The 72,089-nt window shown below is 42.0% G+C and overlaps 1 protein-coding gene across 1 annotated transcript; it reads right to left on the reverse strand.

The window, feature by feature from the left end:
• Positions 1 to 1,009: 1,009 nt before the first annotated feature.
• Positions 1,010 to 60,603, reverse strand: CD164L2 (CD164 molecule like 2). The gene is made up of 6 exons (XM_056557398.1): positions 60,499 to 60,603; positions 39,568 to 39,660; positions 16,642 to 16,767; positions 12,633 to 12,683; positions 8,171 to 8,315; positions 1,010 to 4,548 (listed from the first exon to the last, which is right to left on the reverse strand). The coding sequence occupies exons 1-6, from the start codon at positions 60,557 to 60,559 to the stop codon at positions 4,530 to 4,532; spliced, it is 495 nt and encodes a 164-aa protein (XP_056413373.1). The 5' UTR covers positions 60,560 to 60,603; the 3' UTR covers positions 1,010 to 4,529.
• Between the last annotated feature and the right edge of the window lie 11,486 nt (positions 60,604 to 72,089).

Here is a 72,089-nt window from a genome sequence, read left to right on the forward strand (position 1 = left end):
TTCATCAGCTATTCAGCCACGGGTATTGATCACTTTTGAAGAAATGAAAAAGGTATTTGGGTTGAGTGAAGGTATGAAGTTTTGTTTTTTCAAGTGAAAGAAACAGGTTAAAAAAAATAATCTTATTGTGAAATCACACACACTATTCACAAAATTAAGTAAGGATGTAGAGGGCACTAAAGTGGTGACATTTTTATATAAGAATTTAATAGGGGAGACTCAAAGAAATTTTCTAAATAAAATTCGTATTAAGTGGAAACAAGAGATAGGGGAAGTGGATGAAGTAGCATGGAATATAATATGAAAACATGTTAACAATTGTTCAAGTAACAAGAGATTGCAATTCCAGCAGTTCAGAGTGGTGTATCAACTGTATTATTCTCCATTATTCCTATGGATGGCAACATTTAGGGAGGACTCCACATGTCCTCAATGTAGTGAGTGTGATGCAAAATGCTCCCATCTGATATGGAAATGTAGTAAGATTGAGAAATTTTGGTGCAAGATAGGGAATTATCTGAATAACAAATTGGAAATATCAATGCGAATGGCAATATTGGAGGAATTTATTGAGCAAAGTCCATTGAATGGTTTGTTTTTAAGAATTTTTATGTTAGCAAAACATTTGATTTTAAAGTCATGGTTTGCACCAAATCCCCGTGATTTACAGCACTGGTTAAATCAAATAGAAAGAGTGAAGCAATATGAAAAGTGTTTGGCAATAAAATCAAAAAAGAAAATGAAGCAATTTAATGGGAGTTGGGCACTGTGGTGTAACTTTATGGTTTTTTTTTTTATATTATATATATGGAATATATTTATGTTGTTTTGTACTTGAAAAAAAAAAAGGTTGTAAAAAAAAAGAAAAAAAGAACAGGCACCAGGATAAAACATATTTGCATCCTCTTTTGCTAAGCAGTATTTTGACACAGATATTAATAAAAACCCCAGAAATATAAAAAAAAAACAATACAATACAAAATTAAAGAAAATAGATTCAAACCTTTTATTTATAGAAGTTGAAACACATAAGACATTATGTTTATGGAATGTTTGGGGATAGGAGATGAAACAAACATTAAATAGAAAAGCAAACATACAAGTAGATAGCCAGCTTGTTATGTCATATATCCTAAACTGACTTCTGCTAAGGTAAGGAAATTCATGAGCCATCCTTTCTCAATAACTAATGCCTTGTCATTTAAAATATAATACAACTAAAATGTATCTGTCATGATGTCACACATCAGGAGATCACAAGGTCTTTATGCTCCAAATTGTCTTTTCCATTTTTCATCACATTGTCACACAGCACTCTAGGCAAAGCAGCACTGATATCAACCCCCCCCCCCCCCCAAAAAAAAAAAAAACACACAATACAACATAACTGTATAAGGATTGTCAGCGCTTCCCATACCTCAACATACAGTTACATCATAACATTAAAATGTTACCATATCAAATGAAACAGTGACAGCACTGGGATCACAAAGAGCACTGTCAGAAGCTGGAGTGTGGGAATGGTAGTAAAGATTTGCTCCTATATCACCCACTGTCCCTTCATTGATTACTGGATCCCTACAGTAAACCAGAGATCAACTGTTGGCTGTCCTCTCCTACGCTAGTCCCACTGGCCCCTACAGTAATGCAACAATAAAAAAATTTCAGTCCACTTCTATACTTTTTCTGTTGCACCCAACAGTGACCAAAGTGTCAAAGAAACCTAAAGTATACATGGATGTTAGATGCTCTTTGCTTTTTCCTATGTCTAGGTTCACATCTGCATCAAGGGTTTTGTTCAGGTCCTCTATTGCAGATTCAGTTCAACAGCTGTCCGGTCGCCAACAGGGACGGGGGACCAAGCAGGAACAGCCTGGAATTATGCGTGAGAATGGGGCCACAGGGAAGCCTCACTGTAAATGTAAGTCACCGATCATAATCACTGTAGTGCTGTATTAATAAACATGTATAAGGTAGCCATCCCTTTAAAGCAAATCTGTCAGCTCTAGTTGCTACTAAGAGCTGCAGACACCAGTGGATTGCTGTTAGGGTATAAAAGCAAACTATATCTATTCTGGAGCTGATAGTGGTTGCCAAACGTATTAAATTGCCTTTTTATTTTTCAGCCGACTATCAAGGAGGTGGGGCTAAGTTGCTCAAGAGTCTGGCACAACTTCTCGCTTGCCCTCATTTCCAAGCCCCTTCTTGACTGACATATAGGGCTCTTTACATCAATCAAAGAGGTGCTGGGAAGTAAGAGCAAGCAAGGAGGCATGGCAGGCTCTGGCACCTCAGCAGCTTGGCCCCACCTCCTTGACACTTGGCTGAGAATAAAAAAAGTTGTTTTTTTTCCGTTTGGTAACCATCATCAGCTCCAGGAAAGGTGCAGTTTACTCATACACCATTTAAAGGAAATGTGTTATTAGAAAATGACGTTTTTATGTTACGCTTATTTTCTAAGAATTCTCGGTGATGCATTTTCTAATTTTCCATTTTAGTATTTTTATTTGGGCCAGAAAGCCTCAAAATAAGCTGCCACTTCTTGTTATGAAAATCTAACTTTTTAGCAGTCTCCTCTATATCATCACTGGCAGAGTTACCGTGACACCAGTATATGGATAAGTCTGGATCTGACCATTCACAATAGTCGATGAAAACACTGATGTCTGCACAGGTCACAGAACATGCCTAGAAAACTCTCACAATAAGAGTTAATAGGATCCCATACAGTCTCTTTTCCCTATATACATGGGCTTTGCTAAAAAGGAAATGCTGTAAAAGCAGCTCAGGCAAAACTGCTGCCCCTATAGTGGTTTACTAAAATGAAATAATATTTAAAATCAGAAAATAGAAACAGGATCTAAACTGTAAAAAGAAGTCTAGGTGATTTAAGATACTGAATGTGGGACAAAAAAGGAGAAAATCAAAAATGGTCAATAATGAAAAAAACTAAACAACAGCCTAAATTTACTCATACATGTGTGTAATGTTGTACTGCAACTCTATGGAGCCTCTTTATGCTGCCCCATAATTTTTTTCTTTGTAGTCCTGCTAATGATGTATACTCACAATAGTCCTGGATATTCCCCAACAACTACTCCCTTCCCACCATCCACTGACTGACAGCTTCCTATCTATACTATATATTCAGAGAAAAATATCATCAACCAGTGCCAGTGGAAGGTTTGTGGGGTAAGCAAAGATTTTAGGACACCAGCTGCATGAAACCATATAAGTAATAAACTCTATAGTAAGCTGTTCTCAGACAGGACTGTATTTACAGCTTGTGCTGCCCAGGGCACACAAACTGAATGCACCCTATTGGCTGCTGTCACACAAGGTAGTTTTTTTTTAAACTGCCACCATAGTTTTGGAACCAAAACTAAGAGTGAATCAAAAAGGAATGAGAAATATAAGCGATGGACTTATACTTCATATTCCAGTTGGATCCACTTCTGGCTTTGGCTCCAAAACTGTTGTGTAAGACAGTAGCCTTAGGCTGCCATAAAAACTGCAGTGCAACTACATAAAAAGTCAGCTTGCCATCACTGTGAAGGGTTACTATAACAAAACCATAAAGTTTTTTTTCAGATTCCTTAGAAAGTACCAGAAGGCTTTAGTATGTTAATCCCACATAAAGGGACACATGTCCGATTTGAAAATAAGGCAATGCCAATTTAGGCCAAAACTGTCTGTGACAGCAAGAGATCAATGTTTAGGTTTTGTCTGAGAAGTCGTAAAATGGTTTGGGAGCTTTATAATTTTAGATATTGATAAAGGTCCAGAATGGTGTTTTACTTATCATGCATTACTGGTATATCCAACCCAAATTATTAACTTGTATCCACAGGATAGGGAAAATCAAGCTGATTGACGTGGGCTGACCGCTGGGTCCCCTGTGGATCCCCAGAATGGGGACAAAATTCTCATTGGAATAAATGGTGGCTTTAAGCGCTCCATTTAATGCTGGCCACTCACACATGGTGTGCACCATACTTTCAAGGGACAATTTTGTCCCCATTCTCGGGATCGATGGGGTCCAGCATTCTGTGCCTCACAAATCAGTTTGATCCTATGGATAGGACATACCAACTTGAAATGGGAATAGCCCTATAACACTTACCATACAGCAAATTCTACTGAACATTGTAAAAATGTTCTTGCAAAGCCTGCAGAGCTACAAAAAAAATAATAATCTAATCGATATATGGATCCTTGAGAGAGAAAACCTGTTTACTCTAATTAATTGTTATATACCAAGGATCCATATATTGATAACCGATGACTAGTAGCTCTGGGTGTGGCATGTGGATCCGAAGCAACAAAGGCTCTATTGAAAAGGAACTAAAACTAAAGCTACATTATAGTCACCTTGTGAAGTGATATACTGAAAAATGCAAAAAACAAAAAACACATTTTATAGTAAGCACGTAGTAATACTGTGTCTTCTGCTGTCCACCATATTACCAAAAGGTTTCCTCTCTTGAGTGAGTAAGAAGTGCCCAGATCAGATGATAAGTAAGGATGTCTTATTGAGGAGTTTCCTCCCTGCCAAAACAAGAGAAGACAAGGACATAAGGCATAACTCAGTAATCATATTTTAATAATGTAAAAAAACGTAGAAATGGAAGGTGGCACTCACCAGGTTTAAGGTAGCGAATATTCTTTATTCAATGCAAATACGGTGCAGTGTCATACATAAAATACAGGAAGACAGGGACGCCGGGTGACCCAGCGCGGTCACAGCTGTATCGTGCCTCCACACTACATCGGACCGTCACGTCCACTGGAGGCTCACCTGGTAAATACCTGGTCATTCCTGCAACTCAGTGCTCATGCGTGAATACATATAAGGACAAATACATATTAAAAGAATAAAATAAACAAACTGGGTACAAAACACTGTGGTACATTGATTAATCATATTAAGATACTCAAGTCTAGTTTATCATTTAAACCGTGGTTACTTTGCGCATTAGTGCGCATAATCCAACAAACCTCGGTTTGCAGCAGCGCTCTAGGTCTATCTGAACAGGTATTTAACAGGTGAGCCTCCAGTGGACGTGACGGTCTGATGAAGTGCGGAGGCACCATACAGCTGTGACCACCACTCTGGGTCACCCGGTGTCCCTGTGTTCCTGTATTTTATGTATGACTCTGCACCGTTTTTGCATTGAATAAAAAAGATTTGCTACCTTGAACCTGGTGAGTGCCGCCTTCCATTTCTACACTTCTTGCATCTTGAATATTGTTACTGTCCAGGCTGAGCACCCTGCGTTTGGTACGAATACCTACACCTGGTTCTTATATGCATTATACTTTGGAGTAGTAGCTGTGCCGAAAGCTGTTTCTGCTATACAAGTTTATAATAATGTCAATTTGTTAAATTGTTGATCTTAATAAAAAAAAATCTCCTGTCTGGCACCCCATCAATACTGTCAACTACCGAACAAACTGGTGAATGACACGCCCCTCCATGTAGCTCTATGGGAGACCCTAATGCTGTATCTCTGGTTATATGTATGGCTTTCCCACTCCAGCAGTAACAGCAAGGCAATCCAAGGGTTCCTTCATCACACTACAGACATTTGCTGCAGGATCAATTTAAATTCTGGTGCCAGAAAGTTAAACAGATTTGTAAATTACTTCCCTTTAAATATATTAATCCTTCCAGTACTTATCAACTGCTGTATACTACAGAGGAAGTTCTTTTTTTTAATTTTTATATTCTTTCTGTCTGACCACAGAGGTGTCAGCAGAGAGCACTCTGGTCAGACTGAAACATAATTCAAAAAGAAAAGAACTTCCTGTGGAGCATACAGCAGCTGATAAGTACTGGAAGAATTAAGATTTTTAAATAGAAGTAATTTACAAATCTGTTTAACTTTCTGGCACCAGTTGATTAAAAAAAAAATGTTTCCCACCGGAGTACCCCTTTAAGTTCACAAATGTTACATAACAGTGCTATCTACTGGTCAAACTGTAGAGTAGTGTTTTTTGACAGAAAGTGGAAGGAACTGTCTGGTTCACTTTATTCCAAGCACAGGTCAGGTACATGTGAATCGGGGTCTATAAAAAATCCTAGTCACCTGTCCTGAGGGTTGTTGAGTTGAGATCACACAGAGAGAGAAGGAAAGAAGCTGCACACCTTATCTTAGCCAAGTTCCGCTGCCAGGGTGGCCACAAACAGAACTAGTTGAGGACTAAACTGGAAACTGGATGCCTTTTACCCAAAGCCAGGGATACTCACCTGGATGCACCAGAATGAAGCATCTCAGCAAGGCCAATTCAAGTAGGCCAGTGAGTACTATTTGAGTTTGCTCTAGAGAACCCCACAAGTCATATTCCTTTCTACAATCCAGAGTCTACCAAGCCAGGCTTTACACTAAAATAGGGACCAAGAGAAGTCCTGGGATACACCCGAATGATGAGTCCAAAGCTCCTTAACAACCAAGTATATTTCAAAGTAAAATGTAATTAACTGACACACTGAAGCAGCAATCTCTCCTCTCCGCACACTAGTAGCCTGTGCATTGCCAGCAGCCTGAGAGTTGTTTATTGAACTATTTGCTGTACTGTACCATTTGAAGTTACTTTAAGTAAAATTTGGTTGCACCATCTCCTCGCCTCCCTGTGTTTATTTATTCTGCATCCACAACCACCAAAGGCATCCTGACTTCCATACAGTAAACTAAAATGTTCCCAGAAGATCCCTCTACACTACCACCCAATCCGGGCCCTCCATTGACAAAAGCTTTGCACACCTAGGAGAGATACATGGGACTGCAGCACTACTCTAGCACCAGTGACATAACCACTAGTGACATCTGAGTAGCACTACAGGTCCCAGCATATACCCCCCCCCCCCCTGGGTTGCTCCACACCCTTCTCAAAAAATGTAGCTCTGTCTACTCTACCCCAAGGCAAGGAAATACCTGACTCTGTTACCCCAAGTGTCTGTTTGTAGGACAGCATGGTGGCTCAGTCAATGGCACTGTTCACTTGCAGAGCCAGGGTTCTAGGTTCAAATCTTTCTCTCTCAAAATATATATATTTTTTTTCTTTTTTTTCCAATACAATAGAAAATTATAGGACTCTGTTTTAGAATAAAAGCATGTCAATGGTGTAGTGGTTTAGTGGTTAGTACTGTTGCCTTGTAGCACTGAGGTTTTGAGTTCAAGGGCAAGAGTTTTCTTTATGTAAGTGCATATAGATAAAATGGTGATATGAAGTAGCCTATCCCCTCTACATATTACAGACAAGGGTAGCACTGCATGAAAGAGAACAGTGCTACTTCGCCAGACTGTACTTTCTTTCCTGCATGATCTCCTGCTGTGGTCAAGGCTTCAGGTTTGTGATGGGGGTAAAGGCAAAATTGGGTGGTGCAGTGCTGAGATTTCTTGTTTCAGGGGCAGCACTGCCCTGCCACTTTAGATGTTTACAATACAATATTAATTCCTTTATTTATATGGCACCAACTTATTCCACACTGTTGTAAAGCACTCAAATTGGTCTTTGTCATCAATGGGGCTCACAATCTAAACTGCAAATTGTTTTGGAGTGATGGGATAAAACACAGGAGGACATATAAACTCCTGTTGGCCTTGATGGGATTTTATCACAGGACTCCAACTCTGCAAGGAGACAGTGCTATCTACTAAGCCAACATGCCACCCACAACATAGTTACCAGCCCCTGGTCTCCTCCACATCAAGCTGCCCTTATTGTTGCACTGTTAAGCCACAACTTAATGGGCTGGGCTAAAATACATGTGGAATTCCAGCCAGCATTTTGGAGGGATGCCTGTCCCCACCCATCTGATGACTCATCCTGTGACATCACTGTTACAGGAAGGAACAGGAAGTCAGAGCAAACGTGACATCACAGGAAATAAAGAAATAACAGATAGAGAAGTCATGTGACTCAGCCTGAGAACACAATAAGTGTTGGGGAAAAAAATGAAAATTTGTATAGAACATACAACCAGCAAAAAAGTCAATGCAATCCTAGTTTATTGAAGTCACAGAAAACTCCTTTAAATGAGGGCACAATGTGAGCTAGGTTATCTAAGGCTTCTGGACATAAGTCAGCAGCACAACAAATATTGTCCTGACAGTCTACCATGGACTCTATAAATATTGGTTTGCAGTAATAAAACAAAATGTCTTACATGGTCTGGTAGCCGCTTTCTGGTCCACGTAAGTACCTAAGAGCTATGTATCCAACAGCTTCTAACAGTATCACCAAGACCCCTCCTCCGATGAAACTGCCTGTGTGGAAAACTGGAGGAGACTCTGTGGCTGAGTCAGGAAAATCTAAAGATTGAGAAATACATATATTAACAAAGTGTACTTGTCACCTTACAAAAAACTTTTCACATTTGACTTGGTTGGTCAAGGTCTGGGTGTTCAGACCCCAAAGTTCACTAGAACAAGCAGGGAGAAAAGTGTGCTTTCTTTGCAAGCAACTGAGACAATCCCATTGACTTATATTGTAGGTTTATCTCAGTCATGTGGCACAGAGCTGGGAGAGAACAAGCTTAGCGCACTTTTCTCATAACTCGTTTGTTTTGGTCAGCTGAACAACAATTTTGATATGTTTCTCTGGCATACAAAAAAAGAAAGACAGCTTTAAAAATAAGTAGAAATGTTTTGTTCCATAAGGGGCCACAACATAGCACTTTGCACTTTATGGGTACGTTCACATGTAGGCAGATTTGATGCGCAGGATTTTCTGCTGCAGATTTCAATGTAAACTAAATGACTGAGCACAGCTTCTAATCCTTTTGTTTCTACGACTTATCAAAAGTTTAGTTTTTTAAGTGGTAGTTCCAGGCTTCTTCATAGTGAAGTCACCCTTGCTCTTTAGTGAATGGATAGACTGCATTTTCAGTGATATCACCGCTGATCTCTAGTGAATGGATAGGCTTTATTCTCAGTTATGTCAATGCATATCTCTAGTGAATGGATAGGCTACATTGTCAGAGATGTTTCGCTGCTGTCTAGTGAATGGTTACGTTACATTGTCAGAGAAAACACTGCTGGACACTAGTGAATGGATAAGCTACATTCTCAGTGATGTCACCACTGATCTCTAACAAATGGATAGGCTACATTCTTATAGAAGTCACTGCAGAACACTAGTGAATGAATAGGCTGTATTTTCAGTGATGTTACTGCTGACCTCTAGTGAATGGATTGGATAGGCTACATTTTAACTGATGTAACTGCTGATGTCTAGTGAATGGATTGGATAGGCTACATTATAACTGATGTAACTGCTGATCTCTAGTGAATGGGTTGGATAGGCTACATTCTAACTGATGTAACTGCTGATGTCTAGTGAATGGATTGGATAGGCTACATTCTAAATGATGTAACTGCTGATGTCTAGTGAATGGATTGGATAGGCTACATTCTAACTGATGCAACTGCTGATGTCTAGTGAATGGATTGGATAGGCTACATTCTAACTGATGTAACTGCTGATGTCTAGTGAATGGGTTGGATAGGCTACATTCTAACTGATGTAACTGCTGATGTCTAGTGAATGGATTGGATAGGCTACATTCTAACTGATGCAACTGCTGATCTCTAGTGAATAGATAAACTATATTCTTAGTAATGTCACCACTCATCACTATTAAATGGATAGGCTGTATTCTCAGAAATGTTGATGAGGAACACTAGTGAATGGATAGGCTGTTTTCTGATCTCTAGTGAATAGATAGGCTGCATTCTTAGTGAAGTCACCCTTGCTTTTTAGTGAATGGATAGACTGCATTCTCTGTGATGTCACTGCTTATCTCTAGTGAATGTGGTGAATGGATAGGCTGCATTCACAGTGATGTTACCGCTGATCTCCAGTGAATGGATAGGCTGCATTCTCAGATATGTAACCACGGAACACTAGTGAATGGATAGGCTGTTTTCTGATCTCTAGTGAATAGATAGGCTGCATTCTTAGTGAAGTCACCCTTGCTTTTTAGTGAATGGATAGACTGCATTCTCTGTGATGTCACTGCTTATCTCTAGTGAATGTGGTGAATGTATAGGCTGCATTCTCAGTGATGTCACCGCTGATCTCCAGTGAATGGATAGGCTTCATTCTCAGATATGCAACCATGGAACACTAGTGAATGGATAGGCAGCATTCTGAGTTGTCACCACTGATCACTAGTGAATGGGTAGACTGTATTATCAGTGATGTCATTGCTTATCTCTAGTGAATGGGTAGACTGTATTCTCAGTAATGTCACTGCTAATCTCTAGTGCATAAATAAACTGTATTCTCAGTGATGTCATTGCTGATCTCTAGTGAATGGATAGGTTACATTATCTGTGATGTCATTGCTGATCTCTACTGAATGGATAGGTTACATTCTCAGTGATGTCATTGCTGATCTCTAGTGAATGGATAGGTTACATTCTCAGAGATGTCACTGCTGATCTCTAGTGAATGGATAGGTTACATTCTCAGTGATGTCATTGCTGATCTCTAGTGAATGAATAGGTTACATTCTCAGTGATGTCATTGCTGATCTCTAGTGAATGGATAGGTTACATTCTGAGAGATGTCACTGCTGATCTCTAGTGAAAGGATAGGCTGCATTCTCAGTGATGTAACTGCTGTTGTATAGTGAATGGATAGGCTACATTCTCAGAGATTACACCTTGGAACACTAGTGAATGGATAGGCTGTATGCTCAGTGATATCATGCTTGTCTATAGTAATTTGATAGACTGCATTGTCAGTGATGTCACTGTTGATCTCTAAGTAATGGATAGACTGTATTCTCCGTGATGTCACTGCTGTTGTATAGTAAACTAGTTGAGTATCCGGCGTTGCCCGGTTTTTCCTTCCTAATCCTTGTGGGGGAGGAAAATGAACAAAGGAGGAAGCTTTTGACTTCATATTCCGTCCTCATATATTGTTGTCATATCCCAACCCCATATCCCGTCTTCATATCTCAACCTCATATCCCGTCCTCATATCTCGACCTCATAGCCTAACCTCCTATTCTGTCCTCATATCTCAACCTCATATCCCGTCCTCATATCCCAACCTCCTATCTCGACCTCATATCCCGTTCCTCATATCCCGACCTCCTATTAAGTCCTCCTATCTAGACCTCATATCCTGTCCTCATATTCCATCCTCATATCCCGTCCTCATATCCCAACCTCCTATCTCGACCTCATATCCCGTCCTCATATCCCGACCTCCTATCTCGACCTCATATCTCGTCCTCATATCCCGACCTCCTATTAAGTCCTCCTATCTAGACCTCATATACTGTCCTCATATTCCATCCTCATATCCTGACCTCATATCTCGACCTCCTATCCCATCTTCCTATCTTGTCCTCATATCCCTACCTCATATCCCATCCTCCTATCTCGACCTCCTATCCCGACCTCCTATCCCGTTCTCATATTCCGTCCTCATATTCTGCCCTCATATCTCAACCTCATATCCCATCCACATATCCTGTCCTCCTATCTCGACCTCATTTCTCATCCTCCTATCTCGACCTAATACACAAAGACTTTTGTTGTCTACTACATTTTCAATCGTCATTTGCTCAATTTACACTCAATATTTTTTTAATTACTTATTGTCAATTTACATTTACTTTGTTGGGCATAGACTTTTCTTTTACTTTTGGGCATACATTTCCAGGTACAGATATTAAAAGAAAAGTTAAATGGATAGCTAATTCACTCCATGTCTATTCTTTCGACACCTGGTGCCCCCATCTTTCTTCAATTTTACTAGGCCATATGTCACTTAAGCAGGATGTCTGAAACCATTGTATTGCCTTGACCTCACCCACCATTTAGACAGTCTAACATCAGCCACAACCAAACCATGGTTTGATGCTCATCTGTTCTACTTTGCAGATATTGTAGAACCTGCATCCGCCAAATTTTTCCTTTCTTCACAATATGTGACTGATACAGTGCGATCATTACAGCTACAATGTACCCTCTTTCTATCAACAAATCGTAAGACTAGCCAAATCCCTTTACCATGACATTGTTTTTCTCAAAACCTACCCCTTATGAATATTTTTACAGACAAAACCCCTCCACGTGCGGGCTGATTATGGATTTTTATAAAATGTTAGTCTCTCCTCTGGCGGACATATGTGTCACATATGAATGAAATCAATTCAAGATTTTGATGCACTGGTACCATACACCACAAGTTGCTTCCTCAGTTCTCTCATAGAAGCTGAACATCCTGTAGAAATACTGTGTTTTGGGAGTGTCCATTAATATTCTGCTTTCAGAAAGAAGTGAAGGCTCTTCATGTTAGGGTGCTGGATGCTGGGATTCATCCAGTGATCTTTCTCTTGAATCTCCCACTATTCTGCTGCAGAAGGCTTCCGGCTCCTGTACATTCTTACTGCATCCAAGAGTTTCATAGCTTCTCTCTATTAGTTAAAGCAGTGTGCTACTGTAAAGAGTAACTCCCTTACTAGAAGACTAATGCATCTGGTCCCAGCTAAATGGGACTTTACTATGACAGAATCCAATACCATTCTTGAGACTTAATATTTGTCTTTTGAGCAAAGACATATTATCTCTTAGCTTATAGCTGAGAAAATTACAGACATAGCAACTCACCTTCAGGGGACACCTCCTCTGGCTCTGCTAACCTGTTTTCAGGAAATGATGCTTGAACAAGAAAAACAAGTTAAAAAAAGGTTAGGTAGCCCTATTAGGTCCTTTTAAATCCACGTTTTTATACATCTTTTAGAAACCTTTTATCCCCAAAGCACAAAGGGGTTATTCACATCAGGCCCTAAGCTTCAGGTATACATTACCATCCTCTCAAAATAGGATAAAGATATATGTGGGCTTACCAATGTGGGCCACATGCCGATAAGCTCACGTATAATATGGCATGCTGTGCTTTTTGATATTGTTTACAATATACAATTTACAATAAGACATTTAAATGAAATACCTTTTTATGCTGAAAGTAAATGAGCTGTCAGATGCAAATACAAGGAATGATATATTTCAAACCCTTTGAAACAGAACCTGTCAGGTCCCCAAAGCCTCACAAACAGGCCCCTTGACAGCTGAGGAAAACAGCATTCTGAGGCTATCCCCTTATGCTCTATGTGATGCTAAAGACAGCCAAAAAATAAGATTGAGTGGCACGCAAAGTATGCAATTGACTGCAATTTAGTCACAGAGAGTGAATACAACAAATCCATTCACGCCAACCATGCCCTCCTCACACTGTGTCATACTTTATTGACAGCCGGAAAATGCCCTGACTCCATTCTCCTCCCCTCACCTGGTGTTTGAGGCATCAGGGACCTGACAGGTTATCTTTAATGCTCTCCTTTATGATGATTGTAGAGTTCCAATGTATTCTGCAGTGCTGTACAGACATTGTCACCTTTAACATCAATCCTTGTCCCCATTTGGGCTGACATCTAGCTTCCCTGTTACACATATACACTAACTTGGGATAATTTCATAAGAAGTCAATTAACCTAACAGTATGTTTTGGGAGTGTGAAAGGAAACACAGAGAGAAAACACATGGACATATGGACAACGCACAAACTATATGCAGATGTTGCCTATGGTCAGATTTTAAAGGGAACTACTCAGGATATTTATACTGCTCAGATCGGACAGCGTGTTTTGACAGACCTCCACATGACCTGAAGAAGAGGAGGGTACACTCCTCGAAATGCGTTGTCTGTATGGTTATAAACAATAAATAGTCTTTTAAATACACCGCCACTTAGCTGCATAGCGCTTACAGCAAGTCCCCTTTTCTCCTAGTTCTCCTGCGGAGGTCCGTCGACAGGCTGGTTCTCCGATGATCTTTGATCATCAGCCGGGACGTAGTCCAGCAGCCGTGGATAGTGGCATTTGGCACACTACATATGCGATCACAGGTGTTGAACTCTTTGTTCAACTCCATAAGTAGTGTTGCTCGCGAATATTCGCAATTCGAATATTATTCGCGAATTCGCGAATTTCGCGAATATAGCGCTATATATTCGTAATTACGAATATTCGTTTTTGTTTTTTTTTTCTTCACAGTACACATCACAGTGATCATCCCTCTCTGCTTCCAGGTTGTGTGGTGTAAAGAAGGCTGTAATACTACTGTGTGAGACTGGCGTGCGAAAATTCGCATATGCGAAAAATTAGCTAATTATGCTAATTTTCGTATATGCGAATTTCCACATATGTAAATTTTCGCATACGCGGATTTTCGTATACGCGAAAATAAAACGAGGATATAACGAATATGCGAATATTCGCGAATATATGACGAATATTCGTCCATATATTCGTGAATATTCGCGAATTCGAATATGGCCTATGCCGCTCAACACTATCCATAAGTTGGGCACTTTTTACCTTTACTGCTACCTACCATTTTTCCACTAACCTACTACACCAAGGAGTGCCCATATATGTTCTCTTTTCTCTTTTTTGTTCTTCGATCCATGGACAGGCTCCTTTATATTGCAGCACATAATTTGACACATATTTTGATGCTTTTTGGTCTATGGCTTTACCTAACAAATGTCTACAAATAAACGGGCAAAAAACAACCCAAATACAAAAAAAAAGTCTAAAAACTACTTCATCTAATATTTTCTTTTCTCTTTTTTTTTTCTTTTTTTAATAAGACTTTTTGAGTTGTTGTGGAAACATAGCCTTACAAAAAAAACTGCAGGGCTTTGAGTCACTGGGGCAGTCCCAACTGGATAATCCCCTAGTTAGGTATATGGAGAGATCTCTTAAGAATTAGGAGCAGGGAATTTCCAGTGACTTGTAGCCCTGTTCCTGAAAGGTTATGAAATCATGATTTTTCTAAAATGTCACAGTGTTTAAGAATAAAATATCATTTGTAGAGATAAGGAAGCCTGTCCCTACAACTCCCTTACCAGCTTTTCTTTTTTCATTTGGCACCTTCTTCTCCAACATTCCTTGCCTTAAAGGGGTACTCCACTGGAAAACATTTTCTTTTAAATGAACTGGTGTCAGAAAGTTAAACAGATTTGTAAATAACTTCTGTTGAAAAATCTTAATCCTTTCAGTACTTATCAGCTGCTTTTATGATCCACAGGAAGTTCTTTTCTTTTTGAATTTCCTTTCTGCCTGACCACAGTGCTCTCTGCTGACACCTCTGTCAATTTTAGGAACTGTCCAGAGCAAGAGAGGTTTGCTATGGGGATTTGCTCCTACTATTGGACAGTTCCTAAAATGGACAGATGTGTCAGCAGAGAGCACTGTGATCAGACTGAAAAGAAATTCAAAAAGAATAGAACTCCCTCTGTATTATACAGCAGCTGATAAGTACTAGAAGGATTAAGATTTTTAAATGGAAGTAATTTACAAATCTGTTTAACTTTCTGGCACCGGTTGATTTAAAAAAAAAAATGTTTTCCAATGGAGTACTCCTTTAACCCTTGCAAAGCCACTAGACCGGTTGGCTCCTGCTGGTAGAAGCAGTCTGAACCCGATCAGAGGCCCACTTAAGTTTTGTATTGCTAAGAGGTCCTTGACAAACTATTACCATCTCAGGCTAATAAAAGTGTGACGCTGGTCTTCCTCTCAAATGCCGCAACAAAACAATGTCACTCAGGTCAGTGCAAAGCTGGTACATTGGGTAGCTACTGTGGATCCTTTCAGGAACTTGAATGGATCCCATGAGACCCAGGTTAGGCCTTGGCAACTAACTTGTTATCTGTCTCTCTTGCCCTTGATTACTCCTTATTTCATACATTTTTCACTTCATACTCTATAACTCAGTAGAGACCTTTCAGGGCTTTAATAATGCTTTATTGGAATATTACTTGCCTTGGTACTATATTCTGAACACTAACCAACCCATATGGTGGTGCTAGCTATGAAAAATCTATACCAAACTCAATGGGGGACATTTATCAAAGCATTTAGTAGTTTTTTCTTGCTTAAAATTGTCGCAAAATTGTCGCACATGCGCCTACGCTCTTTTTTCTGAGACTTTTTGCTTTTTAAGTGTCCTAAGCAAAAAATAAAAATCTTACTTACCAAAGCAAAAAGTGATTTTTGCCTTGCAGTGGTCAGAGATTTATCAAGTGCGAAAGTCGCAAAAAAGTCGCATTGCATGAAAAAAGCTACTAAATTTACTCCAGCTCAGACATGGAGCAGAAAAAGCCACTACCACAGAAATTTATCAACAGGCTGAAAGCAGTTGATAAATAAGTTGCACATAAGCAAAAAAATAGTAAGAAAAAAATAACTAAAAAAAGGAATACATAAGCAAACATTGATAAATGTCCCCCAACGTGTCTGTGTGTGTGTTTGTGGAAAATGAGTTACCATACATTACATTGGCATAGCAGTACACAAATACAGCATACAACAGATTTATATCAATCAAACCAAGGGAAGAAAAAAAAAAACAGGAAAAAGATATGTGCACACCAATATATGGGTACAAGAGAGAACTATATCTACACATCTGCCTATATCCACACATTGAATAAATATCTATCTGCATTTATCATGTTTTGCGCTTCATAGTTTTGCCAACATAAATACAAAATAAAGGAATACAAATTAATTTACACACAATAATTAAATGCAACTGATTTCTACGTACGTACTTGATCTGTTTTCCAAAGCATTGCCCCTTTCTTCATTGGGCCTTTCACCTGCACACATAGGACTTCTGTTTAATACTGTACAGAATTCATGGGTATATTCTTTTTTGGAGACACAGCTGCTGTTTTCTAAAAAGAAATAAAAAAAATAGCAGAAAATCAAAAGTCTTAAAGAGAGAATATTGAATTTTTTTTTTGGGAGTGCTCCTACTTTATACTGAGATTCTTCAAGATATCTAAAAGTTTTTCAGATGGGGTTTTTTGTAACCTTTTACAAACTTCTACAGAAACCTATGTATTAAATACTTGTTCCAGTATGTGTGTGGGTGTCATAGAAACTATTAAATTTTTACAGGTGTGGTCTGATTAGACCCTAGGTCTTGCCCAAAGAGGGTGTACAGGTTCTTCCCCTTCTGCCCCAAGGCTTTCAGAGGCTACTAATGGCAAATGTACCTCTTGGTGAGAGAATGTTCACTGCTAGAAATGCCTCTACGATGCAATCAAAGACATTTTGACAGTTGAAAGACTTTGAGAGAGGGTGCATTATTGGACTGAGAGAAGCCACATAGTCATTTTGACAAACTGCTCGCCATCCTAGGCTCTTCTGACCAAGCTATTAAAGATGTTGAAAGCTGTGGTTACGTGAGGGTACACAAACACAGGCGGCAAACATGTTCTGGGCAGACTATAGGTGTTTGAAGTAGTGTCATGAACGAGAAACCTGGAATGCTATGGACTGGTCGGACTTGCCGGCCATGAGCACTTTCTGTCCCCGCTGTCGGCAGGGCTGTGTAGTGCGGGATGAGCCCGCATGCGAGTCTCAGCCCGTCTCAGCCCGTCCTGTGTCCTTGCTCCCTGATGTCTTGCAGCGCCGGCATGTGTGCCTCTGGCCCCTTTGGGCGTGCGCGCGCACTGGAGCTCTGTTTCTTAAAGGGCCAGTACCCTATTAGTCTAAATGTCTGCACCTGTTCCCTGAGCTATAAGTATCTGTTCCTCCCTGTTCCCTGGTCCGGATCTTGGTCATCTGTCTTGGTTGTCTGTCTTAGTCTTTGTTTGTCCTAGCCTGAGTCAAGTCCTGTTCCCGAGTCTGTGTACCTGTTCCTAGTTCTGGCCTGTCCTGTATCTGTGTTCCTGCCTTGTCCTTCTGCCCTGCCAGCCACGTCCTGCCCGCCATGTCCTGCCTGTCTCTATCTGTGCCACGTCACCCTAGTTACCTGTGTGGACGAGTCGTGGACGAGTGCCACCTGCCGCAGCAAGACCATCCCGCTTTGCGGCAGGCTATGGTGAAAACCAGTGGCACCTTAGATCCCGCTCTCTGGCATTGCTCAAGTCCCCATCCACACAGGTCCAGAGAATCCACCACCTGCTGTACTCCTGCCATGATTCCTAACAGTTACCATTAGTAAGATTTTAACCCAGTGTTGCAAGGGAGCTGTGCTAACCCATGAGGAACTGCAACCTCAAATGCATTGTGAGGTTTGGTTTGTAAAATTAGTAATTACTTGGGGGGCTTGAATTCTAAAGCTACCTAATAGGCTTTACAAATGAAATAAGGTGCCCAAAAGCCATTATAGCAAAATCTTCACTTCAAAAGTCAAATGGTTCTCTTTTCACTTATGAGCTCTGCTGTGTGCCCAGGCACCAAACTGTCAGGCAAGTGTCTCAAGTGGGGCTCAATATATTGGATACCAAAATGGCCTATCTCAGAAGAGATTGACATTTTTGCACTGCATATCTGCTGTGAAGTTTTGGGTCAAAATGCTCAGTATACCTATGCCTTAACATGCATATTTTTCTGTGCCCCGTACTGTCAAAACCGTCAAGGTTGCAATAAATCTTAGGAAAAAGAAGCCTGTGAAGTGATTGTAGAATTTGCAATATACTTCCTTGTGTCATCAAGTTCCTCTTGCAACTACTATCACAGCTACCTGATTAAAGTCTTATTGCAAATCTGATATTTCAAGAACGTCAGACATTACAGCTTTAAAGTCCTCTGCTGAAGGTATGTGCAGGTCAAAAGGCTGCAGGAGATGATCCCTTTTGTTCAGACACAGAGTCTGAAGAGCTATGCCAGTCGGATTAATGCTGGGAAGTGATCAGTAAAGAACAAGAAGTCTCAACTTAGTTTTATGTCTAGTGGCCAAAATTAAAATGATAAGATTTCAGGATTATTTTAAAATATACATAATAAGATAATATAAAAAAAATCACCTTAAATTCTTAAAAAAAAAATAAGATTAACATAAACTTTACAGTTCTCTTGTTGAGTTGTTTTGCTATGAGTTCTCTAGGATTCTAACCCCTACAATTTCCCAACTAGAAGTTATTTGTGGATTACAGTTGAAACATTATATTGGTATGAACTGGTATTGGTACCTTTAGGAGTCCTCGTGACCACAAAGTGGCTACCTACCATAGAATTACTCTCTAAAATCTTTGGCTGCTCTCCTACTTGTAGTAACAACAATATTAACAGACATCCTCATTTTCCACAGGTAACTTCCCCTTACAAGTTGCAGCATACTAACTACCTATTCACTGTACACAGGATAAGGTTTTTCTTGTTAGCAAACTTTCCTTCCAGGGACTTCGATTAGGCCAGTTCCATATCCATGCTCAGTCCACATTCTTACAGATCTGTAATCCATATAGTGTGACCCCCTCCCCCCCTCTACTGACTGTCCATTGTAGTCCTGACTCGAGTCTTCTTAGGATTTTGGGATCTTGGTTTTTAAAATTGATGGCCACTTCGCAGTATAGGCCAACAATATGAGCTTGGTGAGGGTCCAGCTCTTGGTACCCCCAACAACCAACTGCTTATCAAGTGCTGCAGACTCTTTATTGTTTACATATGCTCGTATGAACACACACTTTATTTTCATAGTTCTTTTCATGAACACGATGTAGCTGTAGAGATGTTTCGAATGTCAGTTTCAGGGTGAGTAGTAGGCCAACTCACCTTGTTGTGTTGTGCTGTGGCCACAGCACCAACATAGACCGTAAACCAAAACTTGTGCGCAAACCAAGCAGAATGTCAGGATCGGCCTAACTTCTAACCGCAACTAAAAATTTGGCCTTAAGGTTGTTAATGTAGTCACAAGGAAAGACCCACAGGGAAACCTCAGGAGACCAGAAGATCCTCAGGAGCCACATCAAATAGATGGATGTCACAAAATGGTGCTCCAGACCGTAAAGGAAGGTCCAATGTACCATAGACATAGGACCTTCCTTTACAGTCTAGAGCAGTGGTTCTAAACCTTTTTTGCCCGAGTACCCCTTGACAGCCTATTCCCAAAAAACTGTACCCTATATTAGAGACATTTTGTAATGATTATAGTATAATTCATATTCTTCCCTTTCCTCTATAACAGGCCCCCTGATCCTCTCCCTATCTCCCCAGTCCCCCAATTTACAGGTGACGTCTTCTCTAACCAGAGTCTCCCTCCAAAAAGGCAGATATATAATATTGAACAATGCTAGACTCAGTGTGTTCAATGCTGTGCAACAAGCTGACAAGACCATCCTAAGAACAGCTGGAACTCACTCACTCATGGACTGCTATATCATCATGCTGTAAGAACTTCATCTTTTGTTTTCTGAACTTGCCTTGCAAAACTCTTTTATATATTGTTATACCTGTATGTCATTTGTTCCTGTATTTTTATATATTTAGCACTGTGATACCTTTTATCAGATTAAATGTTTTATTAATCAGCTCCGGTCTTTGATCTCTAAATATATGAGCTCACCTTTCTGAAGGCAGCTCTGATAAAACACGTTTATCTAAGGGTTAATTTGGTGACTTGCTGGGACTAGTAGTGGATACCCAGAGGTCTGGCGGCATTAACCCTTGCACTATCACACTCTCTCTAATGTCTTGGCTGGACCGATAGGGTGTGATCGTGACACACCTAATGTGGGGGAACATACTGCCAGCTTAATGTGGGGGACTATATTGCACCTAATGTGGGGGAAAATACTGCAAGCCTAATGTGGCAGACTATATTGCACCTAATGTGGGGGAATGTACTGCCAGCTTAATGTGGGGGACTATATTGCACCTAATGTGGGGGAACATACTGCCAGCCTAATGTGGCAGACTATATTGCACCTAATGTGGGGGAACATTCTGCCAGCCTAATGTGGCAGACTATATTGCACCTAATGTGGGGGAACATACTGCCAGTCTAATGTGGGGGAATATATTGCACCTAATGTGGGGGAACATACTGCCAGATTAATGTGGGGGACTATATTGCACCTAATGTGGGGGAACATACTGCCAGCCTAATGTGAGGGAACACTGCCTGCCTAATGTGAGGGAACACTACCTGCATAATGTGGGGGAACTCTGTCTGCCTAATGTGGGGGGAACACTGCCTGCCTAATGTGGGGGAACACTGCCAATCTAATGTGGGGGAACACTGTCAACCTAATGTGGGGGAACACTGCCTGCCCAATGTGGGGGAACACTGCCTGCCTAATGTGGGGGGAACACTGTCTGCCTAATGTGGGGGAACACTGCCTGCCTAATGTGGGGGAACACTGTCAACCTAATGTGGGGGAACACTGTCAACCTAATGTGGGGGAACACTGCGTGCCTAATGTGGGGGGAACACTGCCTGCCTAATGTGGAGGAACACTGCCTGCCTAATGTGGGGGAACACTGCCTGCCTAATGTGGGGGAACTCTGTCTGCCTAATGTGGGGGAACACTGTCTGCCTAATGTGGGGGGAACACTGCTTGCCTAATGTGGGGGAACACTGCCTGCCTAATGTGGGGGAACACTGCCTACCTAATGTGGGGGAACACTGTCTGCCTAATGTGGGGGAACTCTGCCTAATGTGGGGGAACACTGTCTGCCTATTGTGGGGGGAACACTGCCTGCCTAATGTGGGGGAACACTGCCAACCTAATGTGGGGGAACACTGTCAACCTAATGTGGGGAAACACTGCCTGCCCAATGTGGGGGAACACTACCTGCCTAATGTGGGGGAATACTGCCTGCCTAATGTGGAGGAACACTGCCTGCCTAATGTGGGGGAACACTGTCTGCCTAATGTGGGGGGAACACTGCTTGTCTAATGTGGGGGAACACTGCCTGCCTAATGTGGAGGAACACTGCCTGCCTGATGTGGGGGAACACTGCCTGCCTAATGTGGGGGAACACTGCCTGCCTAATGTGGGGGAACACTGCCTACCTAATGTGGGGGAACTCTGTCTGCCTAATGTGGGGGAACTCTGCTTGCCTAAAGTGGGGGAACACTGCCATTGTTGCGAAAAGGACATGAGAGTGGCACTTGCCAAGGTAAAGCCGCGCATTTCTGAACTGGTCTCTGAAAGACAACAGCAGAAATCACACTGATTTGCAGTAAGTATTCATTATGTTTTTGTGTGAAAATCATGTTTTCATGGTTTTGTTCTTAATGGTTTTGTTCATTTTGTGCACCTATGTATAAATATATACTTAAATATATACCTCTTATGTTTTGAATTTGAAAAAATCACATTTTATTTTTCCAATTAAGAGGGGTTCGGTGAATGCGCATATGAAACTGGTGGGGTTCAGTACCTCCAACAAAGTTAAGAACTGCTCATATAGAGTTATAGGCCACCATACTTTCCCGCTTTGGTGTTCTACTGCTCCTCTTGTCTGGAGACCTATTGCTATGGCTCATAGCAGTAGGTACCGGTTTTCAGGGGCAGTGGAGCAACAAAGCTGATGGTAGTTACTGCCCACAGCAGCCCAGTGCCCACGCTTCCCCTTTGCTGTCCTCCTGCTCTGCTACTCAGTGCAGTGATGTCAGCCTACCATTTCTTTCAAAGTGGTTCAGACCAGTAACCAGTGGATGTGGCTGCCATTAGTGATTTTTTTTTTTCAAGTAACCCCTGGAGAACTGCTAAGTACCCTGGGGGTACTTGTACCCCAGATTGAGAACCACTGGTCTAGAGGGACATTTTATGACATGCATCTATTCGCTGAGGCTCCAGGGGATGCTCTGGTCTCCTGAGGTTTCCACATGGGTCTATCCTTGTATGTTTTGATAACTTTACATTTATAATTTACACAGAAATCTGTCCCCTAGAAAGCAATTAGTGAGAGGGAATATGATGTATATTGATGTATATATATTTTTATTATACAAAATTAGACATGATTTGTTTCATACCACTGGGAGAATAGCACAATATTAATGGTTATTGTTGTTGTTTATTACTAAACAAATGCTAAATGGAATGCATATTAATGCATTTGTATATGTTTAAAAATATGGACAAGAGTCTTGGAATAGAGGGGAGTCTTAAGGAAAGCAGCAAGACAAAACCAGTTGGTGTCATGAAGTCTCTTTTATAAAGATTTTGATGTTGTAATATGCTCTTTGTTGAATTTTATTTAATAAGATGGAATTGTCACAGGATTCATTATAGAGCTTTGGTGTGTGCCCCATGTTTTGCTTTGTTTCCTAAAGGATAGATGTGTGCCATGTTTTTGCCTTCCCATTGAATGTGTTTTTTATCTTAAAAATGTGCTGATTTTTTAATAGAAAACAGAAGGATGCTTTTTAAGGCCAAGTTTACACTGCATTTTTGCATCCTGTTAAAAAGTTTTTTTTGTTAGACACAACTACCATTAAAACAATATGCAACATGATACAAATATGATGCAGGTTACTTTGTTTCCTGTATAGAAACATGATCCAGATGAGTCATGTTTCTTTAACACAGAAGTCAATGGCCACAGGATGGGCATTCTTTTGCATCCTGCTTAAAAGGTATCCTTTTAACATGATACAACTTTTTTAGAAGTTTTTATGTCAACTGCAAGTTTTAACCCCTTAAGGACTGAGCCCTTTTTCACCTTAAAGGAGAAGTCCCATGTAGAAAAAGTATTGTGTTTTAAATGCAGAAGCAAAAGTTATATCACTTTGTAAATCACTGACTTTACCCATCTTGTATGTAAAACCTGTTTTTCTAGCTTCTTTGTTCAGAGAGGAAGTTCAGCAGCTCCCTGTTCTGATGACTTGCGACCCCCCCATTGAGCTGCATTATGCTGGGGGCCGTGATGTCACAATTTCCCATAGTTCTGCAGCTTAGCCAGGGAACCTCCCATGTGCAGCTTCAGCCAATCATAGAAGCCCCAGTGAGCTGAACAAGCGTCTTCATCTCCTCGGCAGGGAAGCATCTGACAGCCAGCTCAGTGTTTATAAGAACAAGAACGATGTCCCGAGAAGAAGCAGAGGGGGAGGGGGAGATCCCTGCTTTCCCCTGCACTGATCACAATCTGACAGCAGGTCAGTCTGAAAGAACAATGTCCTGAGAATAGAAGCAGGGGGAAGGGAAACACTGAGCCTGCTGTTAGTAAAGTGAACAGTGTCTAGGTCAGTGTATCCCAACCAGGGTGCCTTCAGCTGTTGCAAAACTAAAACTCCCAGGCATGCTGGGAGTTGTAGTTTCACAACAGCTGGAGGCACCCTGGTTAGGAAGCACTGGTCTAGGCTGGGCTACTTCTGTGATGAACTGAAAGGCATTATGGGAGTCAGGAAGTCAGGGACCTCCATGGACCAGGAAGTACCGATCTTTCAGAGGGGATTGCAGGAGAAGGGAGAGGGTGAGATACATGAGGAGCAGATTGTCAGAATGGTGAGCTGATGCACTTTCACATGATATAAAAAAAAATTTGTGACTTGGTCCATGATACTTCTTCTTTAAGGAAATTTTTTGCAAATCTGACCACTGTCACTTTAAACATTAATAACTCTGGAATGCTTTTAGTTATCATTCTGATTCCGAGACTGTTTTTTCGTGACATATTCTACTTTAACTTAGTGGTAAAATTTTATGGTAACTTGCATCCTTTCTTTGTGAAAAATCCCCAAATTTGATGAAAAATTTGAAAATTTTGCATTTTTCTAACTTTAAAGCTCTCTGCTTGTAAGGAAAATGGATATTCCAAATATATTTTTTTTAATTCACATATACAATATGTCTACTTTATGTTTGCATCATAAAATTGATGAGTTTTTACTTTTGGAAGACACCAGAGGGCTTCAAAGTTCCGCAGCAATTTTCCAATTTTTCACAAAATTTTGAAACTCAGGGACCAGTTCAGGTTTGAAGTGGATTTGAAGGGTCTTCATATTAGAAATACCCCATAAATGACCCCATTATAAAAACTGCACCCCCAAAGTATTCAAAATGACATTCAGTAAGCATTTTAACCCTTTAGGGGTTTCACAGGAATAGCAGCAAAGTGAAGGAGAAAATTCACAATCTTCATTTTTTACACTCGCATGTTCTTGTAGACCCAATTTTTGAATTTTTGCAAGGGGTAAAAAGGAGAAAATTTTTACTTGTATTTGAAACCCAATTTCTCTCGAGTAAGCACATACCTCATACGTCTATGTTAATTGTTCGGCGGGCGCAGTAGAGGGCTCAGAAGGGAAGGAGTGTCAAATGGTTTTTGGGGGGCTTGTCACCTTTAGGAAGCCCCTATGGTGCCATAATAGCAAAAAACCCCACATGGCATACCATTTTGGAAACTAGACCCCTCGGGGAACGTAACAAGGGGTAATGTGAACCTTAATACCCCACAGGTGATTCACGACTTTTGTATATGTAAAAAAAAAAAATTCCCTAAAATGCTTGGTTTCCCAAAAGTTTTAGATTTTTAAAAAGGGTAAAAGCAGAAAATACCCCCCAAAATTTGAAGCCCAATTTCTCCCGATTCAGAAAACACCCCATATGGGGGTGAAAAGTGCTCTGCTGGTGCACTACAGGTCTCAGAAGAGAAGGAGTCACATTTGGCTTTTTTGAAGGAAATTTTGCTCTGGGGGCATGCCACATTTAGGAAGCCCCTATGGTGCCAGGACAGCAAAAAAAAACACATGGAATACCATTTTGGAAACTAGACCCCTCGGGGAACGTAACAAGGGGTAAAGTGAACCTTAATACCCCACAGGTGTTTCACGACTTTTGCATATGTAAAAAAAATATATATATATTTACCTAAAATGCTTGGTTTCCCAAAAAATTTACATTTATACAAAGGGTAAAAGCAGAAAATACCCCCCAAAATTTGAAGCCCAATTTCTCCCGATTCAGAAAACACCCCATATGGGGGTGAAAAGTGCTCTGCTGGCGCACTACAGGTCTCAGAAGAGAAGGAGTCACATTTGGCTTTTTGAAAGCAAATTTTGCTCTGGGGGCATGCCGCATTTAGGAAGCCCCTATGGTGCCAGGACAGCAAAAAAAAAACACTTGGCATACCATTTTGGAAACTAGAGCCCTCGGGGAATGTAACAAGGGGTTAAGTGAACCTTAATACCACACAGGCGTTTCACGACTATTGCATATGTAAAAAAAATAATAATAATTTTTACCAAAAATGCTTCTTTTCCCAAAAAATTTACATTTTTAAAAAGGGTAAAAGCAGAAAATACCCCCCAAAATTTGTAACACAATTTCTCCCGAGTACGACGATACCCCATATGTGACCCTTAACTGTTGCCTTGAAATACGACAGGGCTCCAAAGTGAAAGTGCTATGCGCATTTGAGGCCTAAATTAGGGATTGCATAGGGGTGGACATAGGGGAATTCTACGCCAGTGATTCCCAAACAGGGTGCCTCCAGCTGTTGCAAAACTCCCAGCATGCCTGGACAGTCAGTGGCTGTCTGGCAATACTGGGAGTAGTTCTTTTGCAACAACTGGAGGCTCCGTTTTGGAAACCGTGGCGTACCAGACGTTTTTCATTTTTATTGGGGAGGGGGTATGTGTAGGGGTATGTGTATATGTAGTGTTTTTTACTTTTTATTTTATTTTTTGTGTTAGTGTAGTGTAGTGTTTTTAGGGTACAGTCGCACGGGCGGGGGTTCACAGTAGTTTCTCGCTGGCAGTTTGAGCTGTTGCAGAAAATTAGCTGCAGCTCAAACTTGCAGCCCGATACTTACTGTAAGCCTCCGCCCATGTGAGTGTACCCTGTACATTCACATTGGGGGGGGGGGACATCCAGCTGTTGCAAAACTACAACTCCCAGCATGTGCTGACAGACAGTACAAGCTGAGAGTTTGTTTTGCAACAGCTGTAGGCACACTGGTTATGTATCACTGAGTTTGTGACCTTACTCAGTGTTTCAAAACCAGTGTGCCTCCAGCTGTTGCAAAACTACAACTCCCAGCATGTACGGTGCATGGTGTAAGGTGACTGCTGGGAGTTGTAGTTTGCAACAGCTGGAGGCACACCAGTCGTGAAACACTGAGTTAGGTAAAAAAAAAAATGGGTTTCACAACCAGTGTGCCTTTAGCTGTTGCAAAACTACAACTCTCAGCAGTCACCGACAGCCAACGGGCATGCTGGGAGTTGTAGTTATGCAACCAGCAGATGCACCACTACAACTCCCAGCATGCACTTTAGCTGTTTGTGCAAGCTGGGAGTTGTAGTTATACAACAGCTGAAGGTACACTTTTCCATAGAAAAAACGTGCCTCCAGCTGTTGCAAAACCATAAGCCCCAGCATGCCCATAAGGGAATGCTGGGAGTTGTGGTGGTCTACCTCCTGCTGTTGCATAACTACAGCCCCCAGCATGCCCTTTTTGCATGCTGGGAGCTGTTGCTAAGCAACAGCAGGAGGCTGTAACTCCCCTCCTGCTGCTGCTCCATCGCAGGACAGTCCCTCGCCGCCGCCGTCGCTCCTGGGGCCCCGATCCCAACATGGACGCCGGGGATCGGGGTCCCCAGCACCCGGGGTCATCTTCCCGCAGAGGGGCAGAGCGGGTGTGGGAGTGACACCCGCAGCAGGCGCGCTGATTGGTCGGCCGGTAATCCGGCCAACAAATCAGGGCGATCGTGAGGTGGCACCAGTGCCACCTCACCCCTACAGGCTCTGGCTGTTCGGGGCCGTCTCTGACGGCCCCGATCAGCCAGTAATTCCGGGTCACCGGGTCACTGGAGACCCGATTGACCCGGAATCGCCGCAGATCGCTGAACTGAATTGTCCAGCGATCTGCGGCCATGGGGGGACATAATGACCCCCCTGGGCGACATGGGGGGACATAATGACCCCCCTGGGCGATATGCCGGGATACCTGCTGAATGATTTCAGCAGGCATCCGGCTCCGGTCCCCAACCGGCTAGCGGTGGGGACCGGAATTCCCATGGGCGTATGGATACGCCCTGCGTCCTTAAATGGGCACTGTCATGAAAACCAAAAATTGATATGTTGTAGTACTTCAGTACTACAACATATCTCTAATATAGTTTAATTAAAAAAAGTGATTTTAAAACAGTTTAAAATCACTTTTAAATTCGGCCACTAGGGGTCGCCCTCCTAGTGGCCGAATGCATTCAGCAGTGACGTCACCACTGAATTTCGACTCGTTGAAGCCTGGCAACGAGTCGAAATTCAGGCACTGCAGTGCTCGCTCCCGCCTGTCAATCAAACAGGCGGGAGCGAACGCTTTGAAGGAAGAAGACGCGCGCAGGCTCCGGGACAAGGTAAAGTATTATGTTCACTGTATTATGTATACTGTTCACCTATACAGTATGCCTCCAGTTCCCCCACTACAACTCCCAGCATGCCCTGGGAGTTTTAGTGGGGAAGCCTGGAGGGACACTGTATAGGTGAACTGAGGGGTAGTGGGTTGAGCGGAGCAGCGGGGCCGGGGGGGGGGGGGATTTGCGGGCTGCTCGGCGTGGAGGGAGTACTCTGGGTGAACTAAGGGGGAGGGGGAGGGAGTTGAGTGGCGCGACGGGGGCGGGGGAGGGTTTGCGGGCTGCACGGCGGGTGATGTGCTCCGGTGTTCATCTATACAGAGTGCCTCCAGTTGTTTCCCCACTACAACTCCCAGCATGCCCTGACAGCCAATAGATGTCAGGGCAAGCTGGGAGTTGCAGTGGGGAAAAAGCTGGAGGCACCCTGTATAGGTGAACTACGGGCGGAAGTGCCGGCCCCAGCAGGCATCAGTGACGTGGTGCCTGCTGGGGAAGTCTGCCTGGTAGTGAGCACACTACCAGGCAGACAAAAAAGCGTTTTTAATATGTAAAAAAAAAAATTAAAGGCAGGGAGGGGGTTAGGGATAGATGGGTAATAGGCAGGGACAGAAAAGAAAAAAAAAGTGATGGTGGGAGCTACCCTTTAAGGACTCGGAATGCAGGGCGTATCCATACGCCCTGCGTCCTTAAGAGGTTAAACAGTTCATGACAAAAAATTTGACAGTCTACCCTGCAAACAAATTATATGTGTACTAAGTATATCATGTTGTTTTTTCTTCAAGTTAAGCTAAGCTTTCTTTTTTCTTTATTAGTTTACATTAGCCTCAGTTCACAACAGGTTTTGGTGTTCTTTACAACCATCTGTTTTTTTTTTTTTTTCAAACAGTTCTTTTAATGAATCTATTGGATTAAATATATCCATTAAAAGAACTGTTTGAAAAATAAAAAAATAAAAACAGAAAACCAGATGTTGTAAAGAACACGAAACCTGTTGTGAACTGAGGCTAATGTAAACTAATAAAGAAAAAAGAAAGCTTAGCTTAACTTGAAGAAAAAACAACATGATATACTTAGTACACATGTGAATTAGAACCATTCTGGAACTTTTGCCTATAAAGTTTATTGCAGAAAATAACTCTAAAGTTATGAAGCAAGCCATAAAGTGTACTAGACATTCCAGGTATTCTTTCAGGATAAGCTTTTGTGTATGTACATGAGGTATTTCTCGCCATTGTATAACTTGTTTACAGCATTTCACCAGATTTCTGCTCTGCAGGCTTCCTCTATAATTTCAGTGTCCCCGATTTAGTGAGGGGAATCTAGTCTCCAGGGACATGCACAGACATTTTTGAGGGTAGGGGCTCAACACAACACAATTCTGATGTAAGGGACCCAGAACACAACAACACCAGAAACAAGATCAATATTAGGGCTGCTCAGTAAATCACTGGCCAAGGTGGCACACTGACTGCAGCTGGGGATTAGCTGAGCCGCAGTAGGACATGTTGACCGCCAGCACCAGGGAAAGGATCGCAGCGGAGGCTCTGGCAGCAATACTGGAGCCTCCGGCGGAAAGGCGGACGGTAAGTAGAGTGTTTTTTGTTAATGCTGGCAGCCTGGGGAATACCCCTTTAATAGCCATAAGTCTTTAACCCCTTAAGGACTCAGCATTTTTCAGTTTTAGCATTTTCACTTTTTCCTCATTGCCTTTTACAAATCACAACCCTTTCAATTTTCCACCTAAAAATCCATATGAGGGCTTATTTTTTGCACCACCAATTCTACTTTGTAATGACATCAGTAATTTTACCCAAAAATCTACGGCAAAACCATAAAAAAAAAAAAAAAAAAACATTGTGCGACAAAATTGAAAGAACAAAACAAAACACAATTTTGTAACTTTTGGGGGTTCCGGTTCTATACAGTGTATTTTTCGGTAAAAATTACACCTCTTTATTCTGTTGGTCCATACGATTAAAATGATACCCTACTTATATAGGTTTGATTTTGTCTTACTTAACTAATCATAACTGCATGCAGGAAAATTAATACGTTTAAAAATTTCCTCTTCTGACCCCTATAACTTTTTTATTTTTCCACATATGGGGATGTATGAGGGCTCATTTTTTGCGGCGTGATCTGAAGTTTTTATCATTACCATTTTTGTTTTGATCTGAGATTTTAATCACTTTTTATAAATTTTTTTAAGGTATAAAAGGTGACCAAAAATATTCTATTTTGGACTTTGTAATTTTTTTACGTGTACGCCATTGACCGTGCAGTTTACTTAACTATATATTTTTATAGTTCTGACATTTACGCATGAGGCGATACCACATAAGTTTATATTTATTTTTATTCACATCATTTTTTTTTTGTTCATGGGAAGCACGAAGCAGTCATTTGGCGATCGGACAGTGAAGAGGCAGGTAGGGACCCTCCTCGTGTTCATACAGCTGATCGGGACAACGCAGTGGTCCTGATCAGCCCATCTGAGCTGCCGAGAAGGTTTCACTTTCAGTTCAGAAGGGTTAATACCGGGCATCACCGTGATCGGTGATGTCCGGTATTAGCCGCGGGTCCCGGTTGTTGATAGATGCTGGGATTGACCCGATATGACGCGGGGTCACCGCGTGACCCCGTGTTATTTCGCAGGAGCCGGCGCAGGATGTATGTATACGTCCTGCGTCATTAAGGGGTTAAATTTTCCACTTACATATCGATATAAGGACTTGGTTTGTTGTGCCGCCAATTGTACTTTGCAATGACATTACTCATGTTACCACAAATGAAAAAATAAAAATAAAAAAAATATTTGTGGGGTGAAATTTAAAAAAACAAAAGCAAAAAAATGTTGAAATGTTTGAAGGGCTTCTATTTTTAGGCAGTGTGTTTAACAGTTAAAAGGACACCTTATCTTTATTCTGTAGGTCCATATGATTACAACGATACCCAATTTATATGGCTTTTGTATTATTTGATTACTATAAAAAAAATTGTGGGGGGACACGTTTCTCCTCTGCAACCTTTGTGCAATAAGTGTGCGTTTTTTTTTTTCTTGTTTTGCTTATTTTTATTTTATTTCTTTTTTTAAATGCTCTTCAAAGGCAGTTTTGTAAGCCAGGTCTGGGCTGGTGTAGAATTGCAGTGTTTTTGAGAGGTTTGCGACATTTTATGTGAAAGTTGTATTAGATAAATTTGTAACTACACAAATATATGCCTTAGGCAATCAATGCCCCCAAGCAGAAAAAAATATAAAAATTCTACCTCCAATGATGAATCTCCCTCTATAACTTTTTGTAAGAAAATAATAATTGCTTAAAATTGTCCTCTTCTGACCCCTATAACCCCTATGACCCCTTCTGACTATAACTCTTTTTTTCGCCGTGATTTGTAGTTTTTATCAGTACCGTTTTTTGTTTACATGGGACTTTTTAATAATTTTCTAGCAATATCTAGCAATTCTGGACTTTGGTATTTTTCTTACATTTGCCCCATTCATTGTACAGTTTAATTAACTTTATATTTTAATAGTTTGGACATTTCCGCACACAGCGATACCACATTTTTAATTTTGATTCATTATTTTATTTGAAAATGGGGGAGATTGAAACTTTTATTAGAGAAGAGGCTTATTTGCATTTATTAACCTTTTTAAAATATTTCATTAACTATTTTGTACTACAACTTCCAGTATGCAAGGCAAATATGTACTACAATATTTTTTATGCAAAGAGACAAAGAGTATATAGTGCCTTCTTGCCTTTCTTGCTGGAGGTTGTGAGCTTGTAATGCACTTAAAGGGGTATTCCAGGCCAAAACTTTTTTTTATATATCAACTGGCTCCGGAAAGTATTTACAAACAGATTTGTAAATTACTTCTATTAAAAAATCTTAATCCTTCCAATAGTTATTAGCTTCTGAAGTTTTCTGTCTAACTAATCAATGATGATGTCACGTCCCGGGAGCTGTGCATGATGGGAGAATATCCCCATAGGAACTGCACAGCTCCCGGGACGTGAGTCATCAGAGAGCAGTTAGACAGAAAACAACAACTCAACTTCAGAAGCTAATAACTATTGGAAGGATTAAGATTTTTTAATAGAAGTAATTTACAAATCTGTTTAACTTTCCAGAGCCAGTTGATATATATAAAAAAGTTTTGGCCTGGAATACCCCTTTAACATACTGGGGGTTGTAGTGCTTTGTCCCTTTGCATATTAGAGTCTGTAGTACATACTTCAATATGCAAAGGGCCGAAGCACTATATCCCCCAAGTATGTAAAGGGACAAAGCACTGTCCCTTTGCATACTGGACAGATTACACACTAATTAACATTATTACCATAGCAGGCACTGAAGGAGACTCTGTACTTCCACAAGGCAGATGGAGACAGACAGGCGCATACTCCTCCTCACTTCACGCTGATGAGATCATGTGATGTAGCAGGCGTGTGGACGCGCAACGCACGTCTACTACCCAGGCAGCCCCTGTGGTGGCATAAAAGGGCCTTGACATCTTTTGCGTGAGTGCTCCAGCCGGGGAGCGGAGATGGGGCAGGGGCAGGTGGCGGGTTGCTTGGATGCAGGATTGTAAGATAAAAAAAAAAAAGGCATTAAAGGGGTACTCCTCTGGAAAACATTATATTTAAATCAACCGGTGCCAGAAAGTTAAACAGATTTGTGAATTACTTCTATTTAAAAATCTTAACCCTTCCAGTATTTATCAGCTGCTGTATGTTCCAGAGGAAGTTCTCTTCTTTTTGAATTTCCTTTCTGTCTAACCACATTGCTCTCTGCTGACACCTCTGTCCATTATAGGAACTGTCCAGAGTAGGAGCTAATCCCCATAGTAAACCTTTCCTGCTCCAGACAGTTCCTAAAATGGACAGAGGTGTCAGCAGAGAGCACTGTGGTCAGACAGAAAGGAAATTCAAAAAGAAAAGAACTTCCTCTTGAACATACAGCAGCTGATAAGTACTGCAAGGATTCATATTTTGAAATAGAAGTAATTTACAAATCTGCTTAACTTTCTGGCACCAGTTGATTTAAAAAAATGTTTTTCAGGGGAGTACCCCTTTAAGGGGCAGGGAGCAATGAGGTAAGGGGGGGGAGTCAAGTTCCTGTGCCCCAACATTCTGAACATTTTGTTGAGAACGCTTGGAGCGGGCGACCGTAATTGTGATGTCACGGCCACGCCCCTCATGACGTCACGTCTTTGGTTGGGGGTGTGTCGGCCGCCACGCCCCCTTCGATAGACATGGAGGGAGCGTGGTGTGACATCACAAGGATAGGGAATAGGGGCGTGGTGTGGTATAACAAGGATAGGGAATAAGATGTCTAGCAGCAGAGTACCCCTTTAACCCCTTAAGGACGCAGGACGTAAATGTACGTCCTGGTGAGGTGGTACTTAACGCACCAGGACGTACATTTACGTCCTAAGCATAACCGCGGGCATCGGAGCGATGCCCGTGTCATGCGCGGCTGATCCCGGCTGCTGATCGCAGCCAGGGACCCGCCGGCAATGGCCGACGCCCGCGATCTCGCGGGCGTCCGCCATTAACCCCTCAGGTGCCGGGATCAATACAGATCCCGGCATCTGCGGCAGTTCGCGATTTAAATGAACGATCGGATCGCCCGCAGCGCTGCTGCGGGGATCCGATCATTCATAACGCCGCACGGAGGTCCCCTCTCCTTCCTCCGTGCGGCTCCCGGCGTCTCCTGCTCTGGTCTGAGATCGAGCAGACCAGAGCAGGAGATGACCGATAATACTGATCTGTTCTATGTCCTATACATAGAACAGATCAGTATTAGCAATCATGGTATTGCTATGAATAGTCCCCTATGGGGACTATTCAAGTGTAAAAAAAAAATTAAAAGTAAAAGTAAAAAAAAAGTGAAAAATCCCCTCCCCCAATAAAAAAGTAAAACGTCCGTTTTTTCCTATTTTACCCCCAAAAAGCGTAAAAAACTTTTTTTATAGACATATTTGGTATCGCCGCGTGCATAAATGTCCGAACTATTAAAATAAAATGTTAATGATCCCGTACGGTGAACGGCGTGAACGAAAAAAAATAAAAAAAGTCCAAAATTCCTACTTTTTTAATACATTTTATTTTAAAAAAAATTATAAAAAATGTATTAAAAGTTTTTTATATGCAAATGTGGTATAAAAAAAAAGTACAGATCATGGCGCAAAAAATGAGCCCCCATACCGCCACTTATACGGAAAAATAAAAAAGTTAGAGGTCATCAAAATAAAGGGATTATAAACGTACTAATTTGGTTAAAAAGTTTGTGATTTTTTTTAAGCACAACAATAATATAAAAGTATATAATAATGGGTATCATTTTAATCGTATTGACCCTCAGAATAAAGAACACATGTCATTTTTACCATAAATTGTACGGCGTGAAAACAAAACCTTCCAAAATTCGCAAAATTGCGTTTTTCGTTTTAATTTCCCCACAAAAATAGTGTTTTTTGGTTGCGCCATACATTTTATGATATAATGAGTGATGTCATTACAAAGGACAACTGGTCGCGCAAAAAACAAGCCCTCATACTAGTCTGTGGATGAAAATATAAAAGAGTTATGATTTTTAGAAGGCGAGGAGGAAAAAATGAAAACGTAAAAATTAAATTGTCTGAGTCCTTAAGGTCAAAATGGGCTGAGTCCTTAAGGGGTTAATGACACAGACCATTTTGGCCTTAAAGACACAGATAATTTCATTTTTACATTTTCATTTTTTCCTCCCCGCATTCTAAGAGACATTACTTTTTTTGCCTACTACAGACCCATTTGAGGGCTTATTTTTGGAGTGACCAATTGTACTTTGTTATGACACCTTTCTTTTTACTATAAAAAGTATGGCGCAATATCTAAAAACTATTATTTGTGTAAAAAGAAGTTTAACATTTTAGGGGGTGTTGTTTTTATGCAGTGCTCTTTAGGGTAAAACTGTTCTCTTTATAAAATGATACCCATGTTTATATGCTTTATTATTATTGTACTGCTTTTAAAAAAACTTTTTTAACCAAATTACTAGGTTTAAGATTGCCTTATTCTGACTCTCTATAACTTACTAATTTTTCCATATAGAGGGCTGTATGAGGACTCATTTTTAGCGCGATGATCTGTAGTTTTTATCTGTACCACATTTGTTTTGATGGAACTTTGTGCTTGCTTTTTATACATTTTTTTCTGACATGATATAACAAAAAATCAGCAGTTTGGATTTTTTTTTACTTTTACACTGTTTACCATGCGGGAAAATAAACATAATATTTTAATAGATCGGACATTTACGCATGTGGTAATACCAGATATATAGTGTTTTTTTTTTTTTATTACAATGTTTTATTTTTTTTATGGTAAAAGGGGATAATTTATAGATTTTTTTCAGGTGGGCTTTTATATATTTTTAAAAACATTATATATACAGTCAGGTCAATAAATATTGGGACATTGACACAATTCGGACATTTTTGGTTCTATACACCACCACAATGGATCTGAAATGAAACGAACAAGATGTGCTTTATCTGCAGACTGTCAGCTTTAATTTGAGGGTATTTACAGCCAAATCAGGTGAACGGTGTAGGAATTACAAAAGCCTGCATATGTGCCTCCCACTTATTAAGGAACAAAAAGTAATGAGACAATTGGCTTCTCAGCTGTTCCATGGCCATGTGTGTGTTATTCCCTCATGATCCCAATTACAATGAACAGATAAAAGGACCAAAGTTAATTTCAAGTGTGCTATTTGCATTTGGAATCTGTTGCTGTCAACTCTCAAGATGAGATCCAATAAGCTGTCATTATCAGTGAAGCAAGCCATCATTAGGCTGAAAAAATAAAACAAACCCATCAGAGAGCCAAAACCTTAAGGTTGGCCAAAACAACAGTTTGAAAAGAGAAAAGCAAAGGCGCTCCCTGTGGAGTAACATAGATGGTAGGGGTATAGGATATTGGGGGATTCAATACCGCTTACCTAAAAGTGTTGTGCACCAACATGCACAACAATGGTAAAGGTGAGTAGTTAGACAGGGGTCCGTCTGCAGCCTTCCTGGATTTGTGTACAATAGTATAGAGACAAAGCTTTGTTTTGCCAGGATCCGTGGCGCTGAACAGCACACAGGACTCACAGACGGAAGGTAACGTCCAACAGGTTTAATTAACAATAACGCAAACTAAAACATATAAAACTCAAATGAAAAGTATATGTGAGCATCTATATTTAAGAACCAAAAAATCTATATAAATAGAGCAGGATATATATATATGAAGTGAAAAGTATATAAAACTGAAACACCACATATATATATATATATATATATATATGTTTCAGTTCTTGAAGGGTTAATGCCCTTTTTGTATAAAATCAAGGGTGTTTCCTTGTGTTGCTATGCCTGATGAAGCTGCGCATGTGCAGCGATACGCATTGCATTATTGTTAATTAAACCTGTTGGACGTTACCTTCCTCCTGTTCTGAGTCCTGTGTCCTGTTCAGAGCCACGGATCCTGGCAAAACAAAACAACTGTTTGGAACATTCTCAAAAAGAAGGAACACACTGGTGAACTCAGCAACACCAAAAGACACGAAAGACCAAGGAAAACAACTGTGGTGGATGACCGAAGAACTCTTTCCCTGGTGAAGAAAACCCCCTTCACAACAGTTGTCCAGATGAAGAACCCTCTCCAGGAGGTAGGCGTATGTGTGTCAAAGTCAACAATCAAGAGAAGACTTCACCAGAGAGAATACAGTGGGTTCACCACAAGATGTAACCCATTAGTGAGCCTCAAAAACAGGAAGGCCAGATTAGAGTTTGCCAAACGACATCTAAAAAGCCTTCACAGTTCTGGAACAACATCCTATGGACCGATGAGACCAAGATCAACTTGTACCAGAGTGATGGGAAGGAAAGGAACTGCTCATGATCCTAAGCATAACACCTAATCAGTGAAGCATGGTGGTGGTAGTGTCATGGCATAGTGGGCATGTATGGCTGCCAATGGAACTGCTTCTCTTGTATTTATTGATGATGTAACTGCTGATAAAAGCAGCAGGATGAATTCTGAAGTGTTTAGGGCAATATAATCTGCTCATATTCAGCAAAATGCTTCAGAACGGCGCTTCACAGTGCAGAAGGACAATGACCCAAACCATACTGCAAAAGCAACCAAAGAGTTTTTTTAAGGGAAAGAAGTGGAATGTTATGCAATGGCCAAGTCAATCACCTGACCTGAATCCGATTGAGCATGCATTTCACTTTCTGAAGACAAAACTGAAGGGAAAATGCCCCAAGAACAAGCAGGAATTGAAGACAGTTGCAGTAGAGGCTGGCAGAGCATCAACAGGGATGAAACCTAGCAATGTCTGGTGATGTCTATGCGTTCCAGACTTCAGGCTGTAATTGACTGCAAAGGATTTGCAACTAAGTATTAAATAGTGAAAGTTTGATTTATGACTATTATTCTGTCCCATTACTTTTGGTCCCTTAACAAGTGGGAGGCACATATGCAAACTGTTGTAATTCCTACACAGTTCACCTGATTTGGATAATAACTTCAAATTAAAGCTGACACTCTGCATTTAAAGCACATCTTGTTTGTTTCATTTCAAATTCATTGTGGTGGTGTATAGAGACAAATTTTTTTAGAATTGTGCAGATCTCCCAATATTTATGGACCTGACTATGTTTCCCTGAAAATAAGACACTGTCTTATATTTATTTTTCCTTAAGAAGACACACTATGGCTTATTTTCTGGGGATGTCTTTTTGTTTTTTTGCAACAGCTGGAGGCACACTGGTTGGGAAACACTGTTACATGCCAATTCTCTCCCTTCATATGCCCATTTCCCTCATTTTTATTCCTCCTCATATGCCCATCCCCCTCCCCCTTAATTTATGTTCACTGTTTGAACACGAAATGGAGAGAAATTAAATGAATTTTTCCTCCATTTCATGAACCATACCCACCTGGCCTGCTGTACGGTACTCTCCTTCCCATGTGGATGCACCATAGAGTACTGGGACGAAGTGGCTTTAACTTCCTCCCAGTGCTAGGCAACCTCAGGGACTTGGGAGCCCCGGCCGCCGCACAAAAGTTGCGTCCCCATGCTGATCAGCTGGGACATAGGACCTGCAACCGCCGCACAGAAGCCGCCACTGCATGGTATCGGTACATCTCTACGGTACCTGTCAAGATGGGGCAGATGAGAAGGGCTGGCCAACTTAATTACCTTCAATAAGCCACACCTACAACTATGACTTATTTTCAGCGGTATGGCTTATATTGAGCAAATACATAGAACTCCTGGTATGGCTTATTTTATGGGTATGTGTTATTTTCGTGGAAACACGGTGTATATATATATATATATATATATAGATATATATATAATAATTTTTTTTATGCACTTCTTAATCTCCCCCCCATAGGAGACTTTTAATAGAAATTGTTAGATTGCTATGTACTGTTCAGTACTATGTAATATCATAGTACTGATCACTACTATCAGCGATCTTCTTATATCGCCTCAATCTCCAGATTGCACAAGAAGCTCAGTGATCCTGCACGCCGGAGGGAGGTATGAGGCAAGAAAAAAAGGATCAATAATGAAGGGCATACAAACAAATGCAAACTAATACAATGGTTCCATAAAAAAAAAAAATAAGCAAACAAGATTAACAAGCTGAGCTTCCTGTTGTTTCCTGTTTAAAAAAGAAAAAAGTACAGATGCAAAACCGTGCAGTGAACCTAACTTAAAATGTACAGTACAGACCAAAAGTTTGGACACACCTTCTCATTCAAAGAGTTTTCTTTATTTTCATGACTATGAAAATTGTAGATTCACACCGAAGGCATCAAAACTATGATGCTTGTTGCCTGTCCTTAGCAGTGGTTTCCTAGCAGATATTCTACCCTGAAGGCCTGATCCACACGGTCTCCTCTTAACAGTTGTTCTAGAGATGTGTCTGCTGCTAGAACTCTGTGTGGCATTGACCTGGTCTCTAATCTGAGCTGCTGTTAACCTGCGATTTCTGAGGCTGGTGACTCGGATGAACTTATCCTCCGCAGCAGAGGTGACTCTTGGTCTTCCTTTCCTGGGGCGGTCCGCATGTGAGACAGTTTCTTTGTAGCTCTTGATGGTTTTTGTGACTGCACTTTGGGACACTTTCCACATATAGAATTTGACATATTTTCAGTTGTTTCACACTTTTTTGTTATGTCTATAATTCCACATCTGTTAATTCATAGTTTTGATGCCTTCAGTGTGAATCTACAATTTTCATAGTCATGAAAATAAAGAAAACTCTGAATGAGAAGGTGTGTCCAAACTTTTGGTCTGTACTGCATGCAAATACAGACAGAAGGGTCAGCATTACTACTCCATGCAGTTCCACTGCCCGACTCTCAGAAACACTTGTTACCTGAAGCTCCACATGTCACCCACTCACAGGAGATGTTCAGACTTGGCTCACTTTCAATACAAGTCACACAAGATTTCAACTGGCTACAGTCCCCTGTGGAAAAAACAAACGAGATGAGGCTTCACCTTTGGTTTATTATTATTTGCTTAGAGGGGTTGTCTCATCAGCTAATAGCCCCTGGTCCTGCTTCCAGCACCCCCAGCAAACAGTTGATTTTGCAGTTTGCCAACATCAGCACGAGGATAAGATGTTGAAATATACATGAAGGTTTGGTAACCAGGGATGCATAGAGCTTCTTGCAGCTATCCTACACATCCTTGAGTAAACTCTATGTTATGGGCCCTATTACACAGCCCAAAACTCTGAGTAAATAAGCCTTTTACAAGGCTCAACTGTTGTGCCAGGAGCACCGCACTTACTTAACGGATCATTTGTGCTTGCCTTTGCTGCCATTGTTTGTTGACCGCACATGCCCTTTTACATGGGGACATGTGCGGTTAACAAAAGATACATTTTTATGCAGGGCAAATGAAGTGATCAGGCGTTGAATGAGTGCTCGTTCTGTGTAGTAAGGCAGCTTGCTATCTAGATTTCATCAACAAACTACAAGGGTTTACTTGCAGCAGCTTGTTTTTCCCTGCAGCATATCCAGACCCTTATTGATTGATTTTACAGCCGCAATAAAATATATTGAAAAAAAATTAGTATAAGTCTGCAATCTAAAAATTAACATCAGCAGAAAGGCTATTGTTGGCAGAAGTCATAGTACAGTATTAGTCATGGTTTGTCAATATTAGGGTATCTAAGGGATAAATAAGGATAAATAAATGTATACTGCCCAGCAATATGTTTTTTACACAAAGCAAAGAAAAATAGATTTTTGAGGAAAACATTGTAAACAAGTACATTTAATGGCATATTCTGGCATTTGCATAACAATGTATACTTTGCTGGGGCCCCATAGCACCTGTTTTTCTTGTTCCAGTCAGAGACAAAAATTCAGTGAAGGACCTGACCTGCTCAGCCAGTCACTGGCCAACACTCTTCTAAGCAGCTGGAAAAAGACAGAACCATTAAAAGAATGAGAACTACAGGAAACCAGCGTGGACCGGGGGGTAGGTAGGTATGATTTTTTTTTTCTATTTTTACGCCGCGCTACAAAATATACATTTTTAATTTTTGTTCAAATGCTAGAGTACCCCTTTAAATGCTTACATTATGTAAGGGGGACCTTTACTTTATTCCCCAGATGTCTCCTTGTTTGTATGCCTTTTAAGGGATGTTTATTAAAACTGTCCTTGTGTGCCCTATTTTATTATGTTGTACAGTGCATTGTTGTTGTACATTGTTTTGGCACCTACTGAGTCAGTGGTGTCATCATCTCCTATGCAAGTTAATGCCACAAGGAAGGTATGTCTTCTCTTATGGGGTGGATGTGTCAACAAGGACTGTTATAGTGTTTTATGTGTTATGCCATAACTATTTATGTTACTGAAGAATAAGCACAGTGTGATCCAAAATACATCTAGTTTCGAACTATTCTACTACATCATTTACCATAAAAAAAGCATTTCTGAACGATCTACCAATTGTTAATAATGTATAATCTTTACATGCATTACTGCTGGCATCACATTGACTCTACAGGGTAATTCGAAGGATGGTGCAAAAGGCTTGAAGCTATAGTAACATCAGTGGTAAATAGTCAGTGACTGAAATCAAAGAAAAACTGTCTAAATTGCCCAAGCAACCAATCACAGCCCAACTATCAAGAGCCAAATTGGAAATGTGCCTACATATTATGACATAAAATTGGGGTATTGAAGCAAGAAAAGGCTTTTTGCATATTGGAATTTTCAAGAATAGGGTCTGTTGTGACCGCCAAACTTGACAGTAGCGATCCAGTGATCAAGCAACACAGCAGGGAACTTTCATTTCAGACTGAAATATGGAAATTACTCACCATAAAGTGTGTTGCTCTACTTCTCCCTATAAAAATCTAATTCATCCTTCGGAAGGTGAAAAATTCCTCCATTCTGGCTGTATACCTAGGGTCTAAGAGTGTGGCTATCCATTACTCATCTCTTTCCTTCATGTGGGCAATATGTCTGTCACTGCGCAAGCAAGAAAGCATACAGCTCGCCACCCTTGTCAGCTTTTCCAAAGCTCTGTTTTTTCTACCTCTACCCCCTACTGCCAAGGTTGGTCATCATGGTCCTCATCATGATCCTCATTACTGTCACCCTCATTACTGTCTACAAATCCTACTCCTTAGGTCCCTCTTCATCCTCCTTATCAAACTCCTCTTCAAGAAGAATGCTGCAAGCTAGATGTGAACCTTTCTCCATCCTAAATCTTCACCATGAGCGTTTGCTACAGAAGGAATATAAGGAGCATAAGATCACTAATTCCACTGTTGTACTTGCTGACAAATCTTTTTGCTTTTCGAAAGGCCCAAGCATGTGATAGGTGTCTCTGATTAACTGCCAAAGCTTCAGCTGAAAGTGACACTGGCTTCAAAATGTCTGTCTGCTGCATTAGGAAGTCTGTCACCACTTTGTGCTGCTGGAACAGGTGGTCCAACATGAGCAATGTATAGTTTTATCGTGTTGGAACATCGCAAATGACAGGGAAGAACATTTTGGCACTGTAGGTGAAGGAGGACATATTTAAAAGCAAAAGAATGGCTAACCTTAACACACACTTTCCTGCACATGCCCAGCACATCGCTGAGACTGCCACATTTTCTCAAGAAACGCTAGACAACAATTTAGCGAATGTACCATACAGGAAAGGTGTGTCATACCACCTACATGTAACACATTTAGGATGTTTACACAGTTAACAGAGACCACGTTTTCCAAGGCCAGATTATGAGTAGAGAGCCAGCATGAAACTTCCTGTTGCAGACAGGGCAGCAACTTCTTTGCTGTGTAGCTTTTCTTGCTCAGGCTTACCAGATGTAATACAGCATGGCAGCGATTGACTTTGCACCAATGAAAAGCCGAATTTCCATTAAGGAATACTTGGATAAGGAGCATAAGAGGCAGGTGTCAGAAGATGAACCTGACCTATTTCCTGGCCTCGTTGTGGAGTGTCATTCTGCAGGTTGTTGACTCAGTGAGCTGTAAAAGACACATATTGGCCCTGGCCATAGCTACTACTTCAAGTATCTACTGGGGCATGCACTGTACTGCACACTGACAACTGCATGGAGTGGCCCACTCTCTCTGCAACATGATTGTGCAAAGCTTGGACGGCTTTTTGATGACTAGGTATTTGCAACCTGGTCTGGGCACAATCCATTTGTTGTCTATAGGCCATGGAGTGAACAAGAGGGTACAGTCGATGGTACTGCCCAACGTGGCCTTGTGATGCTGCTCCAAACCTACCTAGAGACAGTTCTTATATTTGTCCCCTGGCCACAGCCTACTTTCTGCTTGCAGAGACGGCACAGTGGAATGTTTTATACATCTAGTTAAGAAAAATTTATTTTTACACAGCAGAATACTGAGCAAGTACACCACCACCTGACTGTGCCCTTCCTCTGGAAGGTTTTTTTCAAGCCTACAGATGCATCAGAGGCACCAAAACCTTAGACAAGCAGGCCTAAATTAGTTATGTTTGAGAAGTGTTCCGGCCCTAACTCGGCTAGGATTTTCTTCGCTGACAGTACCACTACCCTCCTGTTCTAAACATGTCAACTCCTTCTCACCTGATTCCCATGTTGTCAGGGACCGAGCAGGGAGACAGGGAGAGTAAGCCCTAAACTAACCCTAAAACCACTCTCCCTGCCTACTTGCCCATGCACCCTAAACGGTGGATCGACAACTGGGCGCCGGTCCCTTCCTACACTAAAGTGCAGTGGCGTAAAAAAGCACATAATATACATAGTTGGTCACAGGCCAGAAACGGAAAATTACTATACAACCAGATATACCAAACAGGATACAAATTCTTACAGGGCAGAATATAAACAGGCAAACTGATAAGGAAACATAAGACACTGTTCACACTGGAACACAGAACAAACAAACTGGACATGCCACTCCACAAAAGGAGTAGCCATTAATAATAAAGCCAAATAGGCTACTGGCCAGCGAACACACTCCACCATGTGGACAAAATGCTGACCCAGTAGGAAACGTAAATATAATACATGACTAGACTAGAACCGGATGAGTCTGAATAGACTCCAGAATACCAAACAGGAATATAACATACAGAGCACAGGGTACAAGCAAGACTCAGAGACAGTGTGAACACAGACAGAGCAGAACAAACATAATCCTAAAACCGACTAATGTAACACAGACTAAAATACAAGGAGCATGCTATTTAACCATGGCTAAAAACCCAGATAAAATGACAAGATAAATACAAGGTAAATGCTAAAGCAGACATAGTCAGAATATTGCACAAACAGACATAGTGGCATTAAACTAAATAACCAGCAATGAATGCAGGAGAAGTCTAGCTTAAAATAAACATACCCGAGTTTTCATTTGTTCAGAGCATTAACCATTCCCTACCTAGGAAAAATAGAAAACTGCTCTGAACATCCCAGTGTGTGAATACACACCTAAACAGAAAAATACAAAAACAAATGAATGGACATTACACATGTCCTGTCCAACTACATTGTCCTGATCACATCCCCTCCACTCCTCAGCATAAACTTCTGATGTCTGATCATGGGCACCTTGGGAAGAGAAAAACTGATGAAAGGTGTCAACGCAGGATAGTCTGGATGGTGGATAAGCAGCCCCAAACAAGTTCCAGAGATATTCAAGCTGTCCTGCAGGCTCAGAGAGCATCAGTGTCAGCGCGAACTATCCGTTGACATTTAACTGAAATGAAACACTATGGCAGGAGACCCAGGAGGACCCCACTGCTGACACAGAGACATAAAAAAGCAAGACTACATTTTTCCAAAATGAACTTGAGTAAGCCAAAATCCTTCTGGGAAAACTTCTTGTGGACAGATGAGACCAAGATAGAGCACATCATTACACTGTTTACCGAAAATGGAATGAGGCATACAAAGAAAAGGACACAGCACCTACAGTGAAATATGGTGGAGGTTCAATGATGTTTTGCTGTCTCTGGCACTGGGTGCCTTGAATGTGTGCAGGGCATCATGAAATCTGAGGATTACCAACGGATTTTGGGTCACACTGTACAGCCCAGTGTTAGAAATCTGTGTTTGCACCCGAAATCTTGGGTCTTCCAGCAGGACAATGATTCCAAACATATGTCAAAAAGCACCCAGAAATGGATGACAACAAAGTGCTGGAGAGTTCTGAAGTGGCCAGCAATGAGTCCAGATTTAAATCCCATTGATCACCTGTGGAGAGATCTTAAAATTGCTGTTGGGAAAAGGCGCTCTTCCAATAAGAGAGACCTGGAGCAGTTTGCAAAGGAAGAGTGGTCCAACATTCCAGCTGACCTCTGCTGTCCATTTTAGGAACTGTCCAGAACAGCATATGTTTGCTATGGGGAATTTCTCCTGCTCTGGACAGTTCCTAAAATGGACAGCAGAGGTCAGCAGAGAGCACTGTGGTCATGACATCAGAGGAAATGCATTTCTTTTTTGGATTTCTCTTTAGTATACAGCCCCTAAAAAGTACTGGAAGGATTAAGATTTTTTTGATAGAAGTGATTTACAAATCTGTTTAACTTTCTGGCACCAGTTGATTTAACCTCTTCAGGACATAGGGCGTATGGATACGCCCTGCATCCCGAGTCCTTAAGGACCGAGGGCGTATCCATACGCCCGTGGGAATTCCGGCCCCCACCGCTAGCCGGTTGGGGAACGGAGCCGGATGCCTGCTGAAATCGTTCAGCAGGCATCCCGGCATATTGCCCAGGGGGGTCATTATGCCCCCCCATGTCGGCGATCGCCGCAGATCGCTGGACAATTCAGTCCAGCGATCTGCGGCGATTCCGGGTCAATCGGGTCTCCAGTGACCCGGTGACCCGGAATTACTGGCTGTTCAGAGACGGCCCCGAACAGCCAGAGCCTGCAGGGGTGAGGTGGCACTGGTGCCACCTCACGATCGCCCTGATTTGTCTGCCGGATTACCGGCCGACCAATCAGGGCGCCTGCTGCGGGTGTCACTCCCGCACCCGCTCCGCCCCTCTTCCGGAAGACGTGAGCGGGTGCGGGACGTGCACCCCGGGTGCTGGGGACCCCGATCCCTGGCGTCAATGTTGGCATCGGGGCCCCAGGAGCAGCGGCGGCGGCAGGACTGACCTCATGCGGCTGGATCGTTGGAGGTGAGTGACAGCCTCCTGCTGTTGCTTAGCAACAGCTCCCAGCATGCAAAAAGGGCATGCTGGGAGCTGTAGTTATGCAACAGCAGGAGGTAGACCACCACAACTCCCAGCATTCCCTTATGGGCATGCTGGGACTTATGGTTTTGCAACAGCTGGAGGCACATTTTTTCTATGGGAAAGTGTACCTTCAGCTGTTGTATAACTACAACTCCCAGCTTGCACAAACAGCTAAAGTGCATGCTGGAAGTTGTAGTGGTGCATCTGCTGGTTGCATAACTACAACTCCCAGCAAGCCCGTTGGCTGTCTGTGACTGCTGAGAGTTGTAGTTTTGCAACAGCTGAAGGCACACTGGTTGTGAAACAGAGTTTTTTTTTTTTACCTAACTCAGTGTTTCACGACCGGTGTGCCTCCAGCTGTTGCAAACTACAACTCTCAGCAGTCACTGTACACCATGCACCGTACATGCTGGGAGTTGTAGTTTTGCAACAGCTGGAGGCACACTGGTTGTGAAACACTGAGTTAGGTCACAAACTCAGTGATACATAACCAGTGTGCCTATAGTTGTTGCAAAACTGCAACTCTCAGCAGTCACCGACAGCCAACGGGCATGCTGGGAGTTGTAGTTATGCAACAGCTGGATGTCCCCCCCCCTCCCAATGTGAACGTACAGGGTACACTCACATGGGCGGAGGATTACAGTAAGTATCTGGCTGCAAGTTTGAGCTGCCGCAAACTTTCTGCTGCAGCTCAAACTGTCAGCGAGAAACTACTGTGAACCCCCGCCCGTGCGACTGTACCCTAAAAACACTACACTACACTACCACAAAAAATTAAATAAAAAGTAAAAAACACTACATGTACACATACCCCTATACAACCCCCCTCCCCTCCCCTCCCAAATAAAAATGAAAAATGTCTGGTACGCCACTGTTTCCAGAACGGAGCCTCCAGCTGTTGCAAAACAACTCCCAGTATTGTCGGACAGCCGTTGACTGTCCAGGCATGCTGGGAGTTTTGCAACAGCTGGAGGCACCCTGTTTGGGAATCACTGACGTAGAATTCCCCTATGTCCACCCCTATGCAAGTCCCTAATTTAGGCCTCAAATGCGCATGGCGCTCTCACTTTGGAGCCCTGTCGTATTTCAAGGCAACAGTTTAGGGTCACATATGGGGTATCGCCGTACTCGGGAGAAATTGTGTTCCAAATTTTGGGGGGTATTTTCTGCTTTTACCCTTTTTAAAAATGTAACATTTTTGGGAAAACAAGCATTTTAGGTAAAAAAATTTTTTTTTTTTTTACATATGCAAAAGTCATGAAACACCTGTGGGGTATAAAGGTTCACTTAACCCCTTGCTACGTTCCCCGAGGGGTCTAGTTTCCAAAATGATATGCCATGTGGTTTTTTTTTTGCTGTCCTGGCACCATAGGGGCTTCCTAAATGCGGCATGCCCCCAGAGAAAAATTTGCTTTCAAAAAGCCAAATGTGACTCCTTCTCTTCCGAGACCTGTAGTGCGCCAGCAGAGCACTTTTCACCCCCATATGGGGTGTTTTCTGAATCAGGAGAAATTGGGCTTCAAATTTTTAGGGGTATTTTCTGCTATTACCCTTTTTAAAAATTAAAATTTTTTGGGAAAACAAGCATTTTAGGTAAAAACTTTTTTTTTTTTTTTACATTTGCAAAAGTCGTGAAACACCTGTGGGGTATTAAGGTTCACTTTATCCCATGTTACATTCCCCAAGGGGTCTACTTTCCAAAATGGCATGCCATGTGTTTTTTTTTTTGCTGTTCTGGCACCATAAGGGAATCCTAAATGCAACATGCCCCCCAAAAACCATTTCAGAAAAACGTACTCTCCAAAATCCCCTTGTCGCTCCTTCGCTTCTGAGCCCTCTACTGCGCCCGCCGAACACTTAACATAGACATATGAGGTATGTGCTTACTCGAGAGATATTGGGCTACAAATACAAGTAAAAATTTTGTCCTTTTACCCCTTGTAAAAATTCAAAAATTGGGTCTACAAGAACATGTGAGTGTAAAAAATGAAGATTGTGAATTTTCTCCTTCACTTTGCTGCTATTCGTGTGAAACACCTGAAGGGTTAAAACACTTACTGAATGTCATTTTGAATACTTTGGGGGGTGCAGTTTTTATAATGGGGTCATTTATGGGGTATTTCTAATATGAAGACCCTCCAAATCCACTTCAAACCTGAACTGGTCCCTGAAAAATACTGAGTTTGAAAATTTTGTGAAAAATCGGAAAATTACTGCTGACCGTTGAAGCCCTCTGGTGTCTTCCAAAAGTAAAAACTCATCAATTTTATGATGCAAACATAAAGTAGACATATTGTATATGTGAACAAAAAAATGTATTCGTAATATCCATTTTCCTTACAAGCAGAAAGCTTCAAAGTTAGAAAAATGCAAAATTTTCAATCAAGAAAGGATGCAAGTATCGACAAAAATTTACCACTATGTTAAAGTAGAATATGTCACGAAAAAACTATCTCGGAATCAGATTGATAACTAAAAGCATTCCAGAGTTATTAATGTTTAAAGTGACAGTGGTCAGATGTGCAAAAAACGCTCCGGTCCTTAAGGCCAAAATGGGCTCCGTCCTGAAGGGGTAAAAAAAAAAAAAGTTTTCCATGGGAGTACCTACCCCTTTAAAATGCGAGAATGGGCTGACTAAAAGCAAACAGGTGAGTTACCATGGTGACTGAGCAGGGCAGGTAGTTCTTTCATTTACAAATGAGCAAGCCTGAGTCAGGCTGGGTCCACACTACGTTTTGTCCCATACGGGAGCGCATACGGCAGGAGGGAGCTAAAACCTCGCGCTCCCGTATGTGACCGTATGCGCTCCCGTATGCCATTCACTTCAATGAGCCGACCGGAGTGAAACGTTCGGTCCGGTCGGCTCATTTTTGCGCCGTATGCGCTTTTACAACCGGACCTAAAACCGTGGTTGACCACAGTTTTAGGTCCGGTTGTAAAAGCGCATACGGCGCACAAATGAGCCGACCGGACCGAACGTTTCACTCCGGTCGGCTCATTGAAGTGAATGGCATACGGGAGCGCATACGGTCACATACGGGAGCGCGAGGTTTTAGCTCCCTCCTGCCGTATGCGCTCCCGTATGGGACAAAACGTAGTGTGAACCCAGCCTCAGAGAAGGAAAGACTACAAAAAACAGTAAGCAGTTCAGCCAAACTGTGACAACCATCCTAACCATAACCATCTATGTGACTACAAGACTTAACCCATAAATGGTGATAAACAGGGCTGCGTTCTGGTTCCTCAACATCAATGAAAGTGTGTATTAAGGACTGATAACTGGGTCAAAAGCACAGACAGCACCAAGATAAAGTGCTTGTGGTTGGATCTGAGGAGACAAGGAACATGAGTAAATTTGAACTGCCAGTCTCTAAACATGGGCCCTTTCTTTCTATTATCTACTATTGCTTCATAAAGGTTCCACAGTTCTCATTTACTTCCTTGATTTTGGACTAATAGCAAAACCTTGATTCATTTTCATTGGTGACGGCGTTGTGTATGTGTTTGCACTGTGTGTATAGATAAATATAGACATCTCCCATTTTGTTTGCCTTTTTCTGTGTATGGAGTCATGCTATGGAATTACCCCATATGGGAGCTTCTTTTTTTTTCTCATTCTTAGTATTACTTAAAGGGGTACTCCACCCCTAGACATCTTATCCCCTATCCAAAGGATAGGGGAAAGATGTCTGATCGCAGGGGTCCCGCTGCTGGGCACCCCCGCAATATAGCACGCAGCACCCACCTGTTACTGCTCCGGAAGCGCTGGAGGGTCTGGTTCCCGACCATGGGGACGGAAGATCGTGACTTCACGACTTCGCCCCCGTGTGACGTCACGCCCTGCCCCCTCAATGCAAGTTTAACGGAGGGGACGTGATGGCTGTCCCAGGGCAGGGGCTCAAATAAAAAGAAGGGCACTTTACTGTGTGTAGTATGCCTGTACATCACTTTGACATCACTGTGTATTCTCCCTGTACTGTGACATAACTGTGTGCATTATCTCTGTACTGTGACATCACTTTGCATTATTCCTGTACTATGACATCACTGCATGTATTATCTCTGTTCTGTGACATCACTGGGTGTATTATCTCTGAATAACAGACAGTGATGTCACAGTACAGGAATAATACACACAGTGATGTCACAGTACAGAGATAATACACAAACTGATGTCACAGTACAGGGATAATACACAAACTGATGTCACAGTACAGGGATACCACACACAGTGAAGTGCCCTTTTTATGTGCCTGTAAATAGGGCATCAAAGGGGAGGTGTAGAAAAAGCTCAAGTCCTCTTTTATAGCTATTTGTGCACGTCCCTCTTCTGGAGGATTTGCAGTGAAGTGCGCCATCCTGTTAAGGGCTGACTAAGGAAAAGAAAACTGAGATGGTATTCTCCAATTGTTCTTCTATTCATGAAACCACCAAGCATATTGAACCATTTAAAGTCACTATAATCACAAAGCTTCCATGCTTCAATATGAGAAAGAAAAATAGATTTTCCACCAAAAAGTGTCTGTGACATTTTAGTGGTGCATAACCTCCATAAAATTCTATGTTCTGTTTGAAAATGCTAATGGGTTTGATAAATCTAAATATGATAAATATAAGACTGAATAGTGAGTCATTTCTCTGCAGTGAATATAAGACTGGTCAGTATTCATCAGTGGGTGGGCGGGCTGGCGGCCATATGAGTGTGCCGAGAGTATAGGAACGCCCCCCAGGAGCACCAAGGGAACACTTAAACAACACAATGTAACTCCAAGTCAATCACACTTCTGTGATATCACACTGTCCACTCAGGAAGCAACACTGATTAACAATCAATTTCACATTCGGTTGTGCAAATGGAACAGACAACAGGTGGAAATTATAGGCAATTAGCAAGACAACCCCAGTAAAGGAGTGGTTCTGCAGGTGGTGACCACAGACCACTTCTCAGTTCCTATGCTTCCTGGCTGATGTTTTGGTCACTTTTGAATGCTCTAGTGGTAGCATGAGACGGAGTCTACAACCCACACAAGTGGCTCAGGTAGTGCAGCTCATCCAGCAAGAAGGTTTGCTGTATCTGTCAGCGTAATGTCCAGAGCATGGAGGCACTACCAGGAGACAGGCCAGTACATTAGGAGAAGTGGAGGAGGCTGTAGGAGGGAAACAACCCAGCAGTAGGATTGCTACCTCCGCCTTTGTGCAAGGAGGAGCAGGAGGAGCACTGCCAGAGCCCTGCAAAATGACCTCCAGCAGGCCACAGATGTGCATGTGTCCGCTCAAACGGTCAGAAACAGACCCTCCATGAGGGTGGTATGAGAGCCCGATTTCCACAGGTGGGAGTTGTGCTTACAGCCCAACACCGTGCAGGACGTTTGGCATTTGCCACACCCCAACACCATGATTGGCAAATTCGCCACTGGCGCCCTGTGCTTTTCACAGATGAAAGCAGGTTCACACTGAGCACATGTGACAGACATGACAGAGTCTGGAGACGCCATGGAGAACGTTCTGCTGCCTGCAACATCTTCCAGCATGACCGGATTGGTGGTGGGTCAGTAATTCTGTAGGGTGGCATTTCTTTGGCGGGCCGAACAGCCATCCATGTCCTTGCCAGAGGTAGCCTGACTGCCATTAGGTTCTAAGATGAGATCCTCAGACCCCTTGTGAGACCATATGCTGGTGCGGTTGGCCCTGAGTTCCTCCTAATCCAAGACAATGCTAGACCTCATGTGGCTGGACTGTTTCAGCAGTTCCTGCAAGAGGAAGGCATTGATGCTATGGACTGGCCCGCCCGTTCCCCAGACTTGATACCGATTGAGCACCTCTGGGACATCATGTCTCGATCCATCCACCAACGCCACGTTGCACCACAGACTGTCCAGGAGTTGGCAGATGCTTTAGTTCAGGTCTAGGAGGACATCACTCAGGAGAGCATCTACCACCTTATCAGGAGCATGCCCAGGCTTTGTAGGGAGGTCAAAAAACCAAGAGAGCACAAAGGAGTCATTTTTATAAAAGAAGTGTGTGTCCAAATGAGACCTATTTTATTATTTCCGTAGAAAAAAGACACGTATACAACAACAAAACGGTGATATCACCGGCTCTGCACAGATGATGAGAACAGTACTAGTGGTTATATATATAGGGTATATCCCAAGATAAATGTAAAAATGTGAAGACTATGATGGAGGTGGCAACAGCACACCTATTGCACAAACAAAAAGTTACTATGCCGCACTTTTTGCACATAAATATATTGCACATAACATGTTTAAGACTCAAGTGAGATTACAGTGTTACATATAACCAAAGTGCAACGTCCATGTAGCAACAAACCTGCTGAGCAGGTGTAAGGGATACAGACCTAATAAAATCGTACCAAATGGGTAGGATACACTGGCAGAGACCGGAATACCACCACTCCAACATACGTTTCGGTAAGTCACCTTCGTCTGGGAGGTGGTAGGGAGGTCATACGGGCACGTGGAGGCCGCACGCACTACTGAGCCTCATTTTGACTTGTTTTAACCCATTAAGGACTCAGCGTTTTTCCGTTTTTGCATTTTCATTTTTTCCTCATCACCTTCTAAAAATCATACCGCTTTCAATTTTGCACCTAAAAATCCATATGATGGCGTATTTTTTGCGCCACCAATTCTACTTTGCAGTGACATTAGTCATTTTACCAAAAAATCCACAGCGAATCCACGCAGTGCATTTTTTGGTCAAAATTACACCTTATGTTTATACTGTACGTCCATACGGTTAAAATGATACCCTACTTATATAGGTTTAATTTTGTCGCACTTTTGAAAAAAATCATCACTACATGCAGGAAAATTTATACGTTTAAAATTGTAATCTTCTGACCCCTGTAACTCATTTTTTGCGCCGTGTTCTGAAGTTTTTATCGGTGCCATTCTTGTGTTGATCGGACTTTTTGATCGATTTTTATTCATTTTTTATGATATAAAAAGTAACCAAAAATACGCTATTTTGGACTTTGGAATTTTTTTGCGCGTACGCCATTGACCGTGCGGTTTAATTAATGATATTATTTTATAGTTCGGACATTTACGCACGCGGTGATAACACATATGTTAATTTTTATTTACACTGTTTTTTTTATGGGGAAAGGGGGGTGATTCAAACTTTTATAAGGGAAGGGGTTAAATGACCTTTGTTAACTTTTTTTTTTCACTTTTATTTTGCAGTGCTATAGCTCCCATAGGGACCTATAACACTGCACACACTGATCTCTTATGCTGATCCCTGCAAAGCCATAGCCAAGCGAGATAGGGGCTCCATTGCTCAAGCCTGTAGCTCAGGCTTGGAGCAATCAAACTCCGATCGGACGCCGCGGAGAGAGGTAAGGAGACCTCCGCCTGCGTCCCAGCTGATCAGAACATCGCGATTTTATCGCGATGTCCCAATCAGCCCGAGTGAGCTGCCGGGAAGCGTTTACTTTCGTTTTCAGACGCGGCAATCAACTTTGATCGCCACGTCTGAAGGGTTAACAGCGCGCGGCACAACGATCGGTGCAGCACGCTGTTAGACCAGGGTTAGCCTAGCTATCGTTAGCAGCCGGGACCGACCCGGTGTGATGCGCGGTCACGGCGTGACCCCGTTTTTCACACCGGGACCGGGCTCAGGGCGTACAGGTACGCCCTGAGTCCTTAAGAGGTTAAGGACATTACAGCAAAGTTGGATCAGCCTGTAGTGTGGTTTTCCACTTTGATTTTGAGTTTGACTCCATATCCAGACTTCCATGGGTTGATAAATTTGATTTACATTGATCATTTTTGTGTGATTTTGTTGTCAGCACATTCAACTGTAAAGACGAATTTCATACGATTGGTACATTCATTCAGATGTAGGATGTATTATCTTAGTGTCCCTTCATTTTTTTGAGCAGTGTACTACCACACCATTACACTACATAGTGATTTAATAAAACTTTACAGTTTTTGAATAAAATACCAATAAAATTCACTACATACAGACTGATACAATTACTGTGTAGCAACTACAACACAGATTAACCCCTTAAGGACCATGCCCATTTTCACCTTAAGGGCCAGAATGTTTTTTGCACATCTGACCACTGTCACTTTAAAAGGGTTATCCACCATAAGGTGATTTTAGTACGTATCTGGCAGGCAGTAATGGACATGCTTAGGAAGGATCTGCGCTTGTCTTGGGGCTAAATGGCTATGTCATGAGATTACCATAACACTGTGGCTAGCTTTTTGTGAACTTGTATTTCCTGTTTGACTTTTCTTTTTTTGACTACAAATCCCACAATTCCATTTTCCTCTCTCCCACACATCAGCCACCCCACCCATTGAAACATAAATGAGCTGCATCCATCAAAAGACCTGTGGTTTTCAATCAGGGTGCCTACAGCTGTTGCATTAGTTGCAGATTGATCTCTCTCCCACCAAGCAATCCCTCCACCCGATGAAGCAGACAGGCTCCCTGTCATCAGCTGACAAGTGAGTCAGGTCTTGGCGGCATTGCAACCTGGGAAAAATCTGAGACAACAGTCATTTTGAATGCTGGTAAAAATAAATATTGGAGTGAAAATCACAGAAGAATTGTCAGAAAACCGTCACACACAGGTACAGACACTATATTATGAACTACACAAACTTTACAGCCCCTGTAGCATAGTCAAATAAAAAAAATTCCTGGAATACTTTAAGCATTAATAACTCTGGGATGCTTTTACTTTTCATTCTGATTCCGTTTTTTCGTGATATATTCTACTTTATGTTAGTGGTAAATTTTTGTCAATACTTGCATCATTTCTTGGTGAAATATTCCAAAATGTGATGAAAAAATTAAAAATTTAGCATTTTTCCAACTTTGAAGCTCTCTGCTTGTAAGGAAAATAGACATTTCAAATAAATTATATATTGATTCACATATACAATATGTCTAATTTATGTTTGCATCATAAAGTTGACATGTTTTTACTTTTGGAAGACATCAGAGGGCTTCAAAGTTCAGCAGTAATTTTCCAATTTTTCACAAAATTTTCAAAATCGGTATTTTTCAGGGACCAGTTCAGTTTTGAAGTGGATTTGAAGGGCCTTCATAATAGAAATACCCCACAAATGACCACATTATAAAAACTGCACCCCTCAAAGTATTCAAAATGACATTCAGTAAGTGTGTTAACCCTTTAGGTGTTTCACAGGAATAGCAGCAAAGTGAAGGAGAAGATTCAAAATCTTAATTTTTTACACTCGCAGTTTTTGAACTTTTACAAGGGGTAATAGGAGAAAAAGCCCACAAAATTTGTAACCCAATTTCTTTCGAGTAAGGAAATACCTCATATGTGTATGTCAAGTGTTCGGCGGGTGCAGTAGAGGGCTCAGAAGGGAAGAAGCAACAATGAGATTCTGGAGAGTGAACTTTGGTGAAATGGTTTTTGGGGGGCATGTCGCATTTAGGAAGCCCCTATGGTGCCAGAACAGCAGAAAAAAACCCACATGGCATACCATTTTGTAAACTACACCCCTTAAGGCACGTAACAAGGGGTCCAGTGAGCCTTAACACCTCACAGGTGTTTGACGACTTTTCGTTAAAGTCGGATGTGTAAATGAAAAACATTTTTTTTAACAAGGTAATGGGAGAAAATACGCCCCAAATTTTGTAACCCCATCTCTTCTGAGTATGGAAATACCTCATGTTAGGACGTAAAATGCTCTGCGGGCAAACTACAATGCTCAGAAGAGAAGGAGTCACATTTGGCTTTTGGAAAGCAAATTTTGCTAAAAATGGTTTTTGGGGGCATGTCGCATTTAGGAAGCCCCTATGGTGCCACAACAGCAAAAAAAAAAAACATGGCATACTATTTTGGAAATCACACCCCTCAAGGAACGTGACAAGGGGTACAGGGAGCCTTAACACCTCACAGGTGTTTGACGACTTTTTGTTAAAATTGGATGTGTAAATGAAAAAAAAAATGTTTTCACTAAAATGCTGGTTTTTCCCCAAATTTTAACTTTTAACAAGAGGTAATAGGATAAAATGACCCCCAAAATTTGTAACCCCATTTCTTCTGAGTATGGAAATACCCCATATGTGGACATCAAGTGCTCTGCTGGTGCACTACAATGCTCAGAAGAGGAGGAGCACCGTTGAGATTTTGGAGAGAGAATTTGTTTGGAATGGAAGTAAGGAGCCATGTGTGTTTACAAAGCCCACATAGTGCCTGAACAGTGGACCCCCCCCCCCACATGTGACCCCATTTTGGAAACTACACCCCTCACAGAATTTAATAAGGGGTGCAGTGAGTATTTACACCCCACTGGTGTTTGACAGATCTTTGAAACAGTGGGCTGTGCAAATGAAAAATTACATTTTTCATTTTCATGGACCACTGTTCCAAAAATCTGTCAGACACCTGTGGGGTGTAAATGCTCACTGTACCCCTTATTACATTACATTAGGGGTGGAGTTTCCAGAATGGAGTCACATGTGGGGGGGTCCATTGTTCCATTGGGGGGGTGGCCTTCAATTCCGGACAAATTTTCTCTTCAAAAAAAAAAATGGCGCTTCTTCTCTTCTGAGCATTGTAGTGCACCCGCAGAGCACTTTACATCCACATATAGGGTATGTTATTACTCAGAAGAAATGGGGTTACAAATTTTGGGGGGCGTTTTTCCTATTTTCCCTTGTAAAAATGAAAAATTTAGGGTAACATCAGCATTTTTGTGAAAAAAAAGTTTTTTTTTTCATTTTCCCATCCAACTTTAATGAAAATTCTTCAAACACCTGTGGGGTGTTAAGGCTCACTATACCCCTTGATACATTCCGTGAGGGGTGTAGTTTCCAAAATGGGGTCACATGTGGGTATTTATTTTTTTGCATTTATGTCAGAACCGCTGTAAAATCAGCCACCCCTGTGCAAATCACCAATTTAGGCCTCAAATGTACATAAGGCGCTCTCACTCCTGAGCCTTGTTGTGTGCCCGCAGAGCATTTTACGCCCACATATTGGTTATTTCCATACTCAGGAGAAAATTGTGTTACAAATTTTGGGTGTCTGTTTTTCCTTTTACCGCTTGTGAAAATAAAAAGTATGGGGCAACACCAGCATGTTAGTGTAAATTTTTTTACACTAACAGGCTGGTGTAGCCCCCCACTTTTCCTTTTCATAAGGAGTAAAAGGAGAAAAAGCCCCCCAAAATTTGTAGTGCAATTTCTCCCAAGTACGGAAATACCCCATTTGTAGCCCTAAACTGTTTCTTTGAAATACAACAGGGCTCCAAAGTGAGAGAGCGCCATGCACATTTGTAGACTAAATTAGGGATTGCATCGGGGTGGACATAAGGGTATTCTACGCCAGTGATTCCCAAACAGGGTGCCTCCAGCTGTTGCTAAATCCCAGCATGCCTGGACAGTCAGTGGCTGTCCAGAAATGCTGGGAGTTGTTGTTTTGCAACAGCTGGAGGCTCCGTTTTGGAAACACTGCCATATGATACGTTTTCAATTTTTATTGGGGAGGACAGTGGAAGGGGTGTATATGTAGTGTTTTACCCTTTATTATGTGTTAGTGTAGTGTAGTGTTTTTTCAGTACATTTGCACTAGCAGGCGTGAGTTTTCTGCTAGGAGTTTGTGCTGTGGCGAAAAATTCAGTGGAAATGAATACCCTGTACATTCACATGGGGGGGGGGGGGGGGGGGTTAAACCTCCAGCTGTTTCAAAACTACAACTCCCAGCATGTACTGACGGACTGTGAATGCTGGGAGTTTTACATTTGCAACAGCTGGAGGCACGCTGGTTGGTAAACCTTCAGTTAGGTTCTGTTACCAAACTCAGTATTTTCCAAGTAGTGTGCCTCCAGCTGTTGCAAAACTACAACTCCCAGCATGTAGTGATCGCCGAAGGGCATGCTGGGGGTACGCAACTACAACTCCCAGCATGCCGAGACAGCAGCTGTTTGGGCATGCTGGGATTTGCAGTTTTGCAACATCTGGAGGGCTACAGTTTAGAGACCACTGCACAGTGATCTCCAAACTGTGGCCCTCCAGATGTTGCAAAACTACAAATCCCAGCATGCCCAGACAGCAAACTGCTGTGTGGGCATGCTAGGAGTTGTAGTTTTGCAAGATCTAGAGGGCTACAGTTTAGAGACCACTGCCCAGTGATCTCCAAACTGTAGCCCTCCAGCTGTTGCAAAACTGCAAATCCCAGCATGCCCAGACAGCAAACTGCTGTGTGGGTATGCTAGGAGTTGTTGTTTTGCAACATCTGGAGGGCCACAGTTTAGAGACCACTGTATAGTGGTCTCCAAACTGTAGCCCCCCAGATGTTGCTAGGCAACTCACCGGCTTCCGTAGGATCCAGGGAGCCGCATCGCCGTCCTCTGCTGCCGCCGATCGCCGCCCGCTGCCGCTGGTAAGTGGACCTTCGGTGCCGGTCACCGTCAGTTCCCCCGCTCTGTCCGGACTACAGTGGGTGGGAAGAGCAGGGGAACCGAATGTTAACCCCCCGCCCCGATCTGCTATTGGTTGTCACTTCTGAACGGCCAATAGCAGGGATAGGAGGGGTGGTCCCCCTGCCACCTCACTCCTATCCCTACGGGGGGGATCGTGGGTGTCATGGACAACCCTGATCACCCTTATTTTCCGGGTCACCAGAGACCCGTATGACTCGGAATCAAATTTTTTATTTCTTTAATACTTCCTTAAAAACTAAGCATTTTCCTAATGTACTTCAATAAAAAATGTGATTGTTTAAGATGTGAAAAAAAAGGTTGAAAAAAAATTTAAAATGGCCACTAGGGCCAGAGTCTTTGTCTCTTTAATTGTGTAAAAGAACCCTGGTAACAATTACTGTGTAGCAACTACTACACAGATTAAAGTAAGTGATGACTGTTTTTAAAGCTATTCACCTGCGCTATAACCAAGTATATTAGGTTTGGTGTGGGTTAAAGTGTGGAAACAACTTTTTTTTTTTTATTTAATACTTCCTTAAAAACTAAACATTTTCCTAATATACTTCAATAAAAAATGTGATTGTTTAAGATGTGAAAAAAAGGTTGAAAAAATAAAAACGGCCACTAGGGGTCTCTGTCTCATTATTTGTGTAAAATAACCCTGGTAACCAAGTACTTTTGGTCCAGGACCATTTTCCTGAAGGGAGGGGGAGGAAGGGTGTGATTCTCCTCCTGCTCTGCTCCCTGTTATGCCTCAGTGCAGTGTATCAGCCAGCTTTCACTAGTTTGAGACAGCTTGCAGTCTTTTCAGAAGAGGAGCTTTTCAATGCACACTGACAAGCAATACAAGATGCTTCATAGCTATTTATATGCAAAATTATTTCTCTTTGGGCATTCTATGAACTTATTTCTTGTGTATTTGCACCATATAGGTTCCACATGACTGCATTAGAGTTGTATATAGCATGCACTTTAGGCACAAAGCTTTGCAAATGTAAAAATGTTTGAGCAGACCCCATGACGGGAGGGGGGAGGAAAGGAGCTCATTATTCTCCTGGAGAAACGCACCAGCCTCCAAGATAAGTGTAAAAAGACTACACAGTAATACATAGATCAAAAGTTATTTTACATATTAACACATGCATGTTATTATGCATACATGTCTTAGGACACATTTCTACACTGACTTGAGCATTTTTTTAAATTTTCTTACTAATGACAGTAATGCTTGTCAGTTTCTCTTTGAATGGAATAAAGAGCCATATAATGAATGATATAAAAAAACAAAAGTGATAATATTCCTCTCATCCCCTAGTCCCTGCCCTTATTCTCAGGAACAGTAATAAATTGTTTGACAAATTTAACAAAAGGGACAAGGAGGAAATACCACTTATAGTTAGTGGTGATTTCAATGCGGCAATGGATATAGGGAAAGATAGAAGAGGATGGGCAAGTAAGAAGTATGGTGACTATATCAGTTAACCACCAACTCAATTTGTGAAATATATAATGAAGGCTGGGTGGCTAGGTTTCAAATATATCCTTAGAAATTGGTGTTTATATGTTTCAACACAACCCATAAAACTTCCTCTAGCATTGATCTCATTCCATGCAATGAAAGGGCTATGCCATATATAAAAAGGTGAAATATGATTTATTTTTTTCAATCTTAGACAAGGCATTGAAAATTCATTATGTGTTACTGGTAACATTTACTTTTCTACAAAAAAATTTCACAAGTACATACAGACAGGTTGGTATACTCCTTTCTGACATCTAATATGTAAAGGTACTATGTTTCCACACAGGTTATTTTCTGTTGTTTTTTTTTGGAAAATTGCCACTAAGGTTTTTGTGCCAAAGCCAGAGATGTATTCAAAAGGAATGGAAAATATACTTCTCCTTCCTTATGGATCCACTTCTGACTTTGGCTCAAGAACTGCAGTGGCAGTATTCCACAAAATGACAGAAAAAAAACCTGTGTGGAAACCTAGCCTGACAATGTTTGTCTAGAGTCAATAATTAAATAATCTATGATTAACTAGCAGCACGATGTTAGGTAAAAATAGTGACTCATAGAATACACACCTCTAGTAAATACAGGATAGAAGTTCCTGCGTGTGGGAGTTGCTGACTAGGTACCTACCTGCTTCACAGAGAGATAAGGCGGTGGCTAGAAGCACAGCAATGCAGAGTTGGTACTTCATATCTAGGTGGAGGGCTAATAATTACCCTTAGAAAAGAAAATGTTGTATTCTGAAGAAACAAACTAATCTAATAGTAACTATAGTGCAGAGCACTGCAAATAAATGTGTAAGGCAAGAAGATGCTCTGCAGGACTAGGGGAGGGGAGGCGAGCTTTGTGTAGGAGCGATTTGTCTCTGACCTGGTAACTGATCAGACAAGAAGAGGAAATTGAGCCATGACAGAAACCTGAGACAGGAGTAGCACATTGCACATGAAAAGACAGAATTCTGCACTTCAGCAGAGATATAACAGCCCTATAGGATATCCTATAATGTCCTGCAAGGTAGACAATAGCTAAGTATAATATTTAATGATTTTTAAAAACATATTATCTTAGTGTTATATTGCACCTAATCTGAGTTGCTGCTTTTTAAGCTTGTAGCTAGCTAACAATTTACTATTTTGCTAATTTTGTTTACATATAAACCAGTTATATTTAACCCCTTAACCCCTTAAAGACTCAGGGTTTTTCCGTTTTTGCACTTTCGTTTTTTCCTCCTTACCTTTTAAAAATCATAACCCTTTCAATTTTCCACCTAAAAATCCATATTATGGCTTATTTTTTGCTTCGCCAATTCTACTTTGCAGTGACATTAGTTATTTTACCCAAAAATGCACGGCGAAACGGAAAAAAAAATCATTGTGCGACAAAATCGAAAAAAAACGCCATTTTGTAACTTTTGGGGGCTTCCGTTTCTACGCAGTGCATATTTCGGTATAAATTACACCTTATCAATATTCTGTAGGTCCATACGGTTAAAATGATACCCTACTTATATAGGTTTGATTTTGTCGCACTTCTGGAAAAAATCATAACTACATGCAGGAAAATTTATACGTTTAAAAATGTCATCTTCTGACCCCTATAACTTTTTATTTTTCCACGTACAGGGCGGTATGAGGACTCAGTTTTTGCGCCGTGATCTGAAGTTTTTATCGGTATGATTTTTGTTTTGATCAGACTTTTTGATCACTTTTTATTCATTTTTTTAATGGTATAAAAAGTTTTTTGGACTTTGGAATTTTTTTGCGCGTACGCCATTGACCGTGCGGTTTAATTAATGATATATTTTTATAGTTCGGACATTTACGCACGCGGCGATACCACATATGTTTATTTATTTTTTTTTTACACTGTTTTATTTTTTTTATGGGAAAAGGGGGGTGATTCAAACTTTTATTAGGGAAGGGGTTAAATGACCTTTATTAACACTTTTTTTTTTACATTTTTTTGCAGTGTTATAGGTCCCATAGGGAGCTATAACACTGCACACACTGATCTCCTATGCTGATCACTGGCGTGTATTAACAAGCCTGTGATCAGCATTATCGGCGCTTGACTGCTCCTGCCTGGATCTCAGGCACGGAGCAGTTATTCGTCGATCGGACACCGAGGAGGCAGGTAAGGGCCCTCCCGGTGTCCGATCAGCTGTTCGGGACGCCGCGATTTCACCGCGGCGGTCCCGAACAGCCCGACTGAGCAGCCGGGATACTTTCAGTTTCACTTTAGAAGCGGCGGTCAGCTTTGACCGCCGCTTCTAAAGGTTTAATACCGCACATCGCCGCGATCGGCGATGTGTGGTATTAGCCGCGGGTCCCGGCCGTTGATGAGCGCCGGGACCGAAGCGATATGCGATCTCGCTTCATATCGCGGGAGCCGGCGCAGGACGTAAATATACGTCCTGTGTCGTTAAGGAGTTAAGGACCAAATGCTAAACTTTTGCATTTTTCAAAATTTGAAACTCTCTGCTTGTAAGGAAAATGGATATTCCAAATAAATTGTATATTGGTTCACATATACAATATGTCTAATTTATGTTTGCATCATAAAGTTGACATGTTTTTACTTATTGAGGACATTAGAGGGCTTCAAAGTATAGCATTCATTTTCAAAATGTTTACAAAAAATTCTAAATCTAAATTTTTCAGGGACCAGTTAAGTTTGAAGTGGATTTAAAGGGTCTTTCTGTGAGAAATACCCCATAAATGACCCCATTGTAGAAACTGCACCCCTCAAAGTTTTTTCAAAATGACATTCAGAAAGGTTATTTTTTTTTTTATTCAAACTGTTTTATTTGGTTTTCAAATTACAAGGAATACAACAGTACAGCATGCACGCTGCTTATGACATAACAACATAGTAATCAAATACCGGAGAATAAAAACATCCGAACAGAGTAGGTCTTTCCCGGGCTACTTCAGTAAGGGGCCCGGGGTCGGGAGAGGGGAGGGTCAGAAAGGGGGGGTTGGGGGAGCGGATGGGAAACACACTAGGTACGAAAAAACATGCTGATAGGAGAGGGAATGGGTACACTACAGCAAAAAGAATGGATCGTCAAGGTAGGTCGAGCAGCTGAGTGTCAAGATATCAAAGGGATTAGACTAGTCTCCAACTAGAATTATGAGGGGGTTCCAAGAGAGCAGTGGGGGGAAGAAAGCCAACTACTCCATCGTTTATGGAATTGAGCGATCTGGGAGTTAGCCAGGGCGTACCATTTCTCATAGCTACAAGTAAGATTAACCATGTGAAGCAATTCTAATAGGGAAGGTACTTCCTGAGAGCGCCATCTTCTGGTGATCAAGAGCTTAGTTGACATGAGGATATGGGCTGCGGGGGAACGCACCCGTGTGGGAAGTCTATCTAAGTTCAGGAGTAGTAAAGCAAGGCTAGGAGGCAGCATTAAGTCGGTCCCCACTAGTCAGGTCAGAATCAGGCGGACTCCATTCAAGAGAGAAGAAAGCCTTGGACAATCCCACAGCAAGTGCAGCAGAGGGCCACGATGACCACAGTTCCTCCAACACAGGGCGGAGCAATCTGGGTTGATATGATTAAGCCTCGAGGGAGTAAAATACCATCGGTAAGTAGTTTTAAAACTGTGATTGGTTGAGCGGAACAAACTGCGTGACTGTCTGAAGGCCATCTGCCATTGTTCTTCAGTGGACGTCTCCCCAAGGTCATTTTCCCATTTCGCCATGCACTGGAGTTTGGTAAACTCTAGGCGATCCCCCAACAAGTCATAGAATTGAGTAATGCCCCTCTTGCAGCTCTGCGAACTCTGAAAGAAAGCTAACGTGCGAGGAGGGATTAGGATACTGTCCATGAACTCGGGGGTCATAACACTCCGTATTTGAAGTCCCCTATAAAAGTCGGTGTGTGGTAGGTCGAATGTCTCTTGCAAGTATGCGAAATGTATGGTGCGTCTATCGTCCACTAAGTCACCTACGGTCCGTATGCCCTTGCGAGTCCAAGAATGGGGGGGTAAAGTCAGCGATGTAGTGTGTAAGGAGGTCTAGTGGGACTTCACCCAGTGGGACTTTCCTTTGTTGGCTATATGCTTAAGAAACTGGGTCCACACGGCATCAGAAACATTAATGGAGGATAAATGGGAAGGGTGGGGTGGAGAGGGATCCCCCTGAGCTATTACAAGTAGGCGTGATCTGAGAGAAAGCGGTAGTCAGGCCGTCTCTTCCACATCAAGCCATCGTCTGTCCCCACTGTTGGACCACCAATGGTGGAGTTGATCTAAGACACACGCTGAGAATAATCTTAGATATCTGGCATTCGACATTCAGAAAATTTCTTAACTATTTAGGTGTTTCACAGGAATAGTAGCAAGGTGGAGTTGAAAAATTACAATCTGCATTTTTTACACTAACATGTTCTTGCAAACCTATTTGTTTTCATTTTTACAAGGGGTATAAGGAGAAAAAGCCCCCCTAATTATGTAACCCAATTTCTCTCGAGTATGGAAATACCTCATATGTTGATGTAAAGTGCTCTGCGGGCTTGCAACATGTCTTAAGAGAGAAAAAGCAACTGTGGGATTTTAGAGAGCCAATTGTGCTGTCAAAGTTTTTGGGGGCCATGTTGCATTTAGGAAGCCTCCATGGTACCAGAAGAGCAAAAATAACCTCCATATGGCACACTATTTGGGAAACTACACCCCTCAAGGAACGTAACAAGGGGTATAGTGAGCTTTAACACCTCGCAGGTGTTTGATGACTTTGCGCTGAAGTTGGATGTGAAAATGAGAAATTTTATTTTTAATACTAACATGCTGGTGTTAACCCAAATTTTTCTTTTTCACAAGAGGTAAGGTAAAATGCCCAACAAAATTAAAAACCTAATTTCTTCTGAGTATGGAAATGCCCTATATGTGGACATAAAGTGCTCTGCTGGCGCACTACAATGCTCAGAAGAGAAGGAGCAAAATGTGCCTTTTTGAAAGAGAATTTAGCTGAAATGGATTTTGGGGGGGCCTGTTGCATTTAGCAAGTATCCAGGGTTCCAGAACAGCAAAACAAACCAACACATGGCATATTATTTGGGAATCTACACCCCTCAAGGAACATAACATGGGGTAAAGTGAGCCTTAACATCTCACTGGTGTTTGACAACTTTTTGTTAAATTTGGATGTGAAAATGAAAAATTTTATTTTTAACACTAAGATGCTGGTGTTACCTTAAATTTTTCATTTTCACTTGGGGTAATAGGAAAAAAAGACCCACAAAATTTGAAGCCTAATTTCTCCCGAGTAAGGAAACACCCCATATGTGGACGTAAAGTGCTCTGCTGGTGCACTACAGGTCTCAAAACAAAAGGAGCGCCATTGGGCTTTTGAAGAGAGAATTTAGCTGGAATTGAAGTCGGGGGCCATGTGCATTTACAAAGCTCCCATGGTGCCAGAACAGCAGAAACCCCACCTCACAGGTTTTTTGAACAGTGGGCTGTAAAAGTGAAAAATTTGATTTTTAACACTATAATGAAAGTGTTACCCCAAATGTTTCATTTTTACATGGGGTAATAGGGGAAAAGGCCCCCAAAATTTGTAGTACAATATTGAGTAAGAAAATACCCCATATTTATGTAAAGTGCTCTGCGGGCACACTACAATGCTCAGAATAGAGGGAGCGCCATTGAGCTTTTGGAGAGAGAGAAGTTTGTTGGAATTGAAGTCGGGAGCCATGTGCATTTACACAGCTCCTATGGTGCCAGAACAGCAGAAACCCCCCACATATGACACCATTTTAGAAACTACACCTCACAAGGAAGGTATTTTTGTAAGTTATGGCGGTTCCACAGTATTTAATGGTATACCCCCCCGGGCTTTAAATGAATGAGATGCTGGCCGCTGTGCTTTAAATGGTTAAGTTGATGGCAGCTGCGCTTTAAATGGTTAAGTTGCCGGCCGCTGTACTTTAAATGGTTAAGTTGCCGGCCTTCTGTGCTTTAAATGAATGAGATCCCGGTGTGAGGTTGCAAAATACAAAATACCTATCACCGGCCGCGGCGCTGGAAACTATTAAGTTGCAAGCCGGAAGCTGTCACCTCCTCCTGCAAGCGCTAAAAGCCAGGCTTTTAGCGCTTGCAGGGGGAGGTGACAGCTTGCCGTGGCTCGCATCTCCTTCATTTAAAGTGCTGCGGCCGTCAACTTAACCATTTAAAGCGCAGGCGGCCAGCAACTTAACCATTTAAAGCACAGGTGGACAGAAACTTAACCATTTAAAGCGCAGCGGCCGGCCTCTTAACCATTTAAAGTGCAGCGGCCGGCAACTTAACCATTTAAAGCGCAGCGGCTCGCATCTCATTAATTTAAAGCGCCAACGGCTCACAGGAGGACGGGGAGAACATATGATTATTTTCCCGATGTGGGGACAGCCGCTGCGGCTGATAATTCATTCATTCATTCATTTGAGGGGGGAGGGGTATTGCGGTATAGGAAAAATTCATATCGTGCAGGAAAAACATACCGGTATTCGGTATGAACCAGTATACTGCCCAGCACTAGTCACAGCCCTATATAATCGGCAGCCATCTTGCGGCCAGTCACTTTAGCCTTTTATTGCAGAGAGTCCCTAGAGGGACAGACAGTGCTGTGTGTTGCACAGAAAAGCATTTTCCCAGCAGCGATATACCTCCCAGTCACATCAGCATTCTGTTGCACAGAGAGAGGGACAGAGAGCTGTGTGTGTTGCACAGAAAAGCATTTTTATAGCAGCGATTAACCTTCCAGTCACTACAGCGTTCTATTACAGTGAGGGACAGAGAGCAGTGTGTTGCACAGTGGGTTGCACAGAACAGTAGCAATACACCTCAAGCCCAAATCCTGCCTAGAAGCACTGATAGGGAAGGGAGTGAGACTGAGAGAGAGAATGAAATTTTGGGTGTAGTACACAGCGACTGTGTGCTGCAGCACTGGTGTGTACTGCTGGTGTTGTACACAAATACTTTTTTAAGCGTACTGGATTGCATTTTCCTCCTGTCATAAGTGCATACCACATAAGTACATCTAAGGGGTGCACTATTTTGTTCCTGTTAAAGTCTTAAAGGGGTACTCCGAAAGCTGGAGCTGTGAGCATGTGACATCAAAGCTCCACCCCCTCATGATATCACGCCCGCCCCCTCAATGCAAGTCTATGGGAGGGTCCGAGACAGCTGTCACGCCCCCTCCCATAGACTTGCATTGAGGGGGCAGGGTGTGACGTCATGAGGAGGCAGGGCTATGATGTCACAAGCTCCCGGCACCAGCTCCAGCGTTTGGAACAGTTTGTTCCAAACACTGAGCAGCGGAGTACCCCATTAAGGGCCTAGATATTGTGAAAGGCCAGCAAAAACTACACTCCGGCTGGTGATGTACACAAATATTGTTTTAAGCGTACTGGAGCGCATTGTCCTCCCCTCATAAGTGCATACCACATATGTACATCTAAGTGGTGTACTATTTTGTTCCTGTTAACGTCTTAAGGGCCTAGATATTGTTAAAGGTCAGCCAAAAGTACACACCGGCTGGTGTTGTACACAAATACTGTTTTAGGCATACTGGAGTGCATTGTCCTCCCCTCATAAGTGCATAATACATACAAACATCTAAGTTGTGTACTATTTTGTTCTTGTTAAAGTCTTAAGGGCCTAGATACTGTGAAAAGCCAGCCAAAAGTACACACCGACTTGTGTTGTACACAAATACTGTTTTAAGCATACTGGAGCCTTACTCAGGTTTATGGAACGGACTATTGCAAAAATTTCTATAACTTAAACTGCCCCCTTTTAAATCCACACTTGGTGGCCTTGTCACATATACTACTACCTTTTTATGGCACTTTTATCACAGATTTTAGTGTTTTTTGAAGTTTGTGTTTTTTGCACTTGTATGTTCTGTAATCAGGGCTGTAGCTTTGATGAGGCGAGTGAGGCGATTGGCTCAGGTGCATTGTTGCAAGGGGGCGCAAGGGGGGTCCAGCACACATTACACTAAGGCATTGAATCCTAACCAGGGTGCCAGGACACTCTGGTGGGAAATATGGCACTAACAGGCGTGCGGGAGGGAAGTCTGTGTGCAGTGTCGGGACGGGTGATACTGCAGCTCCAATCCTTGTGTATCCTCCCTCTCCTGTGGAGCAGCTCTGGACTCTGGATTCTGCCTGGTCCCTCAGCAGAATGATGTGGATGGAGGAAAGGAGCAGGGGCAGTGCTGACAGAGGCCTATTCAGCTTCATGTAGTGCACCCCCACCTTTCTTTCACTCCTCTATACCTCTCTGTCACCCCCGTATGCCCTCTGTCACCCATGTAAACCCCTCTACACCCCTGTCTCCCATGTACACACCTCTGTCACTGTGTGGGATAATGCAGAATTTTCAACCTATGCTCTGCTTCATCATTCTGTGAACAACTAACATGTGACTCTGAATTGTCACCTAGAAATATGAAAGAGCTCATGAGGGAGGCCGATGTTTCTTACGGACCTGACATTTACATACATTCAGAAGAAAATACAAGAAAGGAACACCCACATGTGAGCCTATTACAAACAGTACTCTCCCTAGGGAAGGTGTATAGGGGTGAAGTGGACATTTGGAACAGACGGGTGTTCCCTAAATTTATTTTCCAGTTATAGATGAAGTGTAGTTTGGGGAAAATGAAAATTGCAATTTTATTACTGATATGCCAATTATTCTCCCAGAATGATGACCAAGAGTATAGCCAAAAGTATAAATTATGCCTGCCCCAAACCCTATGAATCATCATTCTGGCAATGTGATGTGTGTGCCCGTCCCTATTCTGCTACCTCAAATGCGCACCCTGCTCAGGCGGGGAGAGAGCACTACGCATTTGAAGCAACTTGCAAACCCCCAATGCTGTTGACTCTGTGTCCCATGACCCATTTTTGGGGGGGGGGGGGAGATATCAGGAGTATTGGGAAAGAGTTTTTGGGGGGGGGGGGGTGTTTGGGTTTAAAATTTGGAAGACAATGTACTCTGGACTGGTACATTGGAGTAAAATTCTGGGAGATTAAAATGAGGGAAAGGGATTAAAAATTTTGAACTCCATGGGAGTGTGATACTCCCTGAAGCAATCTCTAATGCAGAGGCCCAGATGATCGGGGCAAGTGTCACATTGAGTGGTGATGTCCTTCTGAATCCCCCTCCTGTGACACACTCTACATTTTTTTGGGATCGTCCATTCTTTCCAGTGTGGGAGACCTCACCAAAGATTAGGGCCTTTAGAAGTTCCTCATGGAACTGCAGGAATGTCCCTGTGTGGCCTGCATACTGGGACAGTACAAAAGAGTTGTACATGGCAACCTGTAGCATGTAGACCGCAACTTTTTTGTACCATGTCCGTGTTTTCCGCATGGTATCATATGGCTTGAGGGGAAGGGTGCTGCCATTCCCATGAATTGTGGACAGCATAAGGACATCCCTCTTATCCTTATACCTTATATATCAGCAACAGGTTTTCATGGGTATGAGCACAGGAGCAACCCCGGGGGATAGATGTGTGTCAGGGATGGGTCGGAAGGCCTCTTTGATTCTTCCAGACTGTCCCACAAGAGACTGTGGATCTGGCAGCGAGGTATGTGAACAGAGGGATACCGGTATAAAAGTTATTCACATAAAGGTGGTAACCCTTATCTAGCAATGGGTGCAAAAGGTCCCAAACGATTTTTGCGCTAACACCCAGAGTGGGGGGACATTCTGGGGGTTCAATATGAGAATCTCTTCCTTTGTACACTATAAACTTGCAAGTGTACCCTGAGGTACTCTCTCAAAGTTTATACATCTCCACGCCATACCTCGCTCGCTTATTGGGAATATACTGCTGGAAGCTGAGTCTCCCCTTAAAGCTGAGAGACTCATCAATAGAGATCTAACTCCCAGGGACATAGGCCTCCCAAAATTTGGCCCCGAAGTGATTGATGACCGGCCTGATTTTATACAGGTGGTAATGTTGGGTCTATAATATTCTGATATATTGATCGCTATATCTATACTCATATGCCTTTGCTAAATCCTATATGCTATTGCTAAATATTGCAGAAGAACTTTCATTTCAAAACATTTCAGCTTGCTCTTTGCTCGTAATCAAGACTAGAACCTTGAGATGGAGACTATGGATACAAGAAGTATAAACATTGGGCTTTGTGGAAAGATGGAGAAATCTCAAGCTAGAGGGCTTGCAACATAAATGACTTATGCTACGCCATGCTCAAATGACCAATCAGTACATAGAATGATGCATAGTTTTACCTTTCACCCTCCCCTTTTTTGTCAGTTTGTAAAAACTAATGTGATTTCCGTATAATAAACAGAACTCCCTGGAGTCCGTACCGAGGAGGGAACTCATACCAACCTGGACCTTGTGCGAATTTACTCCTGAAGCTCAAAGCCACCATAAAATATGAGGATGATGGCATGCACCTTGAATTATCTCAACCACTCACACCTGAAGCAGTTTTTATTTTGCAAGCCTCTCCACTGATGGTCATGAATAACGAAACGAAAACTGTACCCAATGTCTATCTACAACAAATTCCTGACTGTGTCTGGTCCAAAGGCCCAGATGATATTGGACTCTTGCCTGTTCCGCCTGTTAAGGTCTTCTTAAAACCTGGAGCCAAGATACCTAGAGTACCCCAGTATCCACTCAAAGCAAATCAAGAAACTTCTCTTTCTAAACAAATTCCGACTCTTCTCAAGAATGGAGCCTTAATCAAATGTATTTCCCCAGCAAATACTCCTTTGTTTCTAGTAAAGAAGATGCCAAAAGGACATCCTGAGAAGTTCTGCATGGTACATGACCTTCGTGCCATTAATGCTGCCACAGTCCTGGATACTACCATTTTTCCCAACCCACATACTCTGCTCAGCTCGATACCACCAGATGCCAGGTTTTTTACTGTTCTGGACTTAGCCAATGCTTTCTTCAGCGTTCCTTTGCATCCAGACTGCCAATACCTCTTTGCCTTTACTCACCAAGGAGGACAATACACCTGGACACGCTTGCCACAGGGAGCTCAAAACTCCCCTAATCACTTTTCTCAAGCCTTATCCACCTGTCTGCATCCATGGTTATGTGCCCATCCTAATGTGACTTTACTTCAATATGTGGATGACCTTCTACTATGTGCCACATCGCAAGATGAGTGTGCCACCACTTCGGTTGATTTGCTATCTTTTCATTCTTCAATCAACTGCAAGGTGTCCCTTGAAAAAGTTCAGTGGGCACAACAAATAGTTGTCTTCCTAGGACATTGTATCTCTCAAGGTGCTAAATACCTCACGGAAGACAGGAAGCAAGCCATACAAGAAATTCCTGTGCCTACAACTGTCAAGCAATTGCAAGCCTTTCTGGGTATGATCACTTACTGCTGACAATGGATTCCGGATGCCTCAGCACTGATGCAATCCCTGTATGATGCCATTCCAGCTATGACTCAGAAGCAGCCACTATCATGGGAAGCTATAGAGTGTTTGAACCGCCTAATAGACCTTATCCTGTCTGCTCCAGCACTTGGTATCCCAAATTACGAACTACCGTTTTATCTGTTTGTTTCTAAGACCAAAGGCCATGCCTCTGGAGTCCTTGCACAAAAACATGGACACAAATTGAGACCTTTGGGATACTACTCATGCAGACTAGATCCTGTTGCACAAACTAAACCAACCTGCATTCAAGCTGTGTTAGCAGCTAAAGACCTTTTGGACAAGACCTCGGACATCATTCTTTAACATTCCATCGTTATCCTCGCTCCGCATGATATGAAAGCTATTCTAACGCAATGCAAAAGAAAAACACTTTCTCTACAAAGACAAGTGAGGCTTCAATGCTCTCTCTTACTCCCGGATAATGTCACCCTTCAGAGATGCACAATCCTCAATCCAGCTACCCTGCTTCCTCTCTCGAGGGGGGATGAGGAAGAAAAACAAAATGATTGGTGAGACCTGTTGCACTTACATACCAGGTAACACTGAATCAAATGGTAAGGTTGCAAAAGCCATAAAGAAATTAGAGAATTTGTCTGTAGAATTGAAGGAAAATTCAGGGATAAGTGACCCCTGGGATCAATATTTCTCATGGTTAGGAGACTGAAAAAAATAGCTTCTACGAGTAGCTATTATTTTAGTGGCCCTTATTGCCATGATAATAATTGGATGTTGTATAGTCCCATGTGTAAAGAAAGCAATAATCTCCACTTTAGAGGCTGCA

This window comes from Hyla sarda, chromosome 2 (assembly GCF_029499605.1).
Source record: "Hyla sarda isolate aHylSar1 chromosome 2, aHylSar1.hap1, whole genome shotgun sequence".
Lineage (NCBI taxonomy): Eukaryota > Metazoa > Chordata > Amphibia > Anura > Hylidae > Hyla > Hyla sarda.

What these genes read in the sequence shown, in the direction of transcription:
- CD164L2 (XM_056557398.1), bottom strand. Translation starts at nt 60,559, where the DNA reads ATGAAGTACCAACTCTGCATTGCTGTGCTTCTAGCCACCGCCTTATCT. An exon ending in CTTATCTCTCTGTGAAGCAG is followed by an intron (nt 39,661 to 60,498) that starts GTAGGTACCTAG and finishes TTTTTTCCACAG; the next exon opens with GGGACTGTAGCCAGTTGAAA. An exon ending in GGTGACATGTGGAGCTTCAG is followed by an intron (nt 16,768 to 39,567) that starts GTAACAAGTGTT and finishes ATTTCTTTTTAG; the next exon opens with AAAACAGCAGCTGTGTCTCC.